The 69,259-nt window shown below is 34.6% G+C and overlaps 11 protein-coding genes across 15 annotated transcripts in view; 7 read left to right on the top strand and 4 right to left on the bottom strand.

Moving 5' to 3' along the window:
- The first annotated feature begins 777 nt into the window (after positions 1-777).
- Positions 778-3,580, top strand: ND-SGDH (NADH dehydrogenase (ubiquinone) SGDH subunit). The gene is made up of 3 exons (XM_018451082.1): positions 778-912; positions 2,699-2,910; positions 3,126-3,580. The coding sequence occupies exons 1-3, from the start codon at positions 828-830 to the stop codon at positions 3,366-3,368; spliced, it is 540 nt and encodes a 179-aa protein (XP_018306584.1). The 5' UTR covers positions 778-827; the 3' UTR covers positions 3,369-3,580.
- A 10,246-nt stretch (positions 3,581-13,826) lies between these two features.
- LOC108724616 (facilitated trehalose transporter Tret1) lies at positions 13,827-22,529 on the top strand. Its single transcript, XM_018451068.1, has 6 exons — positions 13,827-14,401; positions 17,905-17,988; positions 20,144-20,491; positions 20,740-20,897; positions 21,137-21,589; positions 21,919-22,529. Exons 2-6 carry the CDS (start codon positions 17,932-17,934, stop codon positions 22,511-22,513), a joined length of 1,611 nt encoding a protein of 536 aa, XP_018306570.1. The 5' UTR covers positions 13,827-14,401; positions 17,905-17,931; the 3' UTR covers positions 22,514-22,529.
- A 3,052-nt stretch (positions 22,530-25,581) lies between these two features.
- Positions 25,582-41,476, bottom strand: LOC108724717 (serine/threonine-protein phosphatase 6 regulatory ankyrin repeat subunit A). The gene is given in 23 exon segments (XM_018451287.1): positions 25,582-26,965; positions 27,057-27,186; positions 27,259-27,503; positions 27,591-27,869; positions 27,945-28,099; positions 28,169-28,527; positions 28,602-28,766; positions 29,141-29,363; positions 29,440-29,654; positions 29,766-29,855; positions 30,056-30,170; positions 30,241-30,487; positions 30,563-30,752; positions 30,830-31,022; positions 31,156-31,416; positions 39,223-39,442; positions 39,526-39,576; positions 39,579-39,588; positions 39,659-39,820; positions 39,893-40,007; positions 40,083-40,245; positions 41,114-41,330; positions 41,395-41,476. Coding segments are annotated over 22 exon segments (3,825 nt in total). The 5' UTR covers positions 41,244-41,330; positions 41,395-41,476; the 3' UTR covers positions 25,582-26,858.
- On the top strand, positions 32,785-38,642 carry LOC108724714 (protein MMS22-like). Its single transcript, XM_018451285.1, has 20 exons — positions 32,785-32,805; positions 33,713-33,941; positions 34,042-34,179; positions 34,257-34,410; positions 34,468-34,647; positions 34,727-34,849; positions 34,909-35,112; positions 35,179-35,426; positions 35,510-35,610; positions 35,668-35,837; positions 35,906-36,064; positions 36,139-36,382; positions 36,493-36,721; positions 36,791-36,887; positions 36,963-37,157; positions 37,229-37,402; positions 37,476-37,838; positions 37,910-38,112; positions 38,194-38,382; positions 38,466-38,642. The coding sequence occupies exons 2-20, from the start codon at positions 33,727-33,729 to the stop codon at positions 38,518-38,520; spliced, it is 3,441 nt and encodes a 1,146-aa protein (XP_018306787.1). The 5' UTR covers positions 32,785-32,805; positions 33,713-33,726; the 3' UTR covers positions 38,521-38,642.
- Positions 41,477-41,886: 410 nt separating the features above from the next.
- LOC108724715 (oligosaccharyltransferase complex subunit OSTC) lies at positions 41,887-43,017 on the top strand. The gene is made up of 4 exons (XM_018451286.1): positions 41,887-42,103; positions 42,374-42,447; positions 42,523-42,740; positions 42,821-43,017. Exons 1-4 carry the CDS (start codon positions 41,965-41,967, stop codon positions 42,837-42,839), a joined length of 450 nt encoding a protein of 149 aa, XP_018306788.1. The 5' UTR covers positions 41,887-41,964; the 3' UTR covers positions 42,840-43,017.
- Positions 43,018-43,193: 176 nt separating this feature from the next.
- Positions 43,194-44,554, bottom strand: LOC108724625 (calcium and integrin-binding protein 1). The gene is made up of 5 exons (XM_018451079.1): positions 44,504-44,554; positions 44,379-44,413; positions 44,014-44,261; positions 43,737-43,935; positions 43,194-43,658 (listed from the first exon to the last, which is right to left on the bottom strand). The coding sequence occupies exons 1-5, from the start codon at positions 44,552-44,554 to the stop codon at positions 43,637-43,639; spliced, it is 555 nt and encodes a 184-aa protein (XP_018306581.1). The 3' UTR covers positions 43,194-43,636.
- A 2,616-nt stretch (positions 44,555-47,170) lies between these two features.
- On the top strand, positions 47,171-54,412 carry LOC108724764 (maestro heat-like repeat-containing protein family member 1). The gene is made up of 22 exons (XM_018451373.1): positions 47,171-47,523; positions 47,630-47,775; positions 47,870-48,078; positions 48,191-48,357; positions 48,430-48,721; positions 48,859-49,065; positions 49,142-49,232; positions 49,296-49,448; positions 49,522-49,665; positions 49,739-50,037; positions 50,119-50,644; positions 51,137-51,294; positions 51,365-51,449; positions 51,523-51,710; positions 51,799-52,057; positions 52,142-52,319; positions 52,430-52,623; positions 52,700-53,083; positions 53,158-53,475; positions 53,531-53,881; positions 53,950-54,119; positions 54,197-54,412. Exons 1-22 carry the CDS (start codon positions 47,481-47,483, stop codon positions 54,384-54,386), a joined length of 4,752 nt encoding a protein of 1,583 aa, XP_018306875.1. The 5' UTR covers positions 47,171-47,480; the 3' UTR covers positions 54,387-54,412.
- A 194-nt stretch (positions 54,413-54,606) lies between these two features.
- LOC108724707 (uncharacterized) lies at positions 54,607-57,800 on the bottom strand. Its single transcript, XM_018451274.1, has 9 exons — positions 57,497-57,800; positions 57,198-57,390; positions 56,871-57,084; positions 56,526-56,642; positions 56,294-56,463; positions 55,443-55,642; positions 55,120-55,309; positions 54,907-55,040; positions 54,607-54,817 (listed from the first exon to the last, which is right to left on the bottom strand). Exons 2-9 carry the CDS (start codon positions 57,351-57,353, stop codon positions 54,646-54,648), a joined length of 1,353 nt encoding a protein of 450 aa, XP_018306776.1. The 5' UTR covers positions 57,354-57,390; positions 57,497-57,800; the 3' UTR covers positions 54,607-54,645.
- Atg12 (Autophagy-related 12) lies at positions 57,315-59,972 on the top strand. 5 transcript variants are annotated; one of them, XM_018451268.1, is made up of 4 exons: positions 57,315-57,366; positions 59,295-59,481; positions 59,560-59,696; positions 59,786-59,972. In XM_018451268.1, exons 1-4 carry the CDS (start codon positions 57,352-57,354, stop codon positions 59,906-59,908), a joined length of 462 nt encoding a protein of 153 aa, XP_018306770.1. In that variant the 5' UTR covers positions 57,315-57,351; the 3' UTR covers positions 59,909-59,972. The 5 variants fall into 5 exon arrangements, with proteins under 5 accessions (XP_018306770.1, XP_018306772.1, XP_018306775.1 ...); XM_018451270.1 differs by lacking the exon at positions 57,315-57,366 and adding an exon at positions 57,937-58,054; XM_018451273.1 differs by lacking the exon at positions 57,315-57,366 and adding an exon at positions 57,938-58,088.
- Positions 59,973-59,988: 16 nt separating this feature from the next.
- On the bottom strand, positions 59,989-66,028 carry LOC108724704 (cilia- and flagella-associated protein 52). The gene is given in 12 exon segments (XM_018451265.1): positions 59,989-60,488; positions 60,599-61,054; positions 61,057-61,154; positions 61,228-61,379; positions 61,506-61,651; positions 62,061-62,209; positions 62,274-62,449; positions 62,671-62,947; positions 63,929-64,178; positions 64,380-64,557; positions 64,633-64,832; positions 65,835-66,028. Coding segments are annotated over 12 exon segments (2,373 nt in total). The 5' UTR covers positions 65,881-66,028; the 3' UTR covers positions 59,989-60,243.
- Positions 66,029-67,496: 1,468 nt separating this feature from the next.
- Positions 67,497-69,259, top strand: part of LOC108724705 (putative inorganic phosphate cotransporter) — a 16,839-nt gene continuing 15,076 nt past the window's right edge. Inside the window, exon 1 of the mRNA XM_018451266.1 lies at positions 67,497-67,897. Within this exon, the coding sequence (XP_018306768.1) occupies positions 67,873-67,897 (25 nt within the window). The 5' untranslated portion in view covers positions 67,497-67,872. The remainder of the gene's footprint in view (positions 67,898-69,259) is intronic.

Raw genomic sequence — 69,259 nt, 5'->3', positions numbered from 1 at the left:
AAATCTGAAAATTTAAATAAATTAAGATCGGCGACAGAAAATATTGGTGATATACGATCCAGAATTTTCTCGAATTCTGTCACATGAATTACCGAGTGTTCGGTAATTTACAATCATTTCTCAAGTTCAATTGATCACTTGATCCGGTTTAATTGGCAGTATACGTATCACCGTTTATTGTTACGGATCATGTTGATATAAACGTGTTGAGGTCTGTAACTAAACGATTTCCAACTCAATCGACGAGAATCATGTGAGTACGTTTTATCGTTTAAAGCTGAAAAAAATTCTAAAACTTTTAAAAAAACTTCTAAAGTTAATCTCGTGTACATTTTTTTGACGTGTAATATTTTATCCAAAATAATGAAAAAATATTATGAAAAATGTGGATAATTAATTATAATAGTGATATATTTTACCAACGGCATTTTTAACACTTTTAACATACATATTAATTTTATCACGATTTAAATTAATCCTTACGTGAAATTATTTGTAACATTTTAATTGTTTTAACACAGCTCTAAATTTAATTGAAGGGAAATTACTGCAACAGTGGGCTAATCCAACATTCTAAAAACGAAAAAAAATGTACTTTTCCATTATTTTAATAATTGTATTTCTTTCGTGTTTACATAATGTAGGTCAACACATTTTACAGTAATTAGTCCTAGAAATTGTACTTTTAGCTCTATCTTACCGGACTACAATGATAAAATAGCGATCTTTTATTTTCGAGTCGGTAAATAAGCGTCCTACATTTTCGGTCGACTTTCAAAGTTCATGTATATACCACACTTTGTTCTATTCAGTGTTATCGGAGAAAAATGGCGGTGTGGAGTAGCATTTTGCGTGCCGCAAGGCAAAAATTGCTGCAGAACGGCGGCTCCGGAACAGCACTGATAAAGAACGGTGATTATCCACGCACGGTTGTTCGCGATTGTTCGACACGAGTGTCGAGTGTCTTTTATTTCACCGATGTGCTTCTGCGAAAGCCGACGGTGTTTCGTTACGCAATGACCGCACAGTGCATTTGGATGGAGTACGATTCTTCTCTGTGTCTCGTGCGACAGAATAAACCGAGACACGTCCGAATAAAAATAAAAATGAGTTGTTACGAAACGTTGAAAATTCTTAATTGTTCGTCACTAATTTCGATAATCTTTTTTTTTTCTCATTTTTTTTGAACAACGTCTGACAGTCAATCTTACACATACGCATGTGATACTATAAAAAATCCATAGCAAGTTTGTTTATTACGACCTGGTTCTAGGGTTGCCAGATCCAAAAGTGTAAATTAAGGGGATCCTAAAGCCGTCTGTATTACCGATTAAATCATAATTTTTGTATAATAAATACTTTTTTCTTTTTTACAAATTCGAAAATTCTCTTCCAGGATTAAAGGAAAAAAAAATTATATATATACACGTTAATACGTGTTTGTGAGGTGAAATTTATGCCGAGAACGATAAAAAATTTCGAAATTGAAAAAAATCTTAAGAAAAATTTTTTATCACCCTCGGCATAAATTCTACCTCATAAACATTAATGTGTATACTTTAATCCTGGAAGAGGATTTTCGAATCTGTGAAAGAAGAAAAAAGTATTTGTTATACAAAAATTACGATTTAGTCGGTAATATAGACGGCTTTAGGATCCCCTTAATGGATATTTTGTCATTGATAATAAAATATAACCGGACAAAACCGGACAAAGATAATAAGTCCAATTTAGCTACACGATTTACTAAAAGAAAAAGGGAGCGAAGGGAAAATCTGTTCTCCAGAAACAGAATTTGGTTATATAAACATTAATTAACTATGTTTAATATAAAATAAAGTTTATTGATAAAAAAGCAAAATTTACATATATTCCATACATGTAAAATTTAATATTGTTAAAATTCTTAACGTTTTCAACAACACATTAAACTAAAATATATTTTACATTTGTTAAAACATTAAATAATTACCTATAATGACTTTAGGATTACAGTCTACTGTAAGCTCATAAAATTATTTGATAAATTGTACTTCTCTGTACTTTTTACTGCTTTTAATATATTTGGTTTAGAGAGATCTCACATAATTTACAATTTCATTATATGTCATGTCAAAATTAACTGTAAGTAATTCAGCTTTGACCAATTCAATTCCATTCTGTTGATCTTGATTTCCATCCGCAATCACCAAAAAACCGGACATATGACATCCGGTTTAACACATCAATCGGACACCGGACAAGACTTTCGAATATCTAATAGTCCGGTTCAAAACCGGACATCTGGCAACCCTACCTAGTTCCAGCAATATAAAATTTAACTTTAATCTTAATTCAGTTTATTCATTGAGTGCTTTCCAGCAAGAACTACAAATGATGGTGTAACACAAAAAGAAAAAGAGTTAGTTAAACCGAGATTTAAACTACATTGGTAAAAACAGGTGTTAGAAGAATATAAATAATAAGTTAAATCGCGAGATTCAAGTTAATCTTACATTGATGGAACCAAGTCTACGTCATTTACGAGTGATTCTGATCTATTTACTTTGTGCTGATACCTTACATACTTTATTATATCATAAATTTAGTCATAAAAATGAATGTGCAATTATATTAGCCATATTATTATGTAATTATGTATATATTATTTGGAATTAATCCATTTTTCATATCTCAGAGATCTTTTTTGTATTTCTAGGACAAGCAAGATGTATGTCAGAAGAGCGCACGTTTGTCATACGACCGAGCAGCTTTCAGTGGCATAAAACGAAAGATTATTTTCATTTTTACTTTTTACTCGGTGCTATTCCTATGGTGTTCGTGATCACCTTAGTTAACATATTTATCGGTCCTGCCACACTCGAAGAGATCCCTGAGGATTACGTTCCGAAGGAATGGGAATATCTTCAGGTAAAGAGGGTTTCAGACGAAATAGCCAACGTACGCCAACTTCACTAAATATTGGTCTACATTTATATGCATAATTGTGCGTATCATGTATGTATAACATTTGCTAATGTTGGCGTACATTGGCCGAAGAAAATATTTTTATTGAAATGTTTTCTGTTTATAAGTTACAGTAACTATCGAAAAATATAACGATCTTCATTTCTTATATGTTTCAGCATCCAATTAAAAGATTCCTTCAACATTACTTCTTCCCATCACCGCAACAAGAATACGAGAAGTATCTGCATTACGTATACCACCAGAACCAGGTCAGAAAAGTTAGGCTTCTTGAACATCAGGTGAACGTCGCAATGGCCACTCATCGCGATTACAGAAGTTCATACTTCCAGGAGTTCTACGGCGCCAAGTATCTTCACCATTACAAACAATCTTTGAACAAATATATTGGAAACGACTAAAATTGATATTATTTGGCTTGTTACAATTAATTTTAATTCAAGAGCTCTGTGAGAGCTGGGGAAAATTATTCAATCAGGTGTAGATACGTAGATTATGTGCTCTTGGTTAATTCAAACTGAAGAGTAAATCCTGCGCACTGTCAAATCTCTGCCGATAAGTATGTCGCATTGTACAGTTACTATATAGTTAATAAAGTCTTGATTAAAATTTTTCCTGGGTAAAAGTATGATCACCGAGAAATAAGTTTTCCTTGCAATATGTGTATATATATTTATGTATATATAGAATAACAATTTCATATAATTATATATGTTTTTTTAAAGAATAACTTGAGGACACAACGTGCTTTTCGTTTTCTGCAAAAAAAATCATTACACATTAAAGACCTTGAGGAAATAGTATATCGCTCATTTGACACAACTCAAAAGACAAGGTTTCCAGAAAATAAGTTTCAATGTGTTTTGAATCATTAAAAGAATCATTAATAAATTGTAATATTAATTTTGAAATGCAATTTTGATGTAACTAATTGTAGAGGATAAAAATACTTTTAAAATGTTCTTTTTTTATTTTTTCGTTCTTTTTCTGTAAACAACTAAAAATAATGATTTTTTTAATTATATCGTAGTAAATGAGCGATATATATAGTTTGAGAATGATTTATCATCTGCATGTTCACACAATTATTAAAATGTTAAATAATCATTGTAGCGTTTCTCTTTATTCATGAAAATCACCTGCACGATATCAGTAGAGGTGCAAATCATTTCCTATAATGACACAATAATTTCTCGAGTAGCAATTTGCGGTTAACCGTAATCATCAATAATTTCTTTTTGAATCCGGATCGGATTTCTAAGCAGGAACTGCAACGGTCAAGCCGTATAATCGATTAATTTGTTTTAATTGAAACTCTGGTTATGACTTCGATTTCAATAAATTTTATCTCATATATTTTACCTACAATGAAAAACTGATTTTATAACAAGCTCGACAGACAGGAAATTCAATGTCGCGATTGCGCGAACAACTTAGTAATTAAGCAATTTTGTTTATTTTTGCGTCAATTAATTGAGAACCTTGATTGCTGACTTTTTTTAGCACAGATGTTTTTGTTTCTCTCTCTGTATTAAGAGAGCGACCGCTGTCATGTGAGCTGTCTCGCGAATATAGCGGACGTTTCCGCTTCCTCTCGTTTCCATAAAACATTTTTACATCGTCCTCGCAAAACCCTTTCAATTTCCAGTCGACGATCGCACCACGTGTCGCGTAACAATACGTTTCGTTACGTCATTGTCATTACGATTATTTGTAACACGGCCCTCCAGTAATGGGGATGCGAACCGTGTTGCGAATATTCTGTTTCAATTAATGTTCTCGCTGGAAACTTACTATTGTATATCTGAGGATTTTGCGATAATGTTGAAGAGATGATATATACGATTCTTAGATGCAGATTAGACATTTTCTTTACAAAAATATCGAACTTCCGATACTTTCGGGAAATAAATAATAAAATCATATCTTTCACAAATAATTTCAAATAAAATATTGTTTACTTGAATCTTAAAACTTCAATTATACCTATAAAAAGCTGAAAAATTCGGTGAAAATTTATTAAAAACAGTGACGTAATATTTTCGGGAATCAAACTACAATTAATTTCAAATAAAATTTTATATACAATTATATGTAATTACATATAAAATATGTCTATATATATATATATAACATTTTTTCCCGGTTATATAATTATAAGTATAATTGATGTTATGTTTATTTTTTTAATTATACTTATAATTATATATATGAAATATTTTTTTCCGGGAATATATTTATGTGAACTACAATCTGATAATTAAAAAAATAAAAATAACATCATTAGCGTAAGTCAATTTCGCGACAATTAAAAGTGCTTCCGTGTGTTGCTAAGTATGGACTATATTCGCTCGTTTGGGATTATCTATTTGTCACAGACTCGATGAAATGTCAACAAGGAACGATAAGACGGACAGGAAATTTGTTGCTTTTGCGAAAAACGTCACATTTCCGTTTCTTACGATCCTCGATGATAACGTGATTGTCTTGTCGGTGTGTTAACGACACGTTGCTCACCAATTTAACCGTACAGCGGCAGTGTTCATTGTCAAGGCCACCTCACGTATAATGTATACCTCTTGCATAATGTATACTTATGTATGTACTCTTGTACAAACACAGCTTGACTCCGAGTCAGCGGGTACACAAACAGACAATCGGCTTGACAACGCAAATTTACTTGCATTTGTCACTTTTGGTCCGCGATTGATTCGTATTTGAATGTATATACGTATGTACGTTAAATCTTCATAATTTATGTCATAATAACGTCCGACAATCACGCGAACACTTTGAAACTATTTATCATTCATCAGCTTCGATAACGCGATATTGCGACGTTATTCACATATTTTTCCATTCTCCAGTTTGACGGATATTTTCAATTAAATGTGTGACAGGATTGATAATGACAATAGATAATGTTTTTATAAAGAACAAAACATTGTGTTTTATTAGCATGTTTTTAGTGTTTCATACACAATACCTCAAACAGCTTAAAAAATATGTTTAAAGCATGTTAAAAACAATGATTAAACATGTTAATTAAACATGTTGTTTAAAACATGATTTTTACCAATTCTGATGTGCAAAGATAAAGCGACTAATGTAATGCGTCGTAATTATCACAACGCATTTAATCTACTCGTTTTTAATTTTAAAATCTATTATTACACTTGCGAATTTTCATGAAAATGTCACCCGTTATATCGTTTTTTTTTTTTACTTACATATGTCATACGTATATGGGATGTCCCCAAATTCGTGACTTCAAATAGCAAGATATTATTTATAGCAAGATACTATTTATATATTTTAATAGTTATTTATAAATATTTATTTTAATACACTAATTTTTAAGATAGTAAGGATGTAAATATGGCCTATTACTGACTGTGTTTAGATAGCGACGTGTCCATGAGTCTCGCATAGATTAGTGAGCGCTGATAAGCGCGTTCACTAATTCTCACATTCAAGGAACACACGAAAGTCAATAAAAGTCGAAATGACTTTATTTTGATTCGTAACGTCAATAAACAGTCACATTTTGTAACCAAAATCACCAGTTTACCTTTCATGACATCAAAATAGCCATTTTAACTTTCTCTTGACTTAGTGTGTTCCTTGAAGGTGACTATCTAAACGTAGTCTGTAATTAGCCATATTTAAACTCTTACATCTCAGAAATTATTGCTTAAAATAAAAATTTACAAACAACTTTTTTATTTAATTTAAAAAAATTTTCTTGCTATAGTATTTTGAGTCATCCTACGAATTTTGAAATACCCTGTATATGTATAAAAGTTAAAATGTAAAAACTTATCAAAGAATAATTAAAAAGAAGGATAAGGCAGATATTCTCCGTCGTGATTTTTTTTTGAAATTACGACCTTTTACGCCGCATATTAAACTTATAAAGAGCAACTTAAACAATGGGGGGGAAATATTGCGTGAGCAACCTGTCGTTTTCTTGTTTTTTATTGTCTTCGACGAAAGACTAATACGGGATAGTAATACAAAATTGCAAAATGGCTCAGGACTTTTCGACTCAGTTTTTGATCAGATAGCGTTATATGATTAGTGGATGCTTTTTAAGATATACCTTGTATACATATTATATTAAAATCGCAATTAAGGAAAAAATCCTCGTCCTTTTTGTAATTACGTTTATAGTGTAGAGAGTCCGTGATGTAACACCGCATACTCTCCTTCATTAACTTCATCGCGTTTCCGCCTCGTATTTCATCCCAAACTGACTTCTAAATTGATTTCGCTGAATGCTTGACTGACTCTCGGCGAAAGTTTGCAGTTCGATGCACGAGTTCGGTGGCACTTTACTGCAATTCTCGTACAACAAATCGCGTCTGCGGGATGACTCTGCAACAGTGTTATCCTTTAAAAATTAGTTGGCGTTTAATTTAACGAGAGAGAGTAAGATCATCGATCTATCAAAGCTTGAGCATCTTGACGGATGCAGAATACATGTGATGGTAAAATTAGTCGATTAAATATAATATTTGATAAGTGCTCAATTATTTCTTCGCCTACGAAGAAATTTCTTGGAAATCGTGCAATCGGAAGAAAATTTATTGCCAATGACTATTGCGAAATTTGTAAAACAAAAAATGCATACTTATGTCCAATGATATACGCACTGGATCAATTATCGTACTTTATTTTTTTGGATAATACAACTCATTAGCCTTGATTGTAAGCTTTGCTAATCGCAATATGGCAAGCTGAATCATTGATTATTATGTTACATCTTGTGTGTGCATATTCTTGTGAATTAAAAATGAAATAGAATAAACTTGTTATATATGTACGAATTACAATGTGCGTACGTAATCGTTAAGTGCAATAGTAATAAACTATTTACTAAAATTACTGAAATCGTTCATAATAAACACATAATTGCGTCTATGAGATAATGGAACTGTTCATAACTAATTATTCTTGTAATTAAAGCCCGTCTTAGTCAAATTGCTCCCTAGGATCTGCAATTGTTGCATGGAAAAATACATTCAGGGGCACGTGTAATGTTACGGGCCTTATTATATGACTCTGTCTGTTGCGCGCGTGCCTTTTCATCCCGTTATTATATCATAATTCTGTAACGATACGTAATACTGAGACGTGATATACGCGATGTCGGAATCCTTCGACACGTGCAAACCGATCCCGGCCTCCTTTACGAATCTTTCTTTTCTTCGGGAACGTTTGCGTAGGAATCAATTGTCAATTATTGTATATATTGTTGTATATACATATATATAGAATGAAATTTTTCTGCCCATGACAGCTTTTTTTAAGCGATTACGAGATGATGAAATTTAAATGTATTTGCAATGTGCGAAATTTGTCCTCCGTCATTATATATGCTGCAAATTATCATCATTAAGATCTAAACAAAATGCCACATTATACAAATTAATAATCGCACTATTCACCACAAATTGGCGATTAATAATCGCATGATTAATAAACATCGATTAAGCTGTTATCGTACGGCACATCTCATCATGCAAAGCATAACAATCAGTTCGCACGATCTCTAAAATTTACCTCGGTGTCGAGAAAAAAAATATGCGGCCTGACGTAATAGAATAGAATAGAATTTATTACTTCAACTTACGCTGCCAAGAAGGGATTTGATTTACAAAAAATAAATTTAATCCACACACATTCATCCATACTTTTACCATAAGCTTAATTATTTCATCCATACGTACTTTAAATCAGTTTCAGACTAAGTATTGAAGATTGAGATTTAACAGTGAAGATTGAAAGATTGAAATTTGACTAATTAAAATAAAAAGGAACTAAAATTTCTTTGTCCTCATATATCAAATTTTAATTTTCAATCTTCAATCTTAATCTTCAATGCATATAAAGCCGGAATCAGATTACGCATTGAAGATTGAAAGATTGAAATTTAACTAATCAAAACAATAGGAGCTAAAATTCCTTTGTCCTCAGTGGTCAAATTTCAATCTTCAGTCTTCGATCTTAATCTTCAATGTGTAGTCTGATTCCGGCTTAAGACTGATTCCAGCCTTACACTAACTGTTATTATATCCTAATAAATTTAAGTAAGGATAGAGCAAGGTGAAGGTTGGATGTTCGAAGATGCATTTGGTAACATCGCGAATGTCGCGGTGTGCACGACATACACACTGATAATGGATCTGTAAAGCTCGGCGCCAAGTATATACACGCATTTACAGTCATAACGATAAGGTACAGGGACGCCTCTTACGTAATTTCATGTGCAGAACATATTAGCATCAGGAAGTCAAAATTGCAGGTTGCGTCGATCGTCGCCATCGTAATACGCGAGAATTATGCGAAACTGCATCTCGATTACATCTTACGGCCCATATCGAGTGATATCGAAATATCCTTACACTGTTAAATCTGTAGTGTCAAATTTAACCTAAGGTGAGTCGCCACTGCTCCTACTCATTTATATCGTTATTTTATACTAAATGGTTATATTTGACACTATGTCATGTTAATTTGACCTATATAATCAAATTACACGAATAGTGTCAAATTTAATTATCGTTTTAGTATAAAATAACGAGATATTTAATAAAAGCAGTGGCGATTCAGCTTAGGTTAAATATGGCACTTTAAATTTAACAGTGTACGCGAATTAGCCGCCCTCGCGCCGCTTATATTAACGCGATTGTCTCGTTGAAAAATACGCGTTTCTTTTGCAATCATAGTAAATATATCACGATCGATTTATACCAGACGCGATCTCGTTGAAATGGATCTCTGTCTTCTATAGAATGGATCACTCATCGAGCGAAGCTATTAATAATAGTGACAACTGTCAATATAATAAGCTTCCTCATGACTTGCGATCTGAGAAATTAAAAAAAGATAGATTCAAAGAAGCGGTTTACGGATTATCTCCGTGTCTTAATCATTAAATCCCAATATTTGTGAATATTACAGTTCACTTCATCAAAATGAGAAGCAATCTCATTATACAGTATTAATACTATCTATATAGATAACACAGGGAGAACTCGCAAATATAGATTACGGAGAACTCGCCAACTGCGCAGCTTCTTTGAAGAAATTATCAGAGAATAAAAACATTAAAAATAAAGTCGTTAATCTTTCTCTTTCGATTGCAGTTTTTTTTTAAACGTCTCATGCATTCCTCCTGGTTTCGTTACAATTTTTATTATAAGAAAGGATTCTTATTCGACGTTCATTAATTATATAAATTATATAATCAATGAAAAATATATATCAGTATTTGTTCAATTAGCCATCTCGCTTTCACGTGTAACGTTGATGAAAATTGTAGAGAAAATTCATCAAAAATGTGTTCACGATTCAACGTTGATCGAGTGTTGATTATCTTTTCTCAGGATTTACGCTGATTTAGCGTGGATTTTCTCTGTTATTGTCAGTCATCTCGAAATAATCTCATTGACGGTGAGATTCTCATTGACGACAGAAGGTTGTCGTAATCGGAAACGGAAATAATCAGGGTTGCGGGCTCCCACGATTTGCATGAAAGTCGTTTGTCACGGAGATAGTCGCTTCCTGAATTAAAATTGATCCTTGAACGTGTTTCCTAATCGAGACTTTCGTTCATTCGTCCACATCATCGACGAGATCAACGGGCCGCGACCTTCGAGCGGAAATACGGAAATAGGCTTCAGTTCGGATCCTTTCTAATACTCTCTCAATGTGATACATGAGCATTTGACAGGAAACTTATGCTTGAGAACGAAATTTAAAAAGAAATTGAAAAATCGCAAGAGACTGATTTCATTTAGTATATTTGTTCAGGAAAATTGTTTCAAAATTTGTAGGAGTTTTTGCTGGTATTTTTTTTCTTTTGTTAAAAATCGAGAGTTTTGTGTCTGCAACATTTTTCCAGGATTGGGAAAATTACTTTGTAAAAATAATTAGTTATAGTCACAGTTTTTTTTCTTTCAAAAGTAACTAGTTACGCGGTTCCAAGTTACCGAGACTAAAAATTAACTCGTTACAATTACAGTTACTAAAAAAGTAACTTTTCAGATACTTTTCAATTACTTTTCTGTTATCATGACAGAACAATATGAGTGACATCGATACCATTAGGGCTATCAAAAAAAAAATAATTTACGTTTACAATACAATTTTATTTAAAAATTCCTTTAATTTCGCGAGAATATACGCGAGATAATTCAAATAACGGACGAAATAATAAAGTACTCTCTCTGGGCTGTGTTCCAAAACACAAGGTGCGTTCCACTTACGTCTACAACGCTCGTATCATTTTATCCTTGTTGTTACAGATATTAAACAATGAAATGATACACGCGAGCGTTGCGGATGTTAAGTGGAACGCACCCTTAGCGCTACAAATGCTTCGAAACATTTGATTGACCAATCGAAAGAAAGAATTTTACAAACTGACTAATCAAAAAATATTTCGAAGCATTTGTAGTACCAAGTGGACCGTAGCCTTAATCAGTATTCAGATTTTAACCAATCACGTTAAATTGACAAATAAGTTTAAAATGTAAAGTAACTGTAAAAGTAACTGTTAAATTAGTTACTAGTTTTTGGAAGAAATATAACTAAGTTAAGTTAGTTATAGATGGAAAAAAGGAATTGAGTTAAGTTACAGTTACTGAAAAAAATTAACTGCAACTGTAACTTAGTTACAAGTAACTAAGTTACTTCCCAACCCTGCATTTTTCAATATGCCACATGTGATATAGATACAACGAATTGTGTCATTGTTTACAATAAAACACTGATTTATATCACGACCAGGTTTAATATCCGTGACAAACTAACGCAAATTGAACCATTAATCATGTCGCAAGCGGAAGAATAGGTGAGGATTAATTTATCGAATTGATCTACGTTATACGAACTTATTACGGCATCCATAAATTATGGATATCGACATAAATCGGAAGACTCACCTACGAATTACCTTCGCGAGCACTCTATGCCATATTATAAGTTATGATATAATTAAGCGATGAAATTCGAAGAGATAACCATGAAAAACTTATTACCAGTTATCGCATAATAGAGTATTACGCAATAAATAATATTCGATTCGTATAAAATATAATAGACTCATTTTGTAAATAATTTTGCGACAACGAAAAGTTTCCAAGTTATATGCTTCGTATCGAGTTTTCGAGGAAGAGGTCGATCTGTATGCGAAAAAGAGAGAGGGTAGAAAAGGAGGAGAAAATGCAAGAATGAAATGCGTTTTCGCAGACATTTTCGCCGGTCAGGGACGCTAATCGCAACTACTCCTATTGTCGTTAACATTTACTTTTTATTACGAGCGTAGAACTTTGTAATCGCTAAGAATTTAAGGCCATGCCTCCCGTCGCGAATAAATGTAAACGTTACTACGCTTAAAATAGCCAATTGTAATTAGCTGGATGTCTGACGTAGCGATTGTGCGATCGCGTAAAGATAACGAGTTCTTTAAAAAAAAGAGCCTCGAAGTAGTCACCGACTGCCAGCCATTGCTCTTCAATGCGACTTCAGCTAGGTTTTTTATCAGTGAAGATTGATAAGAGTTAGTTAACTGTTAACTGTCGTTACAACTGTTACCATTCTTCATCCCCTTCAAGGTTTCTCAAATCACGAAATTCGATGCTTATTCCCTGCTTTACTTAAAAACAGTTTACAAGGAAATGTAGGGATTTTTTGTGCTTCCTTGTTTGATTTATACATTCCAACAATCTTGTCTCAAATTAATTTTTATCTCAGTAAGAGATTACATATCTTAAATGCTCTTTCATCTCCTCCCCCATCGCGATTCTTGAGTTCTTCCCAAATGTTTCCATCCTGAATCTGTGCCTTTCAGATCCGACGTCCAAAGAATCTGTTACTTGCGACCGCGTATTTTCCCGTGAAGCTGTGTTAATGCGCGAGCACGAATCGAGTTTTATTTATTGCCGAGTCAAATCAGAATTAGCTTATCACTCATCGGTAATAAGATCCGGACAGTGACAGTGCAGAAAAAAGCAATTTCTGTCATTGGAAAACCCCATAACAACAAAGAGAGATATCGCCGAGTTTCGCACAGATCGCAATCTGAAAACCGCAAACTCGAGGATAAATTAAACTGCATCCTTCGTTTAGCCCTCTGGGGCTACATTAAGTCATTCTTCCGTGTATCTGATACTTAGTTCTCTCTTCGCAATAATCATTACTCTTAGATTTTTCTCACGATGAGAAAACCCTCATTGTCATCGAAATTAATCACTCATTAAATTTATTTATGCATATTATTATAAATATACATTATAAAAATATGACGTTTAAAAGCAACTTTCTAAAATATCGCTGTATCGGAATAATTTTCATTATTTATGATATAAAATTAATTTGAATATAATTTTAATTTGTGCAAAAAATGAGTACACGAATTATTCGTCTGTATTAATCATTTTTTTAAATTTAATTCAAGAATATCCGTCTTCAATTTCTACGTGTATCTTACAAGATAATTTTGTCTCATTAAAAATGAAAATATAAGATTATTTTTAATCCTGTTCATAAATCTAGATCAATTTGCATTTCGATTCAATGTCCGTCGGAGCACTCAAATAATCCTATATTCTCATCAAATCGATACAAAGCACTTGACTATGCAGAAATAAGATTAATTCAGAGAATTCAATTTAAGAATATCCTTGCAGCTCGTTCTTCGATGGTGAGGAATATATCCAGGGGGAGACCTCGAAGATCATCCTGGAAGGGCGCTTCGCGTCGCGGGAACCCACGTCGTACGTTTCGAGAGAGTCAGCGGCCGTCTTTGCCGCGCTGGTATAAATGCGAAGGCACGAACGAAAATCGTCTCAGTGTCGAGCGCGAAAAAAGCCGCAGCGGTGCAGCCGTTCAATACGCGGCCAACCTCTCAACCAGAACCACATACATTCGTGTGACCGGCACGAAGAGGAACCCACGAAGAGGAGACTCCTGCGACAGATATTCCCGACGCTCAGAAATAAGACGTCGTCGTCGAGAAAACCCGCGATCCAGAAACTTGCTGAACGCTGAGAAGTCTGAATCGAAGTCTTCCGTACCGCGATACTCGAACTTCCGGAGTTTTATTTCTTTCTTCCTTCGTCGCTTCCTCTCACGTCATTCCCGGTCCGACTTGCAATCGAACTTTTTTTGCGAACTTCTATCCCGTTTGCGTCCTCCCTAATTTATGATCCGTATCCGCGACATAAACGCTCGCGCTTATCGCGAACGAGTAAGTCCCGAAGGACGGGCTTCTTGGGATGACTTGAGGAAAAATAGAGGGACAGAGAGGTTCTGTTTGTCATCGATGCCGATATGGAAGAAGAACGGCACGAGGATTGTGCAAGATTTTAGAGAGGAATATCCTTGTCATTGATCCAACCGAGAGAGTAGCTGATATAATTGCAAGGTATTTATATCTCATGATTTATCTTCTGATGGATTAATTGCTTTTCATCAAATTAGCCATTTTAATTGAATTAAATTGAATTAATCGAGCGTTTTGTCAGCCGTACAAGCAAAATTAATTTTCTATCAAATTAAACTTACATACGCGTTAAATATAATTAGATTCCATGTAAGCGTAATTGAAAAGAGAATAAAAAAACTCACTTTGTATCAAATACTGACGTCAAACGCAAAATTTCTCATGATATATTTTCATGACATTTTTTGTCTACTTGTTTTCGCTACTCGCGTAGTGAATTCTTCTTTCTGCTTTAATAATTACAAGGTGTTTGTGTCGATCGGGTTGCACCTGTCACCAGCAGTCGCTGCATCCATTAACACTTGCGATCTCTGTGAAAACAATACAAGCTAATCCAAATCGTAATAAAAAAATAGAGATAGAGATACATGTCGTGTCAGACGAATGAAATTCTTCAGATAATTTTTCATGACGAGTCATTGTTTTGCTTTTTCGAAGCAGAAATCGTTTTGTTTCATATATCTTCTAAATTTATTAGTATTATTATTGTTGTATTAGTATTATTATTGTTTTGCCTATAGTTTGAAAAACCCTCCCTTTTTTCAAATTGTTGGAAAAAACCGGAAAATTTTCGATTTTTTTCTGAAAAATTGATATTTTGGAAAAAGACTTTATGTGATTCGTTCTAATTTGCTCATTGGTGCAATAGCATATGTTTTGTATGTTTTATATGTTAGAATACACTATCCAACTTCAATCTTTAATACAATTTCAAAATTTCTGTTAACTTATATAAATTACCCCTCTTGTCGACTGTACTCTATAAACAATTATTTTCTTTACGGAAAGAATCAAATATGGCAGATTTTACGAACACATGTGAATTTTTCCAACGAATTTTTCTATCCTTGGAAAAATCCGAAAAATTCCGTGAAAAAATTGGAAAAATTTCGTTTTTTTCCGACTCTTTAAAACTATAGTCATTTTTGCCATCTTTTTTACGTATAAATTATTTGTAAATGTTACTTTTTTAATTTTACTGCGTTTTTCAATTATTGGGCTTGGGCTTCAAAATAGCGTTATGCTGGTGTTTCACATTTTGAATTGCATTTTTTTTTGTTTTATACTGTACATTTGCCCATATTTCTCTTGTTATTTTGTACTTCAATAAGGTTATTATTATTAGTATTATAAATTACGAATTGCATCCGCACGCACTCATTGCAGTCGCGAATATTAACTCGATTTCATTTCGCAAATCTTCTTGACAGACGGATGTTGCCTAGTATTTTTTATTCACCGAATATTTTCGTGTAAATATGTTATTGGACGTTGATAGGCAATGTGCATTCTGTTACGACGCGCGAACCGGAAACCATGATGCAGTATAATCTTACAATTAATTCGTAATTTTCCAAGTACTTCATCCTTTTCATTATGTGATTATCTTCAAATGCAAATTTATTAACAGCTTATAAATTTTTAATTAATAAACAAGAAACAAGAAATAAAGGCCTTAGACGGTCAAATCTAAGTTGGATCTTTAGTACTTAAATAATTCGGTGTGAATTTATATAAATATACATATCCAATTCTGCAAATTGAACGTCGAATGTAATTTTCAGTCTTGAAACACAATCCTAACAGAACTAGAATAGCAATCACAAATTAAACAACTTATTAATATTGATAACATTAATATTGATTACAGGCATCTTAGATCTTAATAATCTGATGCTAATCATCTTAAAACATATAAATAATTTTATTGCAAAAAAGAATATTACTTTTGAATTAATAAAAATAAAAGTAAAATTTTGGGAAGTTATTAGTCATATTTCTGATAAATTTATTAAAAATACATATATATATATGTATTTTTAATAAATAGTCTAACATCTAGCTTTGATCGCAACCGGTGCTTCTCGTATTTAGTATCTGAAAAATAAAATACTCCGCGTGTGTATTTCTTGATGAAAATTATGTCAATGCGAGCGCGTAATAGCCTGTTGAGCGATAACAAACAGGAAGGGCGAACACCAAGATCCTTAATCCACTCGTGATCTTAATAAGATCTTATGACGGCCGAGACGTGTCTTTCATAGCATATAAAACGTATAAGAATCTGCACAGCTGACATTTGCAAACAGATTTATAACGTTGTTAATCGGCGTCGATCTTATCGTAGGCATCGAAGCGGCATGGTATGATGAATGGATGCGCGATGGAGACGATAAGTCTTGAACTCTAATCCACGCGTGCCGCATTAATCAGTTAAATTGAGTTAAACGTGAGAAACCGATTGAGGATCTAGCGGCGATAACAGACCGGTCTCGTGAGTCACGAGACTCCGAGTGACGTTAGCTGTCACTTCCTCAAGCATTTCGAGTGGCGGACCGTCACGAATGACCGCTTAATCTCACGATCATTATTCAATTTGTACGCCGCATGAAATCACGCGCGATATAATAAACAGTAACAAACATTCTACAATAAGCCATTAGTAATAAATCAGAAGTCACAAGCTAGAAAATTGACCAGTCATTGTCGAATGTGAGAAGAATAATTGACTATGATTGGTCAGTTTCTAACTTCTGATTTATTACTAATGTAATGCTTATTGTAAAATGTGTGTAACGTATCAAGCTCCTCACCCTGATAAAGTGAACTGTAACATTTACGAAACGTGGCATTCCAAGAATGGATGTAGACACGATGTAGGCGATAACCAGCTAAACAGTAATGTATTTCAGTATTTAAGAAGTTAAATCTCATTAAAATTTCCTTCGATCTCGAAATCTATTTCAATTAATTTCTACCGACGTAGAGACTTACAAAAAGGAATTAGAAATTAAATTTAAAAAGTATTTATCTCGTATCGATTATCTGCAAGTGTTAATGAAACGTCAATGGAGTGTGAATGAATAATGCAAGAGCCAGTCGTGCAGATCGTAATGAACAGCGTCTGTTAGAAAATCAATTAATTCGAGAAATGCATGGCATCCATTGAAATATTTTTTCAATTCTTTTTTCCTTTATCAACTACGGCAGTTCTCTTTGTAGTAATTACACTTGTATGTACAATATGATTGATGTCGAGGTGAGTTAACGCTTTTCATCGCGAATCAAAGTTACGCGAGATCGTCGCGATCGAGATCTCCGAGTCCGAGTGTTCGAGGAATTTTCTGCACGAGTGCGATCGCGTGTTATTGTTGTATCATTACTCATAACGAGGAACATACCGGAAACGACTCGTCGAACGGCACATCGAACTTTTTTCTTTGAAATCGGAAAAGATTCGCGCAACGAGATCTAATTTTAAGTAACATAAAGACTCTAATCGCGCATCGTTTAGATTTTATCCGTAATTAATAACGACACCACTTATTTATTTAATAATAACAATTGAATTTACCTACATAAATCAATTTATATAAATAATTATATCTACCGCTGTTAACCCATCTGGTCCTGTTTTTCTACAGTCATCCAACTGTCCTTCGAGGTGTACGATGATCACACGGATGAAGCTCTGGTGGAAGATTCTTCATTCCGGCGACAAGAATGGTGTAAGTCATTTAATCCAGCGTTACGATTAGCGGCGCTGCAATTAAGCACGTGCGATACCGCATTCTTCGGCGATACTAATTTCGACATGGAGCGCACGACGTGTTGCGTAATTTCGATATTTCACGAAGTGAAGCGAATTAAATGTCGGACTGCATGTGAAGAGATATTCCTTAATCCTTATTGAAATATTTATTTAATCAAACAGATACAATTTTTTGCCGAGAAATTCCTTCTCACGGAGAATGTAACGCGAAAGGCACGATATAATTGCTTTTGAAATCAGACGGGACGAAGAAATGTCGAATCCGAACATCTTTTATTGTTTAAACGGGAAAATGTAGGGCATCCATCACTATCTTTTATTGTACAATAATTAATATCGAGGGAATAAAGTAAAAAATAAAGAAAATATGATAATAATATAAGTGAGCAAAAATAAAAAGGTATAATTGGTGTAGAGGATACATTGATTTCCTGCCTCTGTAATTGCATCTCACCACCAGCTTGATACATTGCAATTGGTGCGAATAACTATTATGCACGCACAAGAAGACTTTGTTAAGCGAGGCCGTCGAAGGGAAGATGATCGTTTATAAATAAATAAATGGATAAACACTGACAGTGTGAAGGCGTTTCGATCGGCCTTCTCAATTCTCGTCCTTCGACGCCAGGGAATTTTTGAAGCTATCACAATGCATGCATAACATTCGTTCATCGTAACGATTCTTTCGGTCACTTTTCCGTCTAACAGCATCAATTAGACCAACAACGGACTTAATATAGTCTTTAATATCCACTAATTTGAATATTTCTTTGTTTTTCATTTTATTTATTTGTTACATTTCGATTTCACTCTTTTTTCAAGCTTTTATGATTGCATTAAAATTGAATATGCTTTGGTATTTGTATATCTACAAGAGGAATAGAATCTATCTTTTAGAGTGGCGCATTATTTGCCTAAGTCTCGTGCCTCTATTGTTACACTCGAGAGAAAATTTCCATTCGAAATCGGATACCGATGTGGGTTTCATAGCCCCGAGCGCATGCAATCCTTGATGCGACCTTCGACCAGCTTACCACTTTCTCACAATCCGAATGATAATAATAACTAACTGCGAAGACACATTGTTGCGAATAATTTACTCAACGTCTATGATAACGATCTTGTGCCTTCGTTTCGTACAATGCATAATGTACCGACTTTTTTTTAACTGCTGTAATGCGCATCGAACGTGAAGTGATAACGCCCGCGTTGAGTGCGTCATCATGTCGTTATTCGGCATTATCGTTATGTGGATGTTCGTATCTCAAGATAAAGAAAGAAATTCATTGTCTTTCCCTGGATGGCTTTTTAAATTTCTCTAAGTTAAAAGAGTAAAGATAGGAAAAATCGCCTATTACGAGATAGGCTCCTAATGAGATAACTAAATTTCTGCTAAAGTAGCTGGTTCCAACTTATTATCACTCTTAAGAAATTTATTTAATAGAAAATTTATTATTAGGTTATGCGTGTAGTCGATGCGAAAAAAGATTTGTGAATGTTGTGAAAGTTTTATAGAGGCGAGTCTTTAAATCTTGTTTATCGTATAATAAATAAATATTTGATAATATAAATTCCGTATGAGTGATAGGGTAAGGTTGTTAATAGGAAATTACCGGATATGATGATTTATTTAATTGTAAAGATTAAATTTGGTGATAGTAAAATCGGGGCTCGTAATATGAGGTCATCAAGGCACTTAATTTCTGAAAATTAAGACGTTTAAATTTTATTTTCTGTTTCATTTTATAGTATATAAGTTTAATATGCTAATTGTAATTGATTTCTAATCTTAGAATTTTTTTTTTAAATGACAATGTCATTGAAAAATTCATATAATTACTGCGTATAATTAAGATCGAAATTTGCTACATTCCTACTTTTGTGTAGTAAAAACGTTTATATAGAAAGTTTTTCTTTACTTATTCCTTTGGTTTCTTGTTACAAGATATCATCTTATATAAGGAAATTCTCGTATCTCTCATATTAGAAATCCTTTTTTTTTAATTAGCAAAATCGGTAACTTAGCCGTAGCTTCATAATTGATTAATTGAGAATTAATAAAAATATTTACGCGCACGTGTGGTAAATGAAATAAAATTAGACATTTGCAGATCTTCGCGGGTTTGGCGGCGCATTCCGGTCAGATCTCCGTGGGTCTTTCCCAGGGATACAGCGCGATCCTGATACCAAAACTCCTCGAGACAAACTTCGTGGACCAATCACAGGCTTCGTGGATCGCCTCCCTCGGTGTAATCTCAAATCCTCTCGGTGCCTTCGTCGCCGGAATCTGCGCTGAATGTTTCGGCCGCAAGTCCGCGATCGCCCTGGCCGCGATACCGCATACCGTTGGCTGGCTGCTGATTGCATTATCAAGAAATGTATCGATGCTGTATGTCGGCAGATTCATCAGCGGTATCGGCACTGGCATGGCCAACGGGTATTATCTCTACGTCAGCGAGGTACGTACACTTCTGCGACATCGGGAAACGTAAATTATAGATTTTTGCCATGATTATGCAGCTATCACAAAGCTTTTCATCAACGTGTATCAATATTTGAACAAATGTATGTATACGATTATTCAATATTTGAACAAATGTATGTATACGATGATTATTAAGTCTTAATTAGTGTGATTAATGATTGATACTTTGTTTTATTCCATTCGTGCGGATTCTGAAAATGAAAATATTTGATTTTATTTTAGGCGGCAGCGCCAAATCAAAGAGCGTGGCTCGCAAGCTGTGGACCAGTTCTAGTCTCCCTGGGCGTCTTGATCGTGTACACCTTAGGTACCATCACGACGTGGCAAAAGGCGGCCGTTGTCAGTATCGGACCCGCGATTCTATCACTCGCGTTGATATGGTACGGTTGATTTACAATTGTGAAATAGAAATAATTGAATCTTTGGCGCACGAATTATCGCGCAAAAATTGATACTCACCGGTACTCACACTTGCCCTTATACTTCATTATTGTGAAATAAAAAGTCGTGAAAGTCTGTTTATTCCACTCACGCGTATAAAATCATAAAATTTCAAATATTTCCATAAAAATTCAATAGCAATTTTCCAAACATTAAACGAAATGATTTATTTCTGTAGGATAATACCGGAAACTCCCGCCTGGTTGGCTTCAAGGGGTCGAACGAATGAGGCCAAGGAGGCTCTTCTGTGGCTACGAGGTCCCGGATTGAACGTCAACGAAGAGTATCAAGAACTCTGCGAGACGAACGCGAAGCGGAAGGAGAAAAAGGAGAGTCTACTGCGGGCGTTACACAAACCCAACGTGTGGAAACCGTTTGCGATACTCTTCATCTTTTTCGCGCTCCAGCAACTGTCCGGCATCTACGTGATCCTGTTTTATGCTGTGAGCGTACTCAAGGATATCGGCATAGATATGAATGAATACGCGGCTAGCGTCGGCATGGGTGTCATCAGGCTGTTCGCGTCAATCCTCGGTGCTGGACTGGCCAACAGCTTCGGCAGGAAGATCCTGGCCTTCTTCAGTGGTTTTGGAATGGCTGTCGCCGCCGTGGGAGTCGCCCTTTGTTTCAGGTTTGCGTTTCAACTCCTTCAAGTTCTCGTATAATATATGAGAAACGATAAATAAAAAGAATTTAAACAGAATAAAAAAGGGCTACGAGCAAAGCAAGATCTTTATGCTTAAATAAATAACAAATTAATAACAATTGTGCAATCTATTTCAAATGTTTTCGACCATAATTGGATCGTTTTCAATGTAAATACAGACAATTATAACATATTATTTATAAGATATACGTTTGGTACTTTTAATTTGGATATATCTTCAAAATTTTTTTTGTTTTCTCTCATTCGTTTCTTATCGAAGCAATTTTCAGAAATAATACAACTTTCTTTATCAGGTTCGAACTCCCATCGTGGATGCCATTACTTTGCATCGGGATCCACGTGGGCGCTTCCATGATCGGCTTCCTCACATTACCGTGGGTGATGACCTCGGAATTGTACCCGTTGAGATTCAGAGGCAGTCTTGGAGGTGTCACAACCAGCATCGTGCAGATATTGACGTTCGCGACGATCAAAACGTATCCGGATTTGAACGCTATCGTCGGTCTGGAGTTCACTATGTGGATATTCGGCTCGGCCAGCGTGCTGGGCGCGATCTTCGCCCTAACGATACTGCCGGAGACGCGGGGACGCAGCCTCGACGATATCGAGATGGAGTTCTCCAACAAGTCGAATGACGACAGTTCGATATACGCCGGCAAGATCTTCTCCACTGCGTGGTCCCAACCGAAGAACATCACCCTCCAGCGATTCACGTCGATCTCGGAAGAGAAGCAATCGAATATCGCGTCGAACGCGTATGTCTATGACAATTTCTGCCTGGAACTGTCCCCGGAGAAACTGGAGAAAGATATCGAAGTCTCCGAGAAGAAATTGACTCGCGATCAACGAACTGTAATCGGCATCGCGCTTGAACACGTGCACGTTTGATGCGAGAGAAATCCAGAAGAACTTTTATTAGAACTAATTCCTATATGTAATTTTATATATTATGTCTAGGATAGTTAAATTATGTCTAGGATAGTTATTTATTTATTTTATACAATTGATAAGCTGAGAGTTGATTCATTAGTCAGTCATTAGTATAAATGCCATTTTATCTATTGTTACCAAATGTTCCTTCAGTATTACGAACATTCCTACAAGCGTAGTTCCGAAGATTAAAATTACGTAACGTTTTTATAATTATGCACAATTGTATATACATGTATAAATGTATATACTTGAAGATTTTATATAAATAACTTTATGTAATTTTGCAAACAGACATTTTCACTCTATTTGTATAATTTTCAGCGCTCTTTTTATTTTTAATAATGCAATTTTTTTGTACAGATCAAAAATGTGTGTACATCTTTTGTTTGCCAAGTAATAAATATTAATTAAATAAATTTTAATATATAGTTTAATATTAAAAAGTATATATACGAGGGCTGTTCGATAAGTCCGTGCAAAAATAAAGATTTAATTTTATTTAGGAAAAATATTTTTTATTTTTCAACATAATCTCAGCGATGCTCAAATTTTTTGATCCCCCATATAATATGATTTATCCAAGTCTTCAAAATAAGCAGTTGTTTCGGCGATGATTTCATCATTTGATGAAAATTTCTTTGCCGCAAGCCTTCTTCATAATAGTCCGATTTTTATAATTGTTTTAAAGCGATCTCATCATTCCGTTTTATCCAAATTGTCTTTACTTACAAATGGCACGTAATAAAAATTAACATTTTATTATTTCTCACTTTTGCCGTCACGATTCAATATGGCTGTGGTGACTACTCAGGAGCCTTAAATAAAATTACAGAATTTTTAATGAAATTTTATTGATATAAATTAAAGATTCGATATTCTGAAAATAAAGCGAGTATAGTACTGAGCATCTACAGCATCTGTGTAAGTAAACTTTATATAATCCGACAGATCTCGGATTCAATTATAACAATTTTCCTCCCATGTACACTTAAAATTTAAAGGTTGATTAGAGAACTGTGAGTGAAAGGAATGTGAGAAGTGAATTCATTTCAGGGATAAAGACTTTGAATACAATACTGAGCAACAATGTGTGAAAATAAAACGTAATGATGTATATTGATTACAAATGTCGTGATACAGATACATATTGGTGGAACCCCTTAAAATATAATATCCATGTAATACGGCATTACGAGAGCGATATAATAAGTCAGTGATTTTTTTAAACTTTCTTTTTACTAAAATTTGACTTATTTTTCAACATAGTCTCCTTTTAAAAAATCAATGACTTATTAAACTGCCCACGTATGTTCTGCGAAATTGTATGAGAGAAAGGGGTATAGAAAAAATAATTTTCTCGATTATTATATGTACATATTACAGTGATGTGGAGTTTCACGCGTCTGATAATAACGCACGACGTGTCCAGTTTTTCTTCCCGTATTTCTGTTTTTATAAAACAGTCACAAGTACAAAATCATGTACAAATTGGAGATCGTGATTTCTCAGTATCAACAATTTCATTTTAACCACGTAATTATCACGCGCAAGCAATGATTCGAATTTATATATACAGTAAAACTACGTCTTCTTATCGATGAATTACATAATTTTCTATATAATATCGATCACATTTAGCATTTAAGATCGTCAGTATGTATATACCGTCGCTTAAAAGTCATATTTACAATCTATTAAATGCAAAAATTGTGGGGAATTTTAAGTACAAAAATAATGAGACAATTACCGCGATGAATATTCTCCTTGATACTGATTGATGTTACGTAGGATACTTATATGGCGTTTGACGATTACAAATTAAGCGATTTTATTATATTTTATTACATTTTTTAATATAGATTACATCTCATACTAAAAAATGAAATAAAAATCTTAAATTATATGCCAATATCATGATTTTCAAGAAAATGCAGTCACGATGTACGTAGATTACTACGATGATCAAAATGTTAACGGAGAGCATAAAAAGCATGTGAAACATTTAAAAATAAAGGCCGTATTCAGAACGCGCTTACAACGATGTTAGCGCGCTAACATACTATACTTTACGTCACGCATATTATAGAATTTTAGAGATAAAAGCGCGTTTTTATCGATAAAAACGCGTTCTGAATACGGGCCAAAATGTTCCGACATAATCCGATTCAATTCCTCGATCGGCCGTTACATATTTTACATTTACAAACTATACTTTCTCAATCGACATACAATTACAGTCAGGCAGTTTGCGCTTTACTACAAATCTTTAAGAAAATAGCTAAATATTCGATTCTCTTCTTCGTCTCACCGTTCTGTTGTACAGAGTCGTCCTCGGGAGAGGGTTAATTCCGGTTCCCTTCGATATATTTACAACGCTAGGACATTGATAATTAAACATTCATACTTTCGGCATTTTTCCTTTATACATCAATCATACCCTTTCTCGTATGACAAACCAAATCGCCAAATTTCCGCGAACGTTCGACCTGAATTTCGAGTTAAAAGCGTGGGGAAAAAAGTACATAAAATAATCCGAAAGAAAATCTTTTCATGTAAACACAGATAAAATACGAGTGGCATTAACGCAGAGAACATGCATTAAAATTTTCAGTTGAGACTACTGCTGAGAATGGAAGACGTCCGGCTAATGTGAAACGATCTAGTTCAGTAAATGCAATCAATTGAGCATTGTCTACATTATATTTTTTAACAATATTTGCACTGATATCTAGTTCCCTATCATAACAAACGAATTGCGCCTTTCTTTATTGCTACATTTACTCAACTACAAAACTGATGATACGCCACTGTTTCACATTGTTAGATCTATAATTGCAATCGAGACTTATTTAACGCAACTATTATTATTATTTGTATTCGCGATTATTATTATTATTATTCTTTGTGGTCCATATTTGAGACTCGCGATCGTGAGAGAATCTTATTATTACTCGTTACATTAATCAACGCGATTAAAAAAATTATGCAAACATACCGCTCGAAATATAGGAGTTATATATATATGTGTATATATATATATATATATACACGTGTGTGTTAATTATATTAGATGTTGTAGGCTACAAGAGATGAAAACTGCACAAATGTGTGCGACAAAGCTACATCTCGTTCTCAGTTATGTAGAAGAGAGATACATATCTATATGTAAGATATTTAAGAGAGAAAAATAGATATCATGTAATCCTGATATTTTGCTCGAGTTAAAAGTAAATTAATTTCAATACGTGGAATAATGTTCTAGAGGAAGATAATTGAGTGCTAATGGCAAAATTTTGTACTCTCTCTAATGAAAAAGATACGCCCTACGGTAATATCTCATTGTCAGATGAACCCGTCTTAGAATACTCTAGTTACATAAATAGTCAAGGAAAATTATTGACATTAGTGCACATGAATGAAAAATGCCATCAAGGCGGTTCTTCGTGCTTAATAATATTTCTTGTGTATTTATACAATTTCCAGTTCAAGCAAACTGTGCGTCGATTATTCATCGGTCTTGAAACACAGTCTTAAACCGAAGCTAAAGTAATAATATCACAAATTAAATTGACAAGCAATTTAATATTATTAATGCAATTCGGCATCTTAAAAAGCTATTAATAATTGATGCTAATAAGTATTTTGAAAACACTGTAAATAATTTATTGCGAAAAATATTACTTCAGCCGGGATTCAAATCCGGATCTCCCGAATTTCATGCGGGCGTCCTCCCAAGCTTTAGTGCATTAATCATTCTATCGATCATTAATCATACGGACATTGCATAATGCGATCGATATTGGATGATATACGCACATAATATCCCTGAAATATCATCGTACATTCTTTCTAATTGACAGATTTTAAAATAAAATTATAACACTGGATTTTTATAAGACAATATTATACTTCACGAATGCCTAATTCCACAAACAGAAAGTTGACTTTGAATACTCTGTACAACTCGATCATTTCCTAAGTATGCCTAAGTTTATCGACTATTATATATAAGTAACTGGTTAACATACATACATCCATACCCCTCTTGGCAGTCGATTAGCTGCTCTATCGAGTTTCTCGATAGCACAGACACCAGTATTGTCATGATTTACGCTAGCCACCATGGGAGATCCGCCTATACGGCAACCTCACCCGGCACGTCGAAGCTAAATTATGCTAGAACGGAAAAGAGCCAGCAGCTCATCAAGATCAGTCTAGCGGCGTCGATGTAGCCGCGTCTCGAGCCGACGTTCATTCTCGCTCGGAATATTTGGCGATCCGAGCGTGCAGACACTCGTTGTCAGTAAAACTCCGAGTCAGAGCTGTGTTGCGAGTCCACGCCGTTCAGATATACCTCCAACGTATGTTGAATAGCCGGCGAGTATTGCGTGGTTTCCCCGTTTTGACCTGGTAGAAATAGCGCGGTCTTATATATTGTATGCATACATGAATATATATTTTTTTTACAATATGTATAATAGATAAAATGAAATATTACCCTGTGCGGAGAGGATAGTCGCTAAACACTTGGCCACTGCCGGATTTGGAGCACAGGCTAATGCGGGCGTGAGTCCATCAGCATCGACAGCTATGACACTTGCACCCAATTGCAATAATCGTCGCGTAATCTAAACAAAATATATTTCTCAGAAAATGTCAGCTGTTACATTTCTAGTATCGTCGACACAATTTCTGCTTACCGTCACGAGACCATTTCTCGCTGCCAGATGCAATGGCGTTCTTTGCTGCTTGTTGATCATGTTAATAACAGAAACGCGCTGCAATTGTGTCGTGTTCTTGTCGGTATCGGAGCTGCCGAGTGACTCAATCCAATTTAGAAGCAATGACGCTGCAGCGGAATGACGTCTCTGGCACGCTAAGTGCAGTGCGGTATTCTTATTGGAGTCAACAGCGCGCACGTCAGCTTTCCATTCGAGCAACAATTCTACGAGATGCATCTTATTAATACGAGATTATCTCGAAAATAACGTAAAAGTATAACTTTGTTATAGGCATAGAGCGATTAAATTACCGATAGCGTTGCACTGCCCATTGACAGCTGCGCAAAGAAGTGGCGTCCGACCGAAATAGTCAGTCGTCTCGAGACCGGCTAGTTCCGGCCCGACGGAGTTCAGAATTAATCTCGCGCACTCAACGGATCCTGCGCTCGCCGCGATATGCAGGGGTAATAAACCACACGATGAATCCCTTGGAGCAGCAACCGCTTGCCCGCCAAATTTGTTAATCAACAAATCTAGACAGTGCGCAGATCCCTGATATACAGCGCAATGTACGGCAGAAAACGGATTACCTGTAAATAATAAAAAAAAGTTAGCTTGATATATCATGTTGAATATTCATCTTTAAAGGACAAAAAGCTACATGCCTTCCAAGGAATCAAAGACGTTATGATTCAAAAGATATTCCACACAATTCGAATTGCCATTGTAACAAGCCCAGTGGAGCACCGTGCAGCCTTGATCGTCCTTCAAAGCCGCCGCGGTCAAATCGGCTTTAACGAGTGCAGCCAAAGCGTATAATCTACAAACGAACTCGAGATGTAGAACAGTTCTATGCGGTGAAAAATTTCGTATAAACGTAACTTCTTACCTGCCGCAAGCCGCTGCTAAATGTAACGGAGTTTTACCGTTCACATCTTGCACAGCTACTTGGGCGCCATGCTTCAATAACAGTTTCACTAGCTGATTATCACGTTCGTTGATCACAGCGCGAAATAGTGGCGTGTGCTTATTGACATCCGGCAAATTGCAGTCGGCCTTATACGTCAACAATAACATCGCACACTCCGGAAAGTTGTTCGCTACCGCCAGCGTTAAAGCAGTGCGTTGTTTGGAGTCGTAACAATTTACAACGTTGGGATCATCCATGTTCTGCAGAAGAAGAGCCAAGCAATCCGCATGACCTGTGGCAGCGGCACAATGCACAGGCGTGCGTTTCGTAACGGAGTCCTGGAAACATAATGACACTAGTGTTACGCGTGTGAATGTACGCTTACCAAGTGAAGAATCCAGGTTCTTCTCACCTGCACTGCCACAGAAGCGCCAAATCGCAACAAGAATATGATGCACTGTTTATGCCCCTTGTAGGCAGCCAAATCTAACGGTGTCTTTCCGCTGTCTTCCTTGATATTCGTATTAGGGAACAAGGGCAGAAGCAGCTGCAAGATCTCGTCGTGACCGTGATACGCCTGTTAACCCTTACAGGGACAGTGGGACAAATATGTCCCACCTTTTTCTCCTTAATCTTTTTAATGTTTTTTTTATACTTAACTATTAATATGCACATATTGATATAATTTATACTTATAACAGAAACTTAAACTAAGAAAAAAAACTATCATTTTTTATGATATTTTAATTAATTAAGCAATATCCTTTTAGATATAAACAAATTAAAATGAAAAAGTGCAATTTTTTCCGAATTGAGCTGCACATAAACTAATAAAGTTAAAATTTATTTTAGATTAAGGTTAATACAAATTTTGAGAATTACAAATACTGCTTTGTATATCATTGATACCGAATTTTGATTTAAATTTGCGTATCTTTTGCGTTTACGTACCGCGAGATGTATTGGAGTGAGTGCCGGTAGGGATGGCTCCTGACCAGTCGAGGAGTTAAGCGAAGCGGTCAAATTCGAAGGCGACGACGACGCATTCAGAAGCGCTTCTAGTGCCGCTTTGTTGCCACCCGCTACCGCGTAATGGATCGCAGTAAAACCGCGTTTGTCGCGTAAACGTGGATCTGCCCGATGCTGCAGTAAGTACTGCACGCACTTGAAAGATCTGCATAAAATTAAAATAAATCATATAGACAAATAAATTTGAGAAATTAATTCGCTAGAGGGAAAACGATACTGACTGAGCATTAGAATTCGATGCCGCTGCAGCCAAGTGTAATGGCGTTGCGCCATTTACGTCTTGAGCGTTCGAATCGCTACCGAACCCAACCAGAGTAAAGACACAAGGGTAATGTCCTTGACATGCAGCATGATGAAGAGCCAATCGATTGTCGTTGTCGACAAGACGGAAATTAGCACCGCTAGACAACAGCAGATCCAAGCAATCTACAGAACCCTGTTTAAAATAAATCTAATATATTCTTTCTCTTGTCACACATTGATTTATGCTATTAAATTAAAAAAATATTAATGTTATATTAATAAAAGATTAAAAGTGATGCACTACCTTAAATGCTGCCAAATGTAAAGCTGTCCTGCCACCGATATCTCGCGCGTCAATTCGCCTACTATCGAGTTGCAATAATTTTCTACAGACCTACGATAAAACCAAATCAGACATTAAATCCTCATAATATAAATCAAATGTAGGCTGCTTTCCTTTTAAGAGATAATATATAATACAAGTGTCATTGTATCTTTATTATCGAATGCAAAGAAATAGAATGACGTTTATATTAACTGTCTCCCAAAAGGAAAGCAGCTGTAGTATAGATATCGAAAAAATATGTAGCTCACTTCTATATGTCCCGCTAGGCAACTCAGATGCAACGGTGTACGTTGCTGTGCGTTGCGTGTAGCTGGGGATGCAGCGCTTTCCAATAGAGATGTCGTCAGACACTCGAAGCCAAACCTGTAATTTGAAGTTCTTATAATCTCGTTCAAATCACAAAGTACTACGTCCACAAGAACAGGTGACTTACCAGGCGGCAATATGCAATGCTGTATTTCCATTCTTATCTCTTGCATCTGGAAAAGCTCCTGCATCTAGCAATGTTTTGGATCTTGTAAATCTTCCGTGGATCGCAGTCATGTGCAAAGGTGTACGACCGTCTTCCGACTGAACGTTGACCTTTAATCCATTGTAGATCAGCATCTTGAAACAGTGAACACCATGTACGCTGGCAGCAGCAACATGCAACGCGGTCTGCCCTCGATAATTTACGGCCTCTGTTGTGAACGATAAATACAACGTTTATTCAAATGTCATGAATCGAAGTATTCAAAATCTTAATAATGACCCACCTAAATTAACGCGATTAGCTATAAGCTCCTTGATCACGAGCGGACATCCGTTCAAACATGCGATATGCAATGGTGTATTTCCGTACACGTTCTTGGCCTCGATATCACCGCCTGCTTTGATTAAAATGTGCACACATTCTACATTACCAGAAGCAGCTGCTGCATGTAACGGAGTATATAAATCTCGATCCTAAACATAGAAATACATACAATATTTACACCTAGGATAACAAAAGTTTTAAAACAAGTTTTATAACAAATTAGTACTTTAACATCGACTTCAACGCCTTTGGCTATTAGCGCTTTCACAATTTCGTTGTGACCTTTGTACGCCGCGAAATGCAAAGCCCTTCGGTCTTTCTTGTCGGAGGCGTTTATCGCGCAACAAAATTGCATTAAATATTCGCACATTTCAAGATGTCCGTTATACACCGCATGATGAAGACATGTTTTTCCGCCTCTGCAGAAATTAAAAATTTAACAATAATCTATATGTATGTAATGCTTATGAATAATTTACTATAAATCTGTAATTTTTAATTGTGTAATCATCGTGAGATAACTACAATAATGATACAATCAAAAGTATGCACCTGTCTGAAACATTGATATTTAATAAATGTGGCATTAAAAGTTCTATGCATTGCACAGCGTTATTTGCAGCTGCTACATGAAGAGGTGTCTGCCAACTACGATCTCGAGCATTTACGTCTGCTTTGTATCTTAATAAAACATCCACTACATTGTAATTTCCCGAGCAACAGGCTCGATGCAAGGGAGTCAACCATTTCTTATCTTTACTGTTGACTGCTGCACCGTTTAATAAGAGAAGTTCTACAATAGCGGTGTCTCCCCTGAAACACGAATACCATTTTAACTATATAATAATTAAAATAACTTCTAATCCGCTCGTTTTCTACCAATATACATTAACTTTAATCTTGGTTTAATTTACTTTTTATGTTCTTTTAGTTCTAAGAATTAGAAACAGATAAAGAGTAAACTGCCTTGACTTGATCTATATTATAATAGGCCTTTTCTAATAATAGATTAATTGTAATCTTGATTTAACTTACTCATTTTTTTCTAGTTTTAAAATTAGAAAAAAATGAGAAGTTGAAAAGATTAAAGTTAATCTATATTGGTAGAAATAAATACTATTGAGCTTCCAACATTTTTATTAACTGAGCTATTAACCTATATGCTGCCGCATGTAAAAGAGAACGCTGCTCCTTGTCTTGCCAATTAACATCCTCTTTTTGCGATAGCAACGTACGAACTGCCTCCACATTTCCATGAAATATAGCTTGTAACAAAGGAGGCTGTAAAAATAAACAATTACAAGTTCATTTTTCTTTATCTCATCTAGATTAAAGAAGAGATCTTTGTGAAATATCAAACAATGTAGATGTAATCCAAACTTCATTAGAAACACTTGTAGATTATAAAAAAAACACAATAATAGTTGTACATAATCAAAATACAAGTAAAACCATTATGAGCCTTCATACAGCCTCCAAAACAAAGGAACTTGATTTAAAAAAATTCTCAAGACAAAATATACATACAATGGACAATGTGCATTCAGGCTTTGCAGGGAGGATAGAATTTATAGAAGCGTACCAGAAACATCCACGTCAGACTAAAATACAAATCAGACACGGAAGAGCTAACCTACGCTTCCTAGATAAATGTGCTAGCTTAGGAGAGGCCGAACGAGAGGACGCAACGTACCTCCTCGTGGAGATCTTTGAAAGTATTCATGTTGACCAGTGTGGTCCAAGGGTTCTCCGTGTCTACGTTGTCGTTCTTCCTCATAGAAGCATCGTCATCCGATCGTAAGCGAGTGAGTCATCAGATCTACGGGCACGAGATCCTCTCAGCTGCCGCTGCCGCCGCCGACTGGACGAGCGGTCAGGTCAAGTCCGGGTGCGCGTGTCACGCGTCTGGTACGCGTCTCGTTCACGGATAGATCGTTTCAACAACGAGCGATGCAGCGTCGGGCTCGTCGCGTCCTATCGTTGTGTATGTTCACGCGCACGTGGCCGCTTCGTCCGACGCGCTCCTCGCTTTTGCCGCCATCTTCGACATTGTTGTGCGCGAGCTTGTAAACAACGGCGTTGGATGCGGCCTCTGGAGATCGTGAGGTTACGGCGGAGAAAGGGAGGTTTCTCTCGATGGGAAACGAAAAATGGAAACCGGAATACAAAGGAATTGTATGAAAGAATAGACGAGAAAAAAACGTGAGAAAAAAGTGGAGCACGCACGATCGCGATATTTCATTGCGTTTACCTGAAACTGTAATTGATTTGTATTTTTCATAAATATAATAGTTTAGTTTCAAAGAAAATAATTGTAATATGTAAATTTAGATTTGGTAATTTAACTCGAAATAATAATTGAGACGAAAAAATTACGTTTCGATACATGGTGATATTTTATCGCAGGTTTCCGTCAATCGGATTCAATCGTCTTTTGTCTCACAATTGATTCCGCGGTTCATGTGATCAGCGCCACTGGAGATGCCGCCAAAATGCACAAAAGTTGTCTGCTAGTTGAAGCGTGGACACGTTCTCTCTCTTTGGAGTTTTCATCAGGATCTTAAATGCAATTTTTGCATGGTAGAAATACATATTTCCATCATGATTTTTGTCTAAACAGTTTCACGACGAGCGCGAAAAGCGAGACGTGTTTCGTTTCGGCTTGGATATCCCTTTTATTGGCCCGAGCTTTTTTTTCGTGCTTACTATCAGTATTTGTTACCTGCATTTTGGATTTTTTTGTTGGCTCATACAACTAATTTATCGCCAGATCGTAGCCGAGGTGCCAATTAAAAGAGAGAGAGAGAGAGAGAGAGAGAGAGAGCAATTTTTGTCTCAGCGATTGAGACGCGAATCTTACAACTATTATCGCAAATACAGAGAAGTATGTAAACAATTTATTACTTATAATAACTACGTTCAGCAGAACGTTTATTTTGCAACTGTTGGAAGTTTTCTTCACGCTGATTGAATTATGCTTTTAGATCTAGAAAAATGGTCCTATCTCAGCAATCATAAAACTTCAAAACTATTGTTTGTGTTCTGCTGAACACAGAATATATTGTTGTAATGTTACTTCAATTTTATAATATACTGATAAATAATTTAGCACGACTATTACAGATGGATCTCGATGCTACTTTCGACTGCAGTGGCAAAGTGAACGTCAATGACTGGCAGCTAAGCAGGAGTGGGCTGTTTTACCGCAAGGAGGTGGACAATGCGCTTTTTTCGCAAATCGACTGTTCCTTTTCACACATGCAAGTCAGGCTCTTTGACTGCGTCATGCCTGGAGCAATTGCCGTGATGGATCTTAAACATCTTATTAATTGCATGGAGTAAGAACGTTTCTTGAGAACAAAATCTCCTTTATTATCATATTTTGAAGGCTACTGAACGAATATCATTTATAATCTTACATTTATTTTTCTATTGCAGGATGCAACTCAAAATACTAAACAGACAGGAGAGGCCAGTCACGATATCTGGATCATGCAATAATGATAATGTGAATTACTTTTCTCTAAGAAAGATGATTTGCGAATTTATTGTATATTTCCGTATGTACATGAACAGGTAAATGCAATGTTTTCTTATCTCTGCGATGTTTTTATTTTGCAATAATTGATTCGTCTTATATTCTAACATTGTAGCATAAAATGGGATCTTAATGCATTAGAAATAGTAATGCCTGAAATTGGTAAAGACGTGGATACTCTATTTGATTGCCTTAAACACTTTCTCAGTACTTTACGTAGCATCCCGGATTCGACTCTGCTTTATGCTGCTTCTAATATAGGGAATAAGGTAACTAAAAAAATTGATTGTCTTCTTGGCCGAGCAAAAACGTTATTTCTGTTTCAGTGTAATCAGTCAGAGTTTCATTTGTACCATATCCATATAGAGTTAAGATGGTTCTTCGTAACGTTGATGCATTCAAGGACTACATGGTTCCAATATCACACGCAGTTTGAGGAGTTTGAAACCACTGCTGAAATGGTCATCAATGACCTTCTATATTCTACCTTGAAAATATTTGAAAGGGTGAAAATGATTAAAACATTTGACTTGTTTGTATAATAATATAAACGTGGTATTTTATATTTCTGTTTTTGTATTACAGTTAGCCTTAAACTGGACTATAGATCTCACGCAGAAAACGCCATACTGCTGCACATGCACGCGAGAATTATGGCTCATGTTTCAAATATTTGTCGACAGTTTAGGAGAAAGGAAGAAAACTAAGGTATTAATAATAATAACCAAGTAATAATTTCGTAGATATATATTTTTATCCAATTTTAGACGTTTTGGGATGTTGTAAATAGTTGTATCGATAGAGTACTAAGTAAGAATCAGCCCCAAGCAATATTCTGGCACAGAAGCGTGGACTCCTCTCTGCCAGCTTGTAAGAATCCGGAATTGTTTTGCATCTGGATAATATATCATCTGTCTCTGTTGTATGGATACAGTAATGATGGCATATATCTGCAATCTAATTCTCCAAGGGTAATTACGATATAAATTAAATTAAACTTTATAGATCGTGTAATAGATATATATTTTCATTTACAGATTAAATCTAACTGCGAACAAGTTGAAAAGGTTCTAAAAGCATACGTATGTAAAGGCGGAAAAGATGGTGAAAGAGATGAGCTTGATGTGGAGCTTAAGATCATAATACCATTATTACTTGATCTTATTATTAATTGGTGGCAACCGCGAGTGCCAATTATATCTTTTCTTTGGGACTGTTTCCACAAAAGATTAGATCAACCATTCCTACTACAAACTTCTGGGCCTTGGGCCCTGTCTCTTGAAAAGTATGTTCAAGTAGTTATATATAAATTTATGATTGTAGTTATATATTCAAAAATAAATGAATAAAGTTTGAATATTTTTTTAGGAAAACAGCTACGGGTATTTTGAAGCACATTAATGATAGGATTTATGGAAAGTTTGAACATTCCAAGGAATCCAGCTATGGCATGTTCTTACATTTAATAGGTGAGTAGGTGGAAAATTTTCTGAGTATTGATTGTATCATAAAAATTAATCTTTTAGGTACCTTTTTGAAAAAATATGGCACTTCAGACCCGAAATACTGGAATCAAATTAAGGGGCGTGTATATACGAAATTTTCAAAAAATAAAGTCGCAGAATTCTCCGAGAGTGGCCTCTACAATTTCATATCTTTATTTATTACTTTAGCTATTACTGCAGATACAAACGTTGTGAGTTAAAAAAATATACGATTGCTAAATTCTTCATTAACGATGTCTATTAATATATGTTTTTACAGTGTGTAACAATGTTAGATCTCCTTCCATTTACGCATGAATTGAATAACGATTATAATAAAAAATGCAATCTAATCTGGAAAGGAAAACTAACGTGTCTCTTGCTGTTCAATGAAAGAAAATTATCTCTTGGTTCCATAGCTGGACATTTTACAGAAACAGTATGCTCCATTTCTCATGTGAATTATGCAAATGTAAATCATACATTTTTTGTAAATCCTGATTCTTTTTACAGATTAACTTGATAAGTTGTCGCAAGGATGAAACATCTCGTTCCATGATGATCAATTTCGTAGATGTATTGAACACGATTTTGGCTGGCAATGAGAAAATGGATCTAGGAGAGTTTAATTTTATCGGTGGTTGGATCGATCGTTATCTTTTGGAGTGCCAAAAGAACAGAATTGGATCTTTATTAGAAATGATCGCGAATGTTTTCGAAAAATGTATCGTCTTGCAAGTTTCATGTAACAATTCGGGTTGGTATGTCTTTGTCTTCATTTCAAATATATTAATATTGTGATTTCGGATGATATATTTTTTCAAGTTTGTACGACGAAAAAAAGTACTTGCTAAAATATGCTTGTAGATGGTGCTAGAAAAATGTTAGACGCACTGTGGTGTTTCGTTGCATCCAGAGTTCGCCAACTCGTCTTCGATCCCGTACTCACTGGTGACAATTACAAAATTATTTCCAAACTAGCTGTCATATTCACTTTAGAGGCAGTCAGAGAACCAACTATTGCTAAGAAGTATAAACACTCGGCTGTATCTTTATTTCAACATTTTGCAGCATCGATATTTGTGAAAGATATAAGGTAAAAATGTTTTATCTGAAAATCAATATCTATTGAAAATAGTATAATAATAAACTATCTCGTCTTCAGAATTACCCAGTATTATTTAACGTCTATTCTCGAGAATGAAGAAGCTGTTCAAAACTTGAAAAAGGAAATTCCGAATTTCGATACTATACTTATCCAAGTTTGTACATACCAATTTGTTTTGTTATTATACGTTGTAAAGCGATTAGAAGAGAGTTAATAAAATATGTTTTAGGCTTGGATAAAATGTTCCATTGTTGGTTACAATGTAAACAAGGAAGATATAAAGATTCTGCAAAATTACATTATCAATCTTAATGAAATCAAAGAGATATTCGTGTCAGATTATGATACGTACGAATTTAAGAACAGTAACGAACCTATTTTGACATTTATAATATCGTTCATGAAAAAACTAAATACTTTAAAGGTATTAATTTTATGAATTCAGCATGCTCATCCAATCCAGAAACAAATTAATATAACTGCAAAATTTTACAGTCTGAGCAAGAAAAGCATCAGTACAACGCGAAATGTAAGATATATTTCAAGAATTTAGAGAAGTGGGTCATGATACCTATAACGGAGGAAACAAAAGATTCGGAACTTGCATTTTGGATTTATAGATGTCTTGGTACTCTGATTCTCTGTATTTCTCCAATGCTATATACTAAAGTAAATATTCTAAAGTATGTGTAACTTAATGATCGTTGCTTTTTATATTCTAAAAGAAATGTTGCTTTCACAGAATCAACCAAACGATATGTTAAGAACACTCATCAATAAAATTATATTGGTACCAGAGAATTCTACGCAGTCGTATATAAAGCAATTAGGAAAGAAGATATTCTCAATGGTAATGCTCGGACTGGAGAAATTGAATGTCAAAAGCGATATATTATTGCAAGCGATGATTCGAGATATCTTCGATCAATACTTGCCGATTCTGATAGTTGAAGTCAACAGCGGTTGCAATTTTAAGGTGTCTGATACGTTGCTGAAATGCTTTAAGGATGTAAAGAACGAATTTCTACGTATGATTTTCGAAATGTTGATGTCAAACTTTTATAATATATCGTCCGACAACGTCTTGCACAAACACTCCAACTTGGTATGCAATCATGTAATTAGTTGTTCAGTGTCACAGTGTGTTGCAAATATATTTATTACACATTCACACAGATAACTTGGCTTATAAAAACATTGGTTAAAGAAGGAAGAAAGTATCCCAAATATATTACGGAACATATTATCCAAATTTGTTCTCCGAGCATCTTTGGGTGTTACATGAAGATTCATGATCACCATCCACACAAGCTGCACACAATTGACTTTATCAATGATATAATAAAAAATCCTTATTACCAGGAAGATAAATTTATCAGGTGAACAAATATCAATATATATTACATCTAAAATTAAAATATATATAATATATAATTTATAATCAATCCTTGGCTTTTCAGGGAAAAATTCCAAACTGCTATTTCTGCTGCAGTGCAAAAATATTTGATGACAAATACGCAATTTACATTTGAATTCATACGATCTGTCTTATCGATAAAGAAAAATATTATAATCAATATATTTCCGCAAATTGAAGCTATTATACTTTATGCTGAGCAATATAATCGACCCAATGCAGCATCCTTGAGGTAAGAATAATCATAAATCTTTAAATTATAAATAATTTTTATGTTTATATAACATGATGTTAGATTAAAATTTATAATTTCAGATTCATGTCGAATCAACTGAAAAAGCATATGTTGAATATGGATAATAATTCGTGACAGGATCATAAAAATATATTAATAATTTAATAAGCGCCAAGTATTCTAAATAATATTCAATTTAGATTCTTTAGACTTTCTGATTAATCATCGGGTATTAATTAACAAGAGTTTGATCTCAATGCACATGTAACTATTTCAATGTACATAAATGCATAAATTAGATTAAGTTTATATATCAAGTTAAAATATGTAGTATAAGTTGATGAAATTATTATATTTATAACTCAATTTTGATTAAAATAAGTATATAAAGTGTAAATTATTGTCTCGTGTACTGAAGATATCATAAATAATAATTAGATACGATACACACGTAAACTCACTCATAAATAACTGGCAATCGTCGGTCTTATTTAAGGTAATAACATCGAATTTTTTTACAAACCGCTAAAAACAACACCTAAATTTGCCTCGCTACTTTCGATGTGAATGCCTCGAACGATGATGTTTCAACGACGCACTGGTTGTATTGCCCTCAGGCGATCGTCATCCAACTAATTCAAGACGAGACACAGCACTACGTACGGCGTTACGTAGACTTTGCTCGGCGTTACCACTTAATAGAGACTCCAACCTCTCGAAATAACTGTCAATATTATGTAACGTAGCACCGTCGTGTGTGCCTATAAAAAATTAAATATTTATACAAATAAAATGTCGATCTGATACGGGATCAGTGATAGAATTTTTTATGGAAACTCGCCTGGAAGCGGTATAGTGGCGAAGCAGCCTGCTAGCTGAGAACGAAGAGAATCCAAATGACGCTGCAGAGCTTGATTAGTCGTTCGTTGTTGAGTAGTTTCGGACTCCAAGCGACTCACGGCTGCATGCAGACTGTCTACGTGTCGTTGCAGAACCGCATTTTGAGCTTCGTAGTCAGACGTAGCTTTCCGTAATTGTCTTAATTCAGCCTCACAAGCTACGCAGATATTTTCATTATTTTAAAATTTGTTCTTTTTATTATATTTTACTGATTGGTCGTAATTCCTGTAACTTCTTTACCTTTGTTATGATCTAGGAATTCTTCTGTAAAAATAGGGATGTCGAAGCCTTCTGCTGAACGTCCTAAATTAAAAGTTTCCATTAACGTTAAGATCGATTAGCCACAATCTTAAATATAGCAATATCATCATACATTCTGTTCGGTGTTTACATCCGTGCCGTTTCTTTCCTTCTTATTTTCATTTTGTCTCTCTGATTGTTTTTCGTTAAACAGCCGGTATGCTTCTGTTTGCTTATAATCACTAAATTCGCGATTGTAGCGTTCTTTGTCTTGTTCAGCTGCATCCAAATAATGCTGAAAGTATTTATCATTTCATTAATATTACAGAGAGATACAAATAGAGGATACGGTAAGAAAGCAACAAACCTGTTTCTGATCAACTGGCAATTTACTCCATTCTGCAGCCAGAAGTTTCGTAATTTCTGTGAATGTCAAGCTTGGATTCTGATGTCGAACTTTCTCTCTCCGATCGTTTAAAAACCTGCACACACGTTATATTTCATTATAGACGGAATATTTTAACTTATATTAAAGTATTTGTATGTTCGATCATTACAGAAAGTAACCACTCAGAGGTTGTCTTGGCGCAGTAGCGTCTCTCGGGGCTTTTTTACGTTTCTTCGTTCTATTTGTGTTGCCAGTGGTGGTGGCACCCCTCTTTACGCCATTGTCACACACTGAATCTGGTGCTTTCTCTTCTGTACTTACTGGAGATTTGACTAATGAAACACACACAGAAAAGATCAGCAATTAATTTATCAATAATATCTGTATTATTTTAATGTAAATAGAATTTTTTCTTTAATGCACAGAAAGATTAGATGAATGATTTAATAAATTATGTATGAATTCTAAAGGACTATGCCCAGTTTGGGCCCTGGCTGAACAGCATTGAGACCTACTAGAATTGTAGAGCATCAAAAAAGGATTAAAAAGTTCTATATGCTCAACTTTGTAAAATGAGTTCCTTGAGTGCTACAGCTGTTCAAAGTTCGCTATTATGGCCACGTATTATGTACCATGTAGGACTGGTTTTATTCGATGTCTCGAATCATCTAGTATTTGGAATATGTCCAATCTTGACGAAAACAACTAAAATCTTTTTTGGACCCCAAATGAACAGTTACAAGTGATATATATTAATCGATGAAGAAGAGAGAGGGACACTCAAAGTATGAAACAAAAGTTTTAATTGCTTAATTGAAATGTGGCCAATATATGTTCTAAGAGCACTCAGGAAACCTCTCCTATAAAGTTAAGCTTATGGAATTTTTGATTCTCTTTTGATACCTTAAAATTTTAGACATGTCTCAAAGTTGTTCATCCGGTATTCAAATTCTCCTATAAAACTGGGTATAGTCCTTTTGCTATAAGTTGTTTTGCTACAAGGTAAGTTTCTATCAGTTGAATTATGTTAAACAAAGTCATACTAATGTCTGTTTCTATGTAGATTAATTTTAATCTCAGTTTAACTTGCTCTTCATCTTTTTCTAGTTCTAAGAACTAGAAAAAATAAAGAGTCAGTTGAATCAAGATTACGTTTATTGTACATTGGAAAATAAGCATAAATGTGATAAGTAAACTTACCAGCGTGTTCCTCCGTTTCACCGTTGTAAGCAGGCTGCTCCATCGTACCGTTGCTCTCAGGTACATCATTCATTGGAGTAATCTCACTCATTTTTCGCAATACGTTCCTTCGGTACTGGTCTTGCAACATGAAATTACCCTGGTAATTTCAGACTATATATCCATTATACATTTGCAGCAGGGATCTCTCTTAGCGGGAATCATACTTTTACACTTTCTATAATAGATCAAAATTATTTAGACATGTGTAAAATAAATACTGTTATCCAATACATACTTACCAGTATCTGAAGAATTGAGCAATACGTCAAACAAGCTATTAAGCGGTTGCTTTACGTTGAGTCGTGAAAAATTTGCTTGTCATTCTGCCCGCTGCAAGGTTACTTCGTGGGGACTAATCAAAATTAATGGTAACTTAATTACCGTCGCTGCTTGCGACGAGATTTTACATGGCGCGCTATCACGCTTGTGTTCGTTCGTCGGATTCTTTTTTTCTTTCTTTTCGGATATCGTCCTCGACTGTCCTCGACTTGGTCCGGGTCGACCACAAGAACTCGAGAGTCAATTCGCTCGGCGTCGAAAGGCACCCGCAAGCGCCCGGTGATAACCGCTTCCGGGTGGAACGTCACGCATCTATATATTTGTGCACCGTGCCTGCGCCCCGCGCTGGTTCGCTGGTTGAGTCGTGTGGCATGGCGATGGAGGGGGGGTGAAGGGGACGTTGCTTCGGAGTTACTGCCGGGGTGCCGGGCTGTCTGGATCTGGAGCAGTCTGGAGTTATCAGGTGGATGTTTCTGAGCGAAATCCTTTATTTTTTCATCTCGTAGTATCTTAGACTCGATCGCAGCAGGATGGAGTGCGTTTACCGGTTACCGTTCTTAATCTTGGAAGTGCCTAATTTAAAACTAAAGAGACCGTCCTGGTTCGTGAAGCCTAGTGCTATGATAGTCTTCTCCTTCATACTGCTGTCGTACTTCTTGGTGACAGGAGGTTAGCCGTCAAATTCTCTCGATTTATTTATTATTATTGCATTATAAAAGACATAATTTACACAATAATATTATTTTATATATTTATTATTAATGCTTTATAAAATATTGATGTATATAATTTACCTAGCAGTGATGTGTTGTTTTATATAATTTAATATTCTCTTTCTCTGTCTCCATTATTATTTTATACAATTTAATATAATACATTATAATGCTTCTAATACTGTTTATCATTTATTGTTCACTTTTACACGATTATATTTTATAGGAATTATATACGATGTAATTGTTGAACCACCCAGTGTAGGATCTACGACGGATGAGCATGGTCACACGAGACCTGTAAGATTATTGTTGAAAAAAACTTTATTCTTCAGTGAGTTGTTTCTTTAATGTAAACCAGTATGATTCTTGTAGGTAGCGTTTATGCCCTATCGCGTAAATGGACAGTACATCATGGAAGGTTTAGCCTCCAGTTTCTTGTTCACGATGGGAGGATTAGGCTTCATCATATTAGATCAAACGCACGGTCCATCGACGCCAAAACTTAATAGAGTTCTCTTGATCTGTGTTGGATTCCTTAGCATACTTGTATCATTTACTGCATGCTGGATATTCATGAAGATGAAACTTCCGTAAGATATATTTATGGCTTTTTGAGACAATCTCTGAGCGAATATTATTAGACAAATAATATTTATCTTTTTATTTTTAGTGGGTATCTGCAGTCCTAAGTTATAAGCGATTGTGAATTCTATGAGATATTATGGTGAATTACCATTTTTATATCATATTGTGTGAGATATCGTTACAATATATAGGATATTGTAACAGAGGATTGATGAATTTTGTAATAAAGTATAATATAAGCAAAACTGGATAGCTTTAGTATCATTTGTAACATAAATAAGAGATGTTATATATCATTTTTATATATATATATTATAAATAAAATATAAATGTATAACAATGGAAAAAAAATTTTTTAATAATATTTGTATTTCAATATGAGTATTGTATTTTTAAATACTCATTATAAATATAATTCTGAAAGTTCATAATAAAGATGAATTTTCTGTCTTCTGACTGAGTAATAGATATAAATTGACATAATGACTGTAAGTTGTCAAATTTGTGCATTCATTCAACTTTCATAAGATATAGCTTTCAAAAATGCTTAATAACTGGTCTCAAAAGAAGAGGCTTTTCTCTTCAAAATCTCTTTAAAATTGGAGCGTCATACACGTGTATCAACCACTGTATGTTTGGCAGTTTTATATGGCATATTATACGAGATACATTTTAAGTAAGGGATCTATATGTTTCATAGTTACGTCCGTTCCTTCTATTATAACGTCAAATAAATAAGCTCGATCAAAAATAAAAAAGATCATTATCTGACTTAGGCCAAATTGTAGAGCCTTGGCACATTCTGCAATAGCGTTTTTTTCTCTTTTGAATTAGGCCCAAGTCTGTTATAATTAAATTTCAATTAATATTCAGTCTTTCATTGGCGAATTCGTTAATACGTTTATAAACGAATGCGAAAACTCCTGCAAAAAAATTTTTACATTACTAACGAAATGAGAAAAATTACGATTTTATAATTATGATCCTATGAAGCATCTTACTTAGAAAAGTCGCTGCTCTTCTCTATAATGTGCTCAAATTCAGCAAAGCTGAGCGCACCGTCGTCATCTAAATCAGCCTCATCAAGAATATACTGAAGAAGCTGCTGTATGTCACTGTCATTTAATCTCTGGGGTGCAGTTAATCTGTCGACTACTTGCCGTAAATCTCCTACTCCGAGCATATCATCGCCGTCAAAATCTTCATAAATAAGACTTTGTTATTGAATTGGATATAATTTCAGCAGCATAGATAAATTATCGGCATCTGTATGCTTACCAAATATTCTAAATGCATGCTCAGCCTTCACAGCTTTCGGAGCAGCATCGCTAAACACAGACATCATGTCCAGGAAATCTTCAAAGGTGCAATCACCATCCTGACTGGAGCTAAAGACTTTGCAGATCCTGTCGCCGAAAGGATTTACTCTCAACTCGGGATACTGCAAGATCTTGGACATTGGCAGTTTCGCGTTTTTGTTGTGTCCAACTTTTTCTGGAGCAAGCGCCTTGAATTTCTGATGTGCACTATTAAAGAAAACAAATATTTTACATATAATAATTAACAATCTGATAAATCTTAATAAAATATGTATATACTCAAATAAAAATAAAAATGTCATCACTGATAAAATATATACTCACTATAAGACTTCCTTCTTGGTGAAATATGTTAAATCCTATCAATAAAAGAAAAACACAGTATTATTAAAAAAATCTGTCAAGAGAGCTAAAAATAAAAGCAAAAGTAAGAAAAAAAATAGCCTTACCTGGTAATCTTGCAGCTCTTCTTCCGTAAACTGACTCTTTCCTGCACCCATCTTTGTGAGACAACCATACAACGTGTCAGCAAATACTTTGCAATCGCTTCAATTATCCTTACGAAGAAACTCGGCCATCATTAATCCAATTAATCAACGTTATACACTGCTCAACTAATTTGTGAAACCATATTACTCTTATCACACCTGTTTTAAAGTTTAAAGATGGCTTTGTTCAGCGGTTAGAAAATTTTATTCTCCTAAACTGACCTGTCGAATAATTATTCGTAATTATTGAGTAAATGAATTGTTATATTGTCGAATGAACGTATTGCTCTTGCCATATGTAATTGTGCTTTTAATAAAGGGCACTGTTTATTGATCAGCGCGCCGGTGCAGCAGGTGCAAATTCATCGAGCTTCAGCGTCTCCGTTTTATTTGCACTCTCTGCATTTGAAATGGAACAGAAATATGCATTCGATCTTTAGTAGAAGAAAGAGGTAGAAAGGAAGGTGGAGAAGATGCGAAGAGACACATCGGCGAAGCGGTAAAGCGGAAATTGGCGGAACTTCCGAACCCTAAACACTTTTCAAGGAGAGGTGACGAGAAACTTAGATCTCAACCGAAGTTTTCATCAGTTTTTAGACAAAAGACAAACAATGGTGACGGAAAAAATCGGAAAAATCTTCAAAGATGTCTACTACGATCAGTTCAAATGGTGGGTTTACGAAGAATTACATTTTTTCTTTGAGAGATTGCAGAGTAGACTTGATGGTACCTGGCGACCCTAACCTCTACTTGTGTTAGATTTCGCTTTAATTATTTCATTATTTCTCGCAGAAAAGAATTATTATTATTAGGTTTGTAGCTGAATTTTAGTATACACTTGTTGAACTTGTGTCCATTACGACCATTTCTACTAATTTAGGTTAACTTTAATTTCTTACGTTGGATCAGCCCTGGTGAAAATTTTTCTCATAATTTTTATACGAATTGGAACATTTTTCAAAAATACTCATTGTAAGAAATATTCGGAAAGTTTACATCTTTTTTCTCAAAATTTTTATACAAGTGAATTCTGAAATATTCTGAAATTTCATCTCATAATATTTTTAAAAAATATTTTTTAATTGTTTAGATTTTATAACATTTCATCAGAAATTATACTTACAAAAATTTTAAGAAATCTGACGATATTTCATAAGTAACATATATGAAAAATTCTGAGAAAAGATGTAGATTTTCTGAGAAGTGTTCCAATTCATATAAAAAATATGAAAAAGTTATCAAATTATATAGAAATTCTGAGAAAAATTTTCACCAGGGAGTTGAACTTATTTCTATCTTTTTCTAGTTTTAAGAATTAAAGAAAGATAATAAGTAAAATTAAGATTAAATTTAATAATGAATATTAGTAAAAATGGACATATTAGGACCTAATTCCACCAGATTAACTTTAATTATAGAAATTAACTTCAATTAACTTTAATCTTGGTTTAACTTACTGTTTATCTATTTTTAATTCTTAGAAAAAGATAAAGAGTAAATTGAACTGAGAAAATATTAACGTATCTGCAATTTCTGCAGCTTATATAAATATTTCACATTAATATCTGTCTTTTTTTCACAGGTCAATGGTAAAGAACATTGCTTTCTTTGTCGTTGGCGTTAAGATCGCCATCGAATGCAATGGGATGACGCTAATGCCACCAGTCTCCGTTTAAACTTATCATGAATCCATCATAGAATCCAGAGAACTGTCTGAATGTTCTATCGGTTTCTTGCGTCTCGTACACCGATTACAATTATTGTGAGAATACAATTCAATTTTATCTGTATTATATGAAACTGTATATTTTGTATTTGAAACATATTTATTAAAGAATTGTTAATAAATAATGTACAGTATCTGTCGTTGCATTTGCGATATTTAAGATGACTTCGACCTTTAATCAATCAATTATATAAGGCCCATTTCACAAGTATAAGAGTAATTTCGGTTAAATTTATTATTTATCTTTTTCTTATTTAGAATTAGAATTATATAAAAATAAAGAGTAAATTGAATTGAGATTATAGCTAATTTGGTGGAACCGAGCTTTAATTGGTGATCACTGGCAGAATTGCTTGCAACAAAGTTTCGGACTGCACAATTTGTTGTCTTGAATCTTTCTTTTCATATATCGAGGGACATTAAATAATTCTATTCACATTACTTTAGTTGATGACATTCAACAAATTAATCGCTAGTTAAACTAATGTTCTTTTATTTTAGAAATTTGTTTTTGATACACTTGTATCGGCCGCTTAATTATCGATATAAAATCGATGTCGATCGCCCTATCGATATTGCGTATCGATAGTGCGACGATCGATGCAAGCGTGTATTGGGGACAAATTTCTCTTCAACCAAATTATGATTTTAAATGCCGAAAAAATTGCGCTGTAGTGCGATATTTGTAATCAGGAGAATTATTTACAATTTGATGTAAAACGACATTTTGCAAGAAAAGACAAAATTAAATTTCTAACATCTGCACAAGAGTGCAGTTAATTATAATAAACTGCACTCTTGTGCAGTTAACTTTATTTATTATATATTTTAAAGATTAAATTGCAATATTCAACTCTTTAGAAATTGTTGTACTTACGTAAGAAATAAGCTAAAAGAAGTCTCGTAGCAAAATGTTTCTTTTAGGAGATGAAATATGATAAAATATACAGATGTGTATTTGCACCGCAAATGAGGCGCAGATGAATTGACCAAAGAGGTTAATTTGCAACTTTGCAAGTTGTTCAGGGGAACCACCGCGGTAAAAAATGGATTGCATTAATTATATATAACGATAGAATAAATACTTTTATCATTGCATGGGACGACGTGTGACAAGTGATCCTTCAAATCTAATGTCAATAAATATATAAGATTTTAGAAATATAACATTTCTCGTCAGAAGAACTTCTTCTTAGCACTTGATTTGTAAACATGAAGGAGGAACTAGAAGAGAATTATAATTCCGAATTACCAGGTAGAAATATAAACAATTAGAAGCAAATAAATCTAAAATTATTTTGCCAATCGAATAGCATTTAATAAATGCTTGCTGTAAATGACCAAAATATAACCATTTTCAGCTGTAATCGGAGCCTTATTAGACACCTTAAACGACAAGAATCAGGATGTAAAGCAGTCCGTGATCGAGTCGATTGAAAGAATAAGCAAGAAGAATCCAGAAGTTGTCATCCATGCTGCTATATATTTTTGGGAGATGCATAAAAAGGTTGATATTTAGCTTGATTTATATTATAGATTGCTCTTCTATATGATATCATGATTATATGATTGTATGATTATATGATTGTTGCTGTTTAAAGATATCCACAGAACACATGGGATCCTTGTTGAACATAATATCCAACATATGTAGATATTCAGCTACAAGTTTAAATGTAGATCTAGTAACGTCTCTCGCTGAGGTAGCAGTGAATGAGTTAATAGGAGAGACTGAGAATGAGGCAGCCGAGTTGTTGATTGAGCTTTGCAAAATACACTGTATGCAAGCTACGGGTGGACTTTTAACTAAGTATATCCTTTTGCGATTATTAACTTATTTGTCATAAACATACTATAAAACTTGAATATAATACTGATCTGCTTTAATTTAGTGATAATAGATTATATAACCATATTTGTAGATTGGAACCTGGGGTGATTCCTAATCCTGCAATAGTTTTCACAATAGGAAAGCTCGCAGCAGCCAATCCATATGGAATGTTGTCTTTTGTTAAAATAACATTGACTATCATGTTACCAATGTTAAATCAAATACGCGAAGAAATCCTCAAACAGGCAATTTGCTTCAGTAAATATACATACATTTTATTCCTTTTAAGATTAATGAAGCTCTGTGTAACTAATTGTTTTTTATTTCTAGTGATTTCTAAGTTTTGCGAAGCTATAAACGATTATATAACGAATGGAGAAGACTTGTCTCTAGGAATTAAGAAGCAGACATTTGTAGAAGAAATTTGCTCTGTTTTTGATTTTTTAATAAACAACTGGTTGAAAACATCTCGCGATTCCAAATCAACGGAAGCTATTTTAACAACACTCGTGCCTATAGTATCTTTGCTGCCTGTGCAGCAAGATAGTGAGAGAATTGTAAAATTGACACCCGTATGTTTAAATCTTTGTAGAAAGCAAAACGTACGTTTAGCTGCTGTAAGGTGAGTTTCATAATTTACAATAAGTTCATTCACTGTATGTTATATTATTTCTTTAATACTTATTTCTTTAATACTATTACTAAATTTAAATGAACGTCTATATATATATTTTTTAACTAATATTGTAACATTAATAGAGTTATAGCTGTGATTTTAAGTTCTGTTGAGACTGAAAATGACAAAGAGGCAATTCGTGCATTTATGGAGATGATTCATCAAACTCTATCCGAATTCGTTAGTATTTGTCCCTTTGAAGCAACTCGGGATGCGGTTCTTACACATTATGAAGTGCTACAGTGCTCTAGATCATTGGTTGTTTTGTACCCTGAAGAAGGTCTCGATAGGTAACTGACGTTTTCATATTTCATTAAATTATGAAATTGTGAGAGTTTTAATCATTCATTTTTTACTTTCTTGCAGAATTTTACAGCAGTTGAAATCACCAATTGCTCATCAACGTACCCGTGCTTTGGTAGTCCTCAGACATCTTATAAATACTCTTCCGCCAGAGGTACGAAAATATATAATTTTATTAATAAGTATGCCATAGTAAATATGCATATTGTTTTATTAGGACGATGGATCCCTGCAAAGAATTGCACTTAGCCTGCAGGAGTCTCTTGGAGAGAATGGTGCGCTTCAAATGGTCGGTGCTATAGTGGCACTCGCGGCACGGCCGATGTTTCCCCTATTGCCGTCACAGAGGGCTAAATTTGTTCGCTATATGGTACGTGAACGAGATTCAAATTAGGAAAAAGTTAGAGAAAAATAATTGAGAAATTAACTTTGTCTTAAAATAGGTGTCACACTGCGAAATAAAGAGTGACGACATGGAAGCATGTTCCGAAGCTTTATATCTGCTCGCAACGACAGTTGATGGTGTTGAATCTTGGCTATGGCCGTGTTTGATAAGTGCATTGCTGGATTCGGCTTGCGTAGCATCCGTAAGTAACAATTCTCTTAAGATAGTTATCATGTATTAAATTTAATTCAATTATTACTCTTCTTTGTTGATAGGTCACATCCGTGCTACGTTCACTGTCTCCATTAGCGGTAAAAATAATACGTAATGAAAACTCTTCAACAAATGAGAGGGATTTCCCTGGTACAAAAGTCTTAGGCAGATGCCTGGAATTGTTAAGCAATCCAGTTAATCGACCCGCAGTAATGGTCTTTTTAAAGTCGGCAGCACCTCTGGTAGGTCATCAAGTGAAACCTTATTGGGATGAAAAACTGCACGAACTTTCGCAGGAATTTTTACATGGTAGAAGAAACTCTCGAAAAAGCTCTAAAGAAATGAAAGATGCCATTCAATGGTATTTAATATTTTTTATATACATTTTTTTATATGTATATCTATATTGTTAATAGCTACTTTTAATTTTTTTAATTTTTAGGGATTTAATCTGGGAAAAAAAAGTTGTAGAATGGTTAGAAGAGAGTGTGAAACTGGAAGGAGAATCGTGGGGCACGAAGCTCGCTGACGAACTCGCTTTGAAAGTAAACACACCGGGCGTAGCGCCGCTTTTGGCATCTACCTGCAACAACAACGCTCATATCACCCTGCTCCTCGAACTCGCGCGTTCTCACGGCACTACTAAGGAATTTGCGCGAGCGGTTGGCATTTGTGCCAAACGGCATTTGAGTATTGTGCTGAAATTAATGGAAGAGTTTTGCACCATCGAGGATGCTAGGAAAGCCCCCGTAAGATTATTAGGTTTTGTGAAGGACACGAAAGCTGCCGCTACCGCTGAAGCTGCAAAAGCGGGTTTATTGCAGTCTTATGCCGAAATTGCTCAGAAAGGAGATCCGCAAGAACTTTTCCCTGTTTTCGAAAAGTATGTGTTATCGTGGACTATTAAACAGTTGCACGAATGCAAGGAGCTGTCTACAAAGGAAGCAGGATTGTCAGTCTTGGAACAAGTAATTTAATTCAATTTTAATCTCCTTCAGCATGTTTTATCATCCTTACGTTGGCAGTCACTTTAGAAAGGGTTGTTTTATGATTGTGTAACTCTAGACTATCTAGAAGCCTTTTTTCAAATTTGTCTCTACAGCTTTATTTTAGGAAATAATAACTGTGTAGAATAATTTCTTACTGTCTTCTCTGAGCTTTAGATAAAATCGAGGAATATGCGGGATATGACTATCAATTCACCGCTCTCGCAATTATAAATAATAAATTCCATATATGATTTCAATCTTAATAAACGAATAAATAAATCTGAATGTAAACTATTAGAATTGACGGCGGAACGTTACATTTCGGATGTTATTATTTAGGTGATATCGTTTATCCTAAGTCATACATTTGGTATTCCTTTCGGACTTATCCTCTCTCTTCCTGTAAATTTTTCACACACATATTGAATATATATATTTATAGAGTAAAATTCTCTACTTTTTAATTTGTAGGTGGCCAACGCTGTTCATCCCGTCAGATTGCCCGAATCTAAGGGCCTGCGTATGAAAGCTACTGCTCTAGCCACTCTATTGGGAATTTTACAGTCGTCGACGGGATATAGGCCATTGCAACTCTATCCGGCGATATTGAAAGCAGCAAATTCTTTAATGTACGTTTTATTTAACAATCTATTCGACATCACGAATTGACGTTAATGTATTTTTTTTTAACATTTTCAGACGTATACCGCCAGTACTAAATAATGAGGAAAGACAAATTTTCCTCGGTGCAGTATTGGATAAGACGATTAGTGCTAGTTCAGAGGTACCAAAATTAAGATTACATTATCACATATTTATCGATTGTTGTCGTGATAATATTAATTTCTTTATCTTAGATTGCTTTGCAATTACATCCAGAAATAATGCAGCAAGTTGTAGACGAATTGGGAACTGTGTCCAGCGAGATTGTATCTGATTCAGCGGACGCGCTGTCTGAGCTGGTTGACATATTGTTACCCTGGATGCAATCCAAGTCGATTGTGGAAAGAAAAACTACTCTATTAGTGCTGCATACAGTGCTTCAGTAATTATTACAATTACAATCACACAAATATATCTCACTTTATTATACAAATACGTTATATATTTATAACATTTATTCTCTTTTACAGATCTTATTATAATTCTCTGAAATATACATATCCAGGTGGCAAGTTGGATGCCGGAAAACTTGTAGGAAGAACTTTATGCTGGTGTGCGGATACCGAATTTGCGTTAAGACCACTGGCGATAGATTGTATGTTTCTCTCTTTGGATATTGCAGCCCGTCATCGGCATGTATCACCTGATAATACCTTGAGTGAGGATATACAAGAAATAAAGAAAGAACTTATGATCGAAGACTCATCGGTATCTTACGGAGCTGTACAAGTAAGTTGGTATAATTGAACGATGTAAATAATCACGGCTAATCTTACGATAATGAAAAATGAAAAAAACATGTTATTGTTACAGAGACTAGCTATTGCGGTATCGCAGAAAATTCCCAATGGCGAGATAGTTAGCTTAGCGGAGGGTTTGATAGAAGGCTTGTTATTCTATGGAGAAGCGAGCTTGGTAGCAGGTATAGCTCTCTCGCAACATTTTCAAATTAAAGGATCGGAGATATCTAGAACTGATGTTTGTTTAATCGGTATGTAAAGTGTAAATTATTCTGTCACTAATCGTGATCATTTAAAAATCTTTATTCAATTTTACAATTTTTTATATTGCTAATAAAATGTTTTTTCGCTATTTATGTAGAAAATATTATTGCGCAAATGAGACAAATGGAAAACGCGAGCTGTAGATACATTGCAACGGTGGCTATAGTATCTTTAATGAAGCATCATCCGGAAGAAGTGATCGAGTATCTTTTGTCTCAGCCGTTACCACTGGATCCAGGCACCGCGTTGTGCTGGAAAGAAATTGGCAATAATGACTTCCTTGGACCTCGAGTAGGTCTATCTTTCTAAATACTACGTAATCGTTTATATTTTGCGTTATAGATATATGTACAAATATTTTTTTCAGGCTTTGGATATGCTATTAGTAAAACTCGAATCCAGCAATTTATTCTCTGATGTTCCTCTTCCGTCCGTGTATTCTGGACGAAATAATATCGCATCTCTTTCGTCCTTGGCAACTATCGTAGGCTTAAAGCATCTTCTTGAATCGCCGCACGTGGAAAGCTTAATTACCGACACGCAATTAGCGGGATTGTTATCAGTCCTTCTCAAATATCTCTCGGGTTGGTTACATGTCGAAGCTCCTGCGTCGGTGATAAATACAAAGTACGGATACGTGCCGAATCGGGCAGCGCAAAAGATAAATCCTCATACGGAAGTATATTCTATATTAACCAACATATTAGTAATCATCCAGCCGAACGCTGCAGCCAATTTGCCGATAGAGACTGTACATATAAAAACATTTTACAAATTTACGATTGTTTTTACTTCAAGTTAATAATGTAAATTTTTTGTATCTAGACATTTGCTTCCGAAACACAAGCTGAAGAAAGCCTGATATCGACTGTACGAACATTGATGAAATGTATATCAACTAAAAGCGAGGTTCTTTCAAACATGACTCAATATCTGGGTAAATTGATGACTAGCACGATACCCATACAGCGAGGAGTCGCTGCCACCTTTTATTCGGAATTGATTGGTAAAATAAATTGTGGAACTATATGGCTTGATGCCATAATTAATACTTTGCACGACGCTAAGGCCGATTCATCGTCTTTAGTGCGAAAACTCGCTACCATCGGACTTGCTAGAATAGCCTACTTGGATCCGAGACAGGTAAAGAATTTTTTAATACGTATTTTCATATACTGACATAACTGTTGTCTTTTAGGTCGATGAATATTTCGACAATTGCATGGAAGCTTTACTCGATGGATTGGAGGAGACTGCCGGAGGAGAAGGCGGTGCTGAAGTAGTACTTGAGTCGTTACGTGGCCTCTCAGTATTATTATCAGTTCAATACAAGAGACCTATTAGCCCGCGAGTAGTCCTGGCCTTGAAACCATTCATCGAGAAAGAAAACTGGGAAATGAAACTTGCTGCCATAGATGCTTTGGGAGCGATAGCCACCAATTGGCACAGATCAGTTATGTTACCGGATGATGATCTGATTGATCATCTTCTAGGCTGTTTGCCGTCTTTGATAATAAGACTGGAAGATTCGAATATAACAGTAGTTAAGGTATGTGTATTACTGTAAAATGTGTTATTCAGTTACTTGTTCAGGTTTATTTATGCCGCTTACAACAGACTGCACAGGAAACCTTATGTAAAACTACAAGTATCGTACAGAGTGAAAAATTATCGCATGTGATACGTACTAATTTGGGACCACAAGTAAAGTTCAGTTTCGAGGATTTTTCCAAAGACTTGATAAACTGTTTGAAAGAAGAATTCCCACAAAGAGCTGAAGAATTAAGGTATACAATACCGTAATGTATTTTTTAATTGAATTAAATATAAGCATGTACTCTAAATTTTATTATCTTTTTGACAGAAACGCCGTTGTTCGTGGTTACTCTAGATCGGAGAATTATCATACCAGAGCTACGTCCGCGCTGCTCTTAGGGTTATTCAATTCCCCAAGACCCGAAGATGTACAAAGATTGTTACAGCTCCTACGTGATAGAGAAAATATTGTCAGAATGCGCGCTTCGCAAGCCCTTTCATTTTGTTTTACACTTTAAGGTAGTTTTCGATGTTTTGTTTCGAGATGAATTGAGAAATATTTTTAAGATTTCAAAAACCTTTCGAGTTAATTTTTTTTCTTGTGATATTGTAAAATAGATTTTGAAAAGTCAATTTATTACAAGCCATATTATTATAAAAATGTTTATTGTAATTATGATAAATTTATTAGATAGAATATGTAAATAGGCATTTGATTTATTAGGATCATGTGGGAAGACATATTTGTAAATTAATTGGTACACTGTTACTTTTTGATTAATTAATTTCTCTCTTCTCTATCGGCACTTTATGTGCAATATATGGTCTATGTCCTGTATACGACAAAGGCAACTTGTCATAAATAATACTTATTTTATTTTCATTGATTAATTTTCTTATCATTTGCTCTTCTTCTGATATCTCTTTACTTGCATGTGTTTCTAATTCACTATAAATAATTTTTCAAATTATTTAGCTATATAAAATTTTTTCTTTATGAAAAAGAGAATTACTGTAAGTAACTTTTCTTTTACATACATGGCGCTCTTTCTTTTAATTTTTTTATTATAGCAAATATCTACGAGAAAAGAACGACTTTGCATGCTATCCCATTTCCTAGCAGTTCCTTGAAATCTCACTGGCAAACGAGATATCATTTGTCGATCAATTTCCTATAAATTATTCAATCTGTTTATAATTGCTATGAAGCTTATTGCAAATTTATAATAATTGTATAAAATAATATAATACGGGTTTTTCCGCTTCTACGTGTCTCTTTATGTATAAACAAGGACGTTGTATTTTAAAATCGCTCCAAACTTCCTTCGCCGCTTGATCTATCGTTTTTTGGTATATAAAGTCGATCACTAATTTTCTTTGATCTTTATCTTGCACGTCATCTAAACTTACACTTGGCACCATATAGCTTCTTGGCCTTTCTCTAAATCAAGATTAATATTCCAGAAATTTATGCATAATTATATGTGCGCAGAATCGGATACATATAGAAATTATCAAATTGATCTTGTGTATCTTGTTGTCTTATTAAATTGATCTTGTTATCAAATCATTACTTGATTATGCTCTCCAGATATTTGTCTCCAAGAATACGTTTTTTTTCTGTCGTTTTTACATCAATACCGATCATATTCTTCGGTTCCCACAGTGCATTGAATGCAGGACGTTTTGCATAGCTCAGGTGTTCCAAAGTATCATGAGCTGTAATCGTGCGTTGTGGTTGTAATGACGTTGCTAATTTCATCCTCGCAAATCTCTGCAGCAATCTACTAAAATATTAGATACCTAGGATACAGAAATTACAGCTTTTGAAACTCGTGAAAAAAAATTTTAATTACATCAAATAATGTTAATATTTATATATAGCTGATTCTTTATACAAATGGAATATATCTGATTTGCATGATCGATAAATGAAAGATTTAAAATAAACATAATTAAAACATTTAAAACATCAATTACAGAGTGCAATCTACATAGCTGCGAAAATGGCAATTGTTTTAGTGCGTGATGCCACTGAATTGATAAAACATACTTTTATATAGTAATAGATACATAATAATATATGTATGTGATATGTAATTATAAACCTGTTGTGTGAAAAATGTTTCAAATTTTTAATATATATTCTTAATAAAAACTTTACATTATTCGGATCTTTTCATGCATGATATAATCGTATATCTAAGATTGCATTTATAATCCTCCCTTCTTCCAACATAAAATACTTTATATTAGGTATATATGTACATTATATTATACTATATATATATATTTAGTAATATATCTTTTATAAAAATTGTATATAATAATATAATGATACGCCCTCGACCATCATTATAAGAATTTATAATATGTAACAGTAAATACAAGATAATCATTTGCTATGTAACTTTTCTATACAAACACTAAGTTGTTGAAGACGATGAAGCAAATGGCGCACATTTGCGCTCGATTGTCGAAGACCTGACTGCTCGCCACCCACTTCCTGTCGTTGACCTAGCTCGAAGTGTAGTCTGGTCAAACGTTCCTGCTGTTCTCGTATTTCCGTCATCTGCTCCATACTACAATCTTTTCCTATAAACAATTGTCGAGCTCATTAAGTATTCTATTGTTTATACATCATGAACTGTACCAACCAAATGCTCGCAAATTGCCACTGTGAAAATCTTCCAGCAATTGTAGCAAAGCTTGCTCCATATGGCGAACATCAGGAACCTCTGACAGAAAGCAATGGTGTTTGCATGGCACCACGGCTTTGTATAATAATGCCAAAACAAAATCAAAAGACGTAAAACTTAAACATAAGGCTTATACACAACAAAATCATAAATTATAAAAAATTAAAAAATTATAACCAAATATATAAATGTATATAAATATATTTATGAAATGAAAAGCAAATGAAATAGAATTGGAGAATAAAAGAAACTGAGAAGATGAAAAATCATTGTATTTAAAATGATTTCCAGAGCCTTAATTACCTTTGTGCTGTCTTACAATTCTTGGTGGATCAGGCCGATTAGGCCTCTGCTTTTCCTTCTCATTAAGATATGTCAGTCGAGATTGATTGCCAGTATAACTTGAAGCATTAGCAGCTCGACTGGAAACCATGGAGCCTTGACTTGTCCCTTGACCGGAGCTTCCTTTACTAATAATTGGCGATGTTTGTGCGTTATTTTCCCATAATATTTGTTGCTGCAAAAATATCATCCAGGTTTATAATTACATTATCGTACCGTTGTCAAAATAATAGAATCAAGATAATTGTACATTATGATTGTACATTATGATTGTACATTACGTCATACCGATATACTGGAATTATGAACTTCAGTTTTGCTCGGACGATGAGATCTCGCTGGTGTCGATGGAGGAGTAACTTCTCCTCCATGGCTGAGCGGTTCTTCGCATTCTTCTTCTTGAACCAACTGCTGCAATTCTCCACACCCAGCTGTTTCTACCATGGCGATGAAAAATGTGCGGTATTCGTAACTGGAAGAACTATTATCTGTTCAAATAATCCTTTTATTTTTTAGTATTACAATATATATTTTTGTCTTATATTTCAGATAGTACAGTAAAAAGTAAAATTTAAAAAGTAATTTACCTGTTACAAAATACTCTTGGTTTATTCTTTCAATTACACTTTAGTTCTGTCAGTACTGTTGATAAAAGAATTGAAGGCTACATATTTAAATGTATTATCATATTAGTTGCTGTTTACCTTTCGCTTCTCGTACACGTTAACTTCGTTTGCAACTATAGAAACTATAAACTTTTATTTCTCTTTTTGTAGGAAGACACCAAAAGTTTTTTTATAGACTGTAGAATTGTCACTTCTGAATCATGATGCATAAATATTAATAAATAGATAATCTAGATATGTAGTGTCCAAGATGAAAGTGTCCTACTCCCTATTGTTGTGACGTGTTGCGTGTCTAAAGTTAAGTTAGGTTAATACGAGGCTTGTTTTCTCTGAAATAGTGTACACTTTAGAACTTTTTAGAACTTTAAGTGAAATAGATATATATTTGACATTTGGCGAAAACGAGAAAGATAATTCTAGTGTTCTATAGATTGTGTGATCTAGACAGTCTTAGTACAGAAATAAGTCATACCTATTCAGTCATTCAGTGGCTTCAGTGCGTCTATCGGGATGCTCGGAGTAATCAGCTGATCGTGTTGTTGCGAACTACAAAGTATAAAATAATGTAAAACATAATTTTTTGTTCCTTGCCGATTCTATCGTCTATTTTATTCCGCGAGAAATAACGTGTAAGTTTCTTGATATCTCATATATATCCCTGGTGAAAATTTTTCTCAGAATTTTTATACGAATTGGAACATTTTTCAGAAATACTCAGAAATATTCAGAAAGTTTACATTTTCTTTCAGAATTTTTCATACAAGTGAATTCTGAAATATTCTGAATTTTCTCATTCCATGATTTTTAAAAAATATTTATATTTTTTTTAGATTTTATAACATTTCATCAGAAATTATATTTACAAAAATCTCAGAAATCTTACGATATTTCATAATTAACATATATGAAAAATTCTGAAAAAAGATGTGAATTTTCTGAGGTAGTGTTCCAATTCGTATAAAAAATGTGAGAAAGTTATTAAATTATATAGAAATTCTGAGAAAAATTTTCACCAGGGATATGTATACAAGATTTGTCTAACAAACATTGTTATTGTGTATATACTTTACTAAATTTACGCATATATATGTGCTAAAGTTATCGGATAAAAAACGTAGAAAAGGAATAATTGTGATTCTTTTACTGGCATTAGCTATTCTGATTTGAACAAAAGTATACACGAACAATGTACATATAATTAAAAATGCCATTCTGGTTTGCAATAGTTCTTTAGTTGTCAAAAGCAAAAACTACATTATTTTATTAAATAATATAACCCTTTATATTAGACCTGTTCTTTTTGGCTGAACTTTTGCACTAGTTCATTTTTCTTCCTCTTTTTTCCTCCTAGAGAGAAAAGGAAGAAAGATGAACTGGTGCAGTAGTTCAGCCAAAAACAGGCCTATTATATAGCTTGTTTATTTCTTGAAAAATTCTCTATGTAATTTTATGATAAGTATTTTAAATATCGTATAATCAAATGATTATATTATAACCTATACATTTATATATATATATTTTAGTGTAAAACGAATGAATTTAAATTTAAAGTATCAACATGTAATGCATTTAATAAACAACTTGTTGAAAAGATATGTGAAGAATTTATATCGATTAGCTTTTATTGAAGTGTTTTATTAATATATGTTTGTTGATAAGAGTAAATATATTAAATTTTATTTCTCTTACTTTTCTTTTAAATGTATATTCACTAGTAAGTATATATATAATCATTGAATTTTTGTTTTTACTGTAACAGATACAAGATATATTACATTGTGCCATGGCAACCAAGGAAGAGGTAAACAGTGCAACTACTGATGCAAAGATTGAAGAGACACCAGATAACTTAACAACGGAAGATCCACCGGCCAATTTAGAGACCATCCCTGAGGGAAACGCGACACGAAATGAGCTTCAGACAGTGCCAAAGGACAAATCAAAGAGTATGGTTTTACCTTCGTATACGTACAATTTTACAAGCATATATTTTAAAAAGTGAATTTTACATTTAAATTTCATAGTTGATATACTGCTGAAGGCTACTGCTAACGCTCCAATTATGAAACAGAAAAAATGGTCAGTTTGTCAAGACAATCCTATCGGACGGATTTCTGAATTTATAAAGAAGTATCTCAAGCTGGATTCCAATGAGAGACTGGTACATTGAAGTACTTTTTTCTGATCTCTTTTGCCAGTACAATGAAGCATAATAATAATAATAATAATAATGAATTTTTTGCTTTTCAGTTTCTCTATGTTAATCAAACATTTGCACCTGCTCCAGATCAGACGGTCAAGAATTTGTATGACTGCTACGGTGCTGACGGAAAGTTGGTTATACATTACTGTAAGAGTCAAGCATGGGGCTGAGATTTGTTAAAATTAGCTTGCCAATATTAATTTTCTCCGACAAAGAATAATATATAAGTTGATACAAAACACATTGTGATAATTCTAGTTTTCTATTTATTATATAATTTTTACTTATGTATAATATAATTATGATTATAATTATGATATCCGGTTTTTACCGTTGTTTTGTAAAAGAATTCTCTTGCTGGAATTACGTATTTATGTTAGGAAGGTAGAAAAATGCTGCACAGTTTTATTGTACGCATTCATTTTTTAATATAGTAATATCGAAACCCCGAGTATATAAATTAATCGATTTGTCACGAAATAATTGTGCATTATGTCTTTTATTATTACGTAATGGATCTTTTGCTGCATGAATCTGAAGATTCTTTCGATTTTTCCATCGTCCTTATTTTGCTAGATGATCTATCACTCTTTGTGTCCTTACATCGGCATTGATTCGGTATGCTTGCACTTGATTTGGAGCTTGCCGAGACTCGCGATGTACATTTGCAAACGGGTGTTCTTTCTTCGCGCGTTTCTTTTTTGGAACCTTTACTTCGATCAGAAGCAACTGACGGCGGTTTCTGATTACCTATCGTTAATAAATCAACAAATATGAATTGCAATAACATGTAAGATTTACATTGCTCTGATAAATCTGTGTTTTACTTTGTCATACATTTAAGAATATAATATACTTACTTGTACATGATGAACTAGATTTTTTAGAGGATCGTGCAGTCTGATCCATCACGACACTTCCATCAGCCTCTGCTTTTCGCGAAGATAATTTGTCCGCATCCTCATTGGGCACGCTACGTGTCGAGCTAGCGGCTCTTTCTGATTCATCCTCTTGAACTGGCACGCTCTTGGAATCCTTTAAGACCTCGGATGGACGTTTCCATATTATAATTGATCCATCAGCGCTTGCTGTTACTATATGCTTGCCGTCCGTACTGAACTTACACGCGGTGATTATCGCGGCGTGGGAAGTACCAACGTGGGTGAGATCCGCGCTATTATACTCCCAGATTTTGATGGTGCAATCATTGGAACCAGTAACGAAGCATCGACCATCCAAACTGATGTCTACGCAATTCATCGTTCCGGCGCTCGAGCCTTCGATCTCCCGTACTAACGAACCGTCCAGAGTCTCCCTCGATCAGTGCCGCATGTCAAGATCTGAATGCCGTCGGGCGTAAATTGTGCCATCATAAACATCGTGTTTCCTATGAGAATGTGTTTCCTGGTGCAGCGTCTGTTATGAAAGAACCCGGTAAAATTCACTCTTACACCCCAACTTAATTAATATTTTTACAAGCGAAACTTACATTATGTCCCAAACAACGCACGTGCCATCCGTACTCGAACTTATCAGATCCTCGTTGTTGCTTGAGATATGCAAAGACGTTATCGGACCCCGATGTTCCTTCAGTATATTAATCAATTGCCGCACGTCAGTTTTTATGTCCCATATACGCACCTGGAAATCAGATAAGTTAAACGGTAAAATTTATTGGTGTGTAATGCATAATTAATACGAATAGATGTTAATTTTTCCGCAGGAAAAGAATTAGCCGATCAGATTCGATTGAGCGAAGTAAATTACCTGGCCGTCGCAGCCGCCGCTAATCAGCGTAGTATCGTCGCTCGTGATGGCAATCGTCGATATGGCTTTCGTATGAGCGTTATGAATAGAAAAAAATAAGTCCCCGTTGTGCGACGAGAACGCTCTTATTATGCCGTCGTTCCAGGCTGATACATGTAAACAATAAAAATGTTTCTTTTAGTTTAAACACGAGGCCTGTTCTTCTTCCATGCCCTGAACTTCTTGAATAGTCCATCTTTCTTCTTTTTCTTTTCACATCGGAGAGAAAAAGACAAAAATGAACCGTGTAAAAAAATTCAGTTCTGGAATATGGAAAAAAGAACGGTGACTCGATAGCGTACAAAAATTATAATAAATTGCAACCGTTAAGTCTTTGAAACATAAACGGGGAACTTCCGATGAATGAAAGATTTTACATGCATGAAGATTAATAATCTCAGATAATTGCACGGATAATAACATAAGGAAGAGTTACAATTCCTGATTTATATAATACTTGAATTTTTTGTTAAAATTTTCGATAATACAAATATAAATATGACTGGCTATACGTACCAGAAAGCAGCATTTGATCATCACGTGCGAACTGTAGACTGGAGCAAATGAAATTCGCTACGGTGACACGAACTCTCTCCTTCTGCTTTTCCAGTAGCCACAACCTGATGTCGTTCTTGCTGCCTGTTGCGAATACCTCCGAATGATTGCTGCGACATTAAAGCGACGTTAATCGATTCGATCAACCAACATGTAGTTGCAAAATTTCCTTACCGTGGAAACGCGATGCTATATATGCAGCTGGTGTGACACGTGACGAGCAGACGCATATCTGTGAAATTTGACAGCTTTATTTGATAGATCTCGCACCAGGATGTCCCAACCAGAACGAATTCGTTTAAATGGAGAACCATGGATGTTATAGCGCTACACACGTTTTCTTTTTGATGCTGATTAATAAAAAAGGATAATAATTACGATTTCAGTCATCATAAATTCTTTGCAAGTCATGTGTATATTGCCAACTTTCGTCATTAATTTTTGTTTTTGTAATTCCACGTTTTGCAATATCTTTATATATCTTTCCCTTCCTTCGTCTTTGTTGACCGCAAGGTCACTTTCTACTTCTTTCTTATAATGTATCTGCCGTGAAGTGACTTGAACGACTTACAGTGAGTATCTGCGGTGTATTGGGAAACTTCGACGGCTGCTTGTGCGTTCGGCTCTCTTTCCTGCTTATTATTTGGATCAACTCGATGGTACCGTCACCAGTACCGACTACCAGTTTTCCATCCTTCAGAAGCAGCAGGCTCTTCACTCCGCCTGCGTACAGATCGCCCTCGCCCATCTTCATCTTCCTCGGGTCGCGCGTTATCTTCGAGTAGCAGCCGATCATCACCGGCAAACACGCCGGTTCTCCGCATTGCAGATTGTCACGCAAATTTAACCTGAGAAAGAAGAGACGATAAACGAAGATAAAACGTAGTGATACGGCAATTAAAAGATAGATATTAATTGAAGAGCTGTGAGTACTAATTTTTCCATAGGCATCTCCAAGGTTGGCAAGTAACGCGTTACTTGTAACGCCGTTACTTTGTTGATCGTTACCTTGTTATAATAACAATTTGATAATGACATTGTGAATTTTTTATGATGGTAATGCTAACATCAGAGTTAGAAAAGTCAATCGTTACTTATAATGGATTGAAAAAGTCATTCGTTACTGAAAAAAATAACTCCTAATTTGTAACGCGTTACTTTTTAGTAACGAGTAACGTTACGCGTTACTCGTTATACTTATAATTTTTTCGGTGTAACGCATAATAGTGACAAGTTACTTTTCAAAGTGATTTTTCTAACTTTAGTACAACCTTAGCGTTTAGTCAGTTAGCGTTATCGTCATAAAAAATTGCAACATCGTCATCAAATTGTTTACTATAAAAAGTAACGACAAAGTAACTGAAAAGTAACGTTTGCCAACCCTGGGCATCTCTATAAAGCTGATAGCAAAGCGTGTCTCAGCAAAATCTGTGATTGCTTATGATGCTGACAACTTGCCTTCAAACTAGATTTGTCTTCAACGATTTCGAATATACCGACATTGTAGCAACATGCAGACACCAATGTGTATACGTATTGCCAGTAGTTTAACAGCAAGATAGCTACATCAATGTTATCTTGCGTTATCGGCAATATGACAGCATTGTATACATGATGGCAATAGTACGAATTTTGACGATTTTAAAGTTAAAGTCGGCAAATTGCTGGCAAGTTAATTGCTACTCAATGTTATCACATCGTGAAGGCATCAAATTGCCAACAAATGACTCAATTGCTGCAATTCTGGTAGCAACACGTACTTAACAATGCATACTTAGCAAGCAATATGCCAGCAACAAGACAAACACGTTGCTATCTGGGTATGTGACCTTGCTTTAATGATATCGCCGGAAGAAGTGCCGCAGTAGACGATCTCGTCCTTTTCGTCTACGGCTATGCAGTTGATGAGACGCTTCAATTTGCCCACTTCCACGTCGAGATTGTGCACTCGACGCTTCTCCGCCTCGATCCACCAGATCTTCAGCGTCCTGTCGCCCGCGCTAACGAAGCACTCGCCGTGAAGATGCGCTCTCGTAATACTATATGCGTTACCGCTCGTATCGTTGCTGGCGAATGAACCTGCGGAGGATTGTTTCTCAATATTTGATATAAATTTGCGGATTAAATTTGTACCGTACAAATTGTTTGCAAAAAAATTTCGTTTTCGCGGAGAAATTTCTGTATATATATTTCTTCAATCATATATTATATATACACATCTGCTTGAGATTCTTCTGGCAGATTTGTATGGATATTGATAAAAAGATTAAGGTATGGTACCGCAAATTAAAGAATTCTTTTCGACGTCCCAGATAATTACGTTGCCGTCGTCTCTGCCACCGAGACTCACGAGGAAGTCGCTATTACAAGTAAAACATAGGTCCACGATGCCGACCTTGTGCGTCTCGTAACTGCCTTTCATCGTGCCTTCCATGTAATTCCACACAATCACCATGGCCTGTGACACGAAGATGTAATCGGTGAAATCAAATATAATTGAATTGCATATGAGAATATTAAGATGTATACGTACCTTGAAACCGAGATGATTGTTCTGTCCGGAAGCGACGTATTCACCGCACGGAGAGACACACAATGTCGAGACATTATTTGTGTGACCGCTGAGAAATCGTTGCTCGCCAGTTTCGATGTTCCTTATGACGACCTTGTAGCCCATCGGATAGAGAAGGTGCTTCTCATCCGGATGCAATTGCAGAGAGTTCTTCGTTATACCTTAAAAAAAGATTGAAGGACATTGGAAAGATAAAATATAATGGAAGAATGTAAAGTTATTAATCATGGAAGAAGTACAAAGTGGCATATGAGTAATTAATTAATTTCATTTAGAAATATATGCAAATAAAAGCATTATGCTATATAAAATCTCGATTTATCGTTGTTCTTAGAGGAAGGTCACCGATACTGACATTAGGTCTCCTAAAGCAACATCCCCTTATTTCTTAGAAACTAACCTTTGCACCTTATTAATACTAATAAAAACGTGATCTGTTTAGCTAATTAAAGAAATACAAACTCATAATTCATATATTTGTGGCTTATTTCTATATCAAATCAACTAAAAGCAAATTCTATGAATCCGAGATGAAAATTCTTACGGTGTTCTTTTGCAAATTGCGTAATTAAAATAATAGTAACTGTATTATTGATAATATTATGTCATTTTAAATGTTTATAGTTTCATAAAATAGTTTTCTTTACAGAATAGGATATATATCTTTATTTATAAAATGGGAATGTTGGCATTATTGCCTACTATGTCAGTTTTGGAGCCCATTTTGTCAGACGCTCATTTTTGCATAACTTACGAAAAACTTAATTATTGCAAAATTGCAAATGGTGTTATAAAAAATGCTTATACTATCTGATAGAAGACACTTTTTAGTTTGTATTTATGTTTTTGAAGTTGTATTTTTACTTTTTGTTTAAGAAATATTGTCTAAAAACAAAGTGGTATGTCGGTGTCAGTGACCTATCCTCTATACATTTTTCAGAAAGTTAAATCTTGTAAAATTCAAGTTCCTCGGTTTTCTATAAACTCGACTGATGTCACTCAATTAGACTTTATTAATTTTATATATTTTTTATGAATTCATTGAACTAAATTTATTTAATTACTTATTTAAATAAATCCGTTTTGAATTTGATAGAAATTGAATTCTAGTTGTTTGAAATCATATAAAGGATAAGATGAATAATACTGTTTTTTGTACAAACCGTCAAACGTGATCATTCCAATCGTTTCAAGATCCTGAGGCTCCATATCGCTCCGTTCATCAACTTTACGATAAATGTATTAAGAATATACTAGGCTGTGAAAAGTATGAAGTTGCGAAAGCGACGTAAACAGCGTCACCGTGGTGATAAATTGATTGTTTGTGCACCCCGTGCATTTCGTCAATCCTTTGAAGTTTTTTTATTCTGTAAAATTACTTTTATCTCTTCAAAAAAGTATAAAAAAGATGTCAAGTATTTTTTATTATTTCTTTTAATACAAAGAAAAAATTTAAAAATAGTATAACTTTAAAAATATCGTAGGAATATCTTTTGCGACATAAAAATAAATTTAAAAACGTTAAAAATAAATAATTAAAAATAATATTCATAATTTGTAAGTCTCAAGGTTTCGTAATATCCATACTTATATGTATTTATATATGTATATTATATTTATAATATGCATATTTTTTGTAGAGATATATTTTCGATCGTCGATATTACAGTTTTTGTGTATATCGATTTAGCTTTCAACTTTCTATTCCAGCCGCAATATCGGAAGGAGCATATGACTTTTTCAAATATATTCGTGATACATCATTTTACAATTAACACTCTTAATTAATCTTGAATTAGATAATTTGATTTAAATTAAGTAACGAGATAATTACGATAAAAATAAGCTTTATCTATCTCAATAAAATTCGACAATAATAAACAAATATCTTTTTCTTTCAATTATAAGATATCATTTTGTATAATTTATTTATACAATATTATTATCTGTATTTTTTGTAATCTCTATATAAAATAAAAAAAATATAACTTAATAGAATTATAGATTAGATTATAGACAGATATTACAAAAACGTAATTTTTTATATGAGATATTAATCACGCTTGGAGAACTTCGTGGATCGTCGATTCTATCTTGGTCACAAACGATTGAAATATCATTGCCGTCGCATTGGAAAATGTATCAGATTCAGTGGCCTTGTGGCCTCAAAAGAGATAATTAGCATCGATATCGCGATCAATATCAGACGCTTTGCCGGCATAGAAAAAAAAAATAGAGTTGCATGAATCAGAATTTATATACGAGGACCCGACAGTACGTTTGCCATGAGATAGTACGTGAATAGAATTCGTCAGGTCGACTATTATTATTATACGGAAGACAAGTGGTCACCACGTCGAAGGCAAATAGTCCCTGTGAAGGACTTCAGATCTGTACTTTCTAAAACTTTCAGAGTGAATACTCTGAAGAGTGAAATCACTCGCTCTTAAAGATTGAAAATTAAATCACTCTTTTCCAAGACTGGCTTAATTTATTCTTTAAAATGAGATTCTATTCTAAAGAATTTAGTGAGTAAGAAAAAAACGTCTTCCTGTCGTTTTTCAATTTGAACAAAAATTTGAATAAATTCATGGAAAATAATTGCCGATTCCGTTCAAAGTCAGAAAACCGATCCATAATTAACTCGCTCCGAAACACAAAGTACATTTCCTTGTAAAAAATATGAAATGATGAAATTGGCGCGTATCCCCTCCGTTGTTAACTAATACGTTATCGTCGCGTGTCGACGTTAACAAGGTTCAACGGCTGCACGGAAAAAACAGTTCGGGAAATACCAGTACACCTACTAGTATACCTCAAAAACGTCGTGCACGCGGTCGATTCACGGCCGAGATCGGGCTTATCGCCTCCTCGCAGCTCGTACCTTGCGTTTCTCTTACGTTCCCCACCCTGGATAATGTGCGACGAGCACATGCAGATATAAAAGCGAACTTACGAGGGTGCCGGATTCAGTTGCTCGCGACACGTGTGTACGATTTGGAGACGAGGCAAAAGGAGAAGTGACAGCTTTGTATTTCGGAGCTCTTTGTGACCCTTGAAAGCGAAAGGGCGACTTTCGAGTAGGAAGGGACAAGAAAAGCAAAAAAAGCCGCCCCTGTTGCTTCATCCCCCCGGGATTTCAACAATTGGCGATTAGAAGAGATTTCGTCGTATTCCTCAAGGATAATTAATCTCCCAAGGATGATTTCCTTGTTGAAAATGTGCTGTAAGTACGATCTCCCGTCGTAATCTCGCGCGCGAGTCTTTCGCCTTATGCACTAAAAAACGAGCCCGGTAATACAGCTACCAAATGTTGAGTGAAATAATTCCAATCAAATGTTTGATTAATATAACTAAGAATAATTTTATTTTTCTAAATATTTAGTAAATATATATTTTGCCAAGTAGCAAACATAACGTAATAATTATAATCAACTTTTTTTTATAATATTTACTAAAGATTTATAGAAAAATAAAATTATTTTCAGTTATATTATAATCGAACATCTGATTGGAATTATTTCATTCAACATTTGGTAGCAATTACATGCAAAACGCAAGATTTTTTTTTCGGTGCGCGTTTCCCTCCGCGTATTTACCTTCTGATTAAACGTTGCATGTTCGATCGATCCTCTTTTTTTATTCATCAGATTCTGAGCGATTTGCAAATTAACGATTATTTCATCGATCACAGCGGATCTTTGCGGTTGCGCGCGCAAATGATTTGTTTCACCGATATCAGAAGTTGTCGAGTACCAAAGCCGATGTGGCAGAGAAAAATATTCAGAAAAAGTCGATAATATCATTGAATGTCGTAAGTTATTTTGTAATCTCTCGAGTGGATAATACAGCTACGAAGTTATCGCGATGATCTGAAAACCGCGGTATGAAAAATCCAATTGAAGTGCGTCCTATTTCATACATGATCTCTAGTAGCAAATTAATAATAAATGTTGGCCCAATATTGGCTCAATATATCTTCAATGTTTAATCAATGCATCGCCAATAAATTGTTATTAAGGATGTGCATATGGAAAGAATGATTATGTTAAAATATTTAAAAATTTAACTAGATACAGATCTGAAAATAATTTTGTTGGATCATTAAAAATTTATGTAGAGAGAGAAAGAGAGAGAGAGAACGCTAAAACGTTAATGACACAGCAAATACAGCAAATAGTTTTAACATTTTAGCAGTTTAGATATCCTAATTCCTAAATAATTTATTTTGATGAGCCAATCAAAATTATTTGCAGGTCTGTATCTAGCTAAACTTTTAGATACTTCAACAAAATTGTTCTTTCCGTGTGTAATACAAATTATGTCTGTCGAATACAAATTAATTCGTCGTTGGCGATCTATAAATGGACGCCAGCGATTCATTAATTCAATTTTTCGAAGGGAAAATGAACATTTCATAAATTTTGATGAGAAACAATTATAATTATAAAGTAACGTGCTGATATAAAAATGGAGACAGAATTATAATTGAATTATATAGTGTCAATATGTTAAGATACCATAAATAGAATTATGCGCATGACTAGCTCAAAATTGTATCTTCCCGAAAATATGGTCGTAATTTGCA

Source organism: Mycetomoellerius zeteki, unplaced genomic scaffold, assembly GCF_001594055.1.
Source record: "Mycetomoellerius zeteki isolate Tzet28-1 unplaced genomic scaffold, Tzet1.0 scaffold31, whole genome shotgun sequence".
NCBI lineage: Eukaryota > Metazoa > Arthropoda > Insecta > Hymenoptera > Formicidae > Mycetomoellerius > Mycetomoellerius zeteki.
The sequence above is the reverse complement of the archived record's forward strand: the minus strand, read 5'-3'. Positions and strand labels throughout refer to the sequence as shown.

Coding starts and splice junctions, on each gene's coding strand:
- LOC108724714 (XM_018451285.1), top strand. CDS start 33,727: ATGGATCTCGATGCTACTTTCGACTGCAGTGGCAAAGTGAACGTCAAT. Junction 37,403..37,475: donor CTCCAATGCTATATACTAAA/GTAAATATTCTA, acceptor TTGCTTTCACAG/AATCAACCAAACGATATGTT. Junction 38,113..38,193: donor CAGGAAGATAAATTTATCAG/GTGAACAAATAT, acceptor TTGGCTTTTCAG/GGAAAAATTCCAAACTGCTA.
- LOC108724625 (XM_018451079.1), bottom strand. CDS start 44,554: ATGGGTGCAGGAAAGAGTCAGTTTACGGAAGAAGAGCTGCAAGATTAC. Junction 44,414..44,503: donor AAGAGCTGCAAGATTACCAG/GTAAGGCTATTT, acceptor TTTTATTGATAG/GATTTAACATATTTCACCAA. Junction 43,659..43,736: donor AAGAGCAGCGACTTTTCTAA/GTAAGATGCTTC, acceptor ATTTTTTTGCAG/GAGTTTTCGCATTCGTTTAT.
- LOC108724707 (XM_018451274.1), bottom strand. CDS start 57,353: ATGGTAGAAACAGCTGGGTGTGGAGAATTGCAGCAGTTGGTTCAAGAA. Junction 56,643..56,870: donor AATTGTAAGACAGCACAAAG/GTAATTAAGGCT, acceptor TATTATACAAAG/CCGTGGTGCCATGCAAACAC. Junction 56,464..56,525: donor TGGCAATTTGCGAGCATTTG/GTTGGTACAGTT, acceptor AATTGTTTATAG/GAAAAGATTGTAGTATGGAG.
- LOC108724764 (XM_018451373.1), top strand. CDS start 47,481: ATGAAGGAGGAACTAGAAGAGAATTATAATTCCGAATTACCAG. Junction 49,233..49,295: donor TAAATACTCTTCCGCCAGAG/GTACGAAAATAT, acceptor TTGTTTTATTAG/GACGATGGATCCCTGCAAAG. Junction 53,084..53,157: donor CCAATTTGCCGATAGAGACT/GTACATATAAAA, acceptor TTTTGTATCTAG/ACATTTGCTTCCGAAACACA.
- LOC108724715 (XM_018451286.1), top strand. CDS start 41,965: ATGGAGTGCGTTTACCGGTTACCGTTCTTAATCTTGGAAGTGCCTAAT. Junction 42,104..42,373: donor GTACTTCTTGGTGACAGGAG/GTTAGCCGTCAA, acceptor TATATTTTATAG/GAATTATATACGATGTAATT. Junction 42,448..42,522: donor AGCATGGTCACACGAGACCT/GTAAGATTATTG, acceptor TGATTCTTGTAG/GTAGCGTTTATGCCCTATCG.
- LOC108724616 (XM_018451068.1), top strand. CDS start 17,932: ATGATCACACGGATGAAGCTCTGGTGGAAGATTCTTCATTCCGGCGAC. Junction 17,989..20,143: donor ATTCCGGCGACAAGAATGGT/GTAAGTCATTTA, acceptor AGACATTTGCAG/ATCTTCGCGGGTTTGGCGGC. Junction 21,590..21,918: donor GGAGTCGCCCTTTGTTTCAG/GTTTGCGTTTCA, acceptor TTTCTTTATCAG/GTTCGAACTCCCATCGTGGA.
- Atg12 (XM_018451268.1), top strand. Junction 59,482..59,559: donor GCCAAAGGACAAATCAAAGA/GTATGGTTTTAC, acceptor TAAATTTCATAG/TTGATATACTGCTGAAGGCT. Junction 59,697..59,785: donor TGGATTCCAATGAGAGACTG/GTACATTGAAGT, acceptor TTTGCTTTTCAG/TTTCTCTATGTTAATCAAAC.
- ND-SGDH (XM_018451082.1), top strand. CDS start 828: ATGGCGGTGTGGAGTAGCATTTTGCGTGCCGCAAGGCAAAAATTGCTG. Junction 913..2,698: donor AACAGCACTGATAAAGAACG/GTGATTATCCAC, acceptor TTGTATTTCTAG/GACAAGCAAGATGTATGTCA. Junction 2,911..3,125: donor AGGAATGGGAATATCTTCAG/GTAAAGAGGGTT, acceptor TATATGTTTCAG/CATCCAATTAAAAGATTCCT.